This window comes from Durio zibethinus, chromosome 19 (genome assembly GCF_047325235.1).
Source record: "Durio zibethinus cultivar Kanyao isolate XHJ-2024 chromosome 19, ASM4732523v1, whole genome shotgun sequence".
Lineage (NCBI taxonomy): Eukaryota > Viridiplantae > Streptophyta > Magnoliopsida > Malvales > Malvaceae > Durio > Durio zibethinus.
This window is the reverse complement of record NC_143180.1, coordinates 10,962,094-11,034,182: the sequence shown is the minus strand read 5'-3', so window position 1 is coordinate 11,034,182 and position 72,089 is coordinate 10,962,094.

The window sequence follows — 72,089 nt, the reverse complement described above, 5'->3', positions numbered from 1 at the left end:
TATAAAAAATGAAAGATAAAAATTTAAAAGAAGATAAAAATGAAAAGGAATGAGAAAATAGAAAAAAAAAATAGTCTAGAAAACACAAGCAAAAAAAAGAGTAATAAGAAAAAAATTAAAAAATTAACAGAGGGAAAAAGTTAGTACAAAATAAAAGTAAAAACAAAAACAAAGAATTGCAAAAAAAAAAATGGAAAGAAGAAATAAAAAGAAATTTGAAAAAAAGAAGAAAAAAATAAAAAATGAAAAGGCAAAAGTATGAAATAAAACAAAAAGAAAAAAGTTGATAGAAAATTTTAAAACAAAGAATAAAGTAAAAACAAAAAAAATTTTAAAAGCACATGAAAAAATAAGTAAAAAAAAAAAAGAGAAAAAATTTGAAAGGTGAAAAAGTTAATGAAAAATTATAAAAATGCAATAGAAAATAACCAACAAGGATAAAATAAAAAAAAAAAGATGGAAAAATAAAAAATTCCAAATCATTATAAAAATTTATGAAAATATAAATAAAGAAAGAAATAAAAAAACCAAAATAAAAATAAAATAAGAAAAAAGATAAATAAAGCACAAAAAATAAAAAATAAACAAAAATACAATAAAAATATAAAAAGTTTTTGAAACATTATAAAATAGAACAAAAAATAGCGAAAAAAGACAATAAAATAAGAAAATGAAAAAATAAAAAAGATTCAAAAAAACTTTGAACTTTATAAAGATATTTTAAAATATAAATAAAAAATAAAAGACAAAATAAAAAAATTTTCAAATATAAAATAGAAAAAACTTTTAGTTCAGAATATTCAAAGAAAAACAAAAACAAATATAACAAATATAGGAGAAAGATATAAAAAATCATAGATAAAAAATAAAATAAAAGTTATAAAATATATAAAATAAAAACAAAAGGAAGTGCACAAAGAATAGAGAATTTTAATACAGAAAAAAATGAAAAGTAAATGAACAAAAAAGTTAAAAGAAAAAGAAAGAAAAGATTAATGAAAAATTATAAAAATAGAATAGAAAATAGCAAAAAAATAAAAAATGACAACAAAAATGAGATTAATACAGAAAAAAATGAAAAGTAAATGAACAAAAAAGTTAAAAGAAAAAGAAAGAAAAGATTAATGAAAAATTATAAAAATAGAATAGAAAATAGCAAAAAAATAAAAAATAAAAAATGACAACAAAAATGATAAAAACCAAAAGAATAATAGATTAAAAAATAAAGTAAATATCCAAAACATTATAAAATTTTTATAAAAATAACAAAAATAAAAAATAAAAGGAAAAATAAAATAAGAGAAAATATCAAAGCAAAAGGAAAAATAGAAAATAGTAAGGAAAAGAAGAAATAACAAGTCAAAAGAAGAAATTTAAAAAATACAAAAAAAAATAAAAATGGAAAAAATGACAAAACAGAAAAAAAATTTAGTTTATAAAATACAAACAAAAAATAAAAAATATAACAAATGATAAGAAATAAAGATATAAAAAATCAAAGATAAAAATTTAAAAGAAGAAAAAAGTTAATACAAAATAAAAACCCAAATTAGATAGAAATGATAAAAAAAAAAAGAAAAAAAACCTTCTGAAAAAATAAAAAAAGGGAAAAATAAAGATAGAAAGTAAAGAGAGTATAAAAAGAAAAAAATTAATAGAAAATAATGTAATAGACCAATTAAATTGAAGTAACAAAAAAGAAAATCAAAGTAAAACTGAAAATATGTAATGAAAGAGTAATGGAATGAAAATAAGAAAGAAAGTATTCTGTAAAAAAAAAGAAAAAAATGAATGAAAAATTAAGAAAATGCATAAAAAGTAAAAACAAAAAAAGAAAAGAAAAAGGAAGTAAATAAAGAAATAAAAAAATTCTACAAAGTTCAATCTTGAATTTAAGTTTTAAAACTTAATTTGAATTTGAAAGTTTAGATGCAAAATATTTTGTTTTGAATTTATTAATTTAAATTTAGAATTTTTAATTTTTAAATCGTTAAAAATGAAAAAATATAGATACATGGAGTAAATAGTGATAAATATAACAATTCCAAACTAGTGTTATTATATATAAGCCAATAAAATTTCAAAAGAAAACAACAAAGATGATTACTATCTCTTAACAAATCGTATTAAATAAAAGATAAATATTATATGATCCAAAATAATAAATAAAATAATCCAAATTGTATTAAATAAAAGATAAAATATTATAAAAGATAATTTTGTTAATTAGATAAATTACACGGTAAATAAAAACAAATTTCAAGATAAAATACAAGATGATCTTAATTAGATATCTAATTAGTGTACATGCACATAACACCTTCCATTTCTAATGAAGTCAAAGTCTCATTCAACAATGTTTTAATATCTATAACATTATAAAATTTTTGTAAAAAAAAACAAAAATAAAAGAAGAGAAAATATTAAAGCAAAAGGAAAAAGAAAAAGTAAGTACTAAAAAAAGGAAAAAAATTAAAAATAAATAAAAGCACAAAATAGAAAAAATAAAAAAGTAAGGAAATGGAGAAAAGAAGAGTCAAAAGAAGAAAATTAGAAAAATACAAAAAAGAGTAAAAATTTCAAAAATGAAGAAAAAATGACAAAATAGAAAAACAATAAAAAATATAACAAATAATAAGAAATAAAGGTATAAAAAATCAAAGATAAAAAATTAAAAGAAGATAAAAAATGAATAGGAATGACAAAAGAGAAAAAAAATGATCTAGAAAACACAAGCAAAATAAAAAATAATAAGAAAAAAAAATTAACAAAGGGAAAAAGTTGTGCAAAATAAAAGTAAAAACAAAACAAGGAAGTGCAAAAAAAAAAAAATGGAAACAAGAAATAAAAAGAAATTTGAGAAAAAGAAGAAAAAAAAAATAATGAGGCAAAAGTATGAAATAAAACAAAAAGAAAAAATGAATTTTAAAAGCACATGAAAAAATAAGTAAAAAAAAAAAGAAAAAAAATTCGAAAGGAGAAAAAGTTAATGAAAAATTATAAAAATGCAATAGAAAATAACCAACAAGGATAAAATAAAAAAAAAGATGGAAAAATAAAAAACTCCAAATCATTATAAAAATTTATGAAAATATAAATAAAGAAAGAAATAAATAAACCAAAATAAAAATAAATAAAAATAAAATAAGAAAAAAGATAAATAAAGCACAAAAAATAAAAAAATAAATAAAGGTACAATAAAAATATAAAAAGTAAGAAAATAAAAATAAAAAAACAAATATTGAATAAAAATTTAAAAAATGAAATGGTGTGACAAAATGAAAAAAATGTAGTTTAAAAAAACAAAAAATTGAGAAACGTATAAGAAATAATAAGAAAAAAATATAAAAAGTCAACGACCAAAAAAAAAAAGAGAAAAGTTAATGCGAAATAAAAATGAAAACCAAAGGAGAAAATGCATAAAAAAGAAAAGTATGAGAATTTAAAAACGCAAATAAGAAAAGCAAGAAAAGAATAACTTTGTGGAATTTTTTTATTTCTTTATTTACTTCCTTTTTATTTTCCTTTTTTGTTTTTTTTTTACTTTTTATGCATTTTCGTAATTTTTCATTCATTATTTTCTTTTTTTTTTTTACAAAATACTTTCTTTCTTGTTTTTATTCTATTACTCTTTGATTACTTATTTTCCTTTTTACTTTGATTTTCTTTTTTGTTACTTCAATCTAATTGGTCATTTACATTATTTTCTATTAATATTTTTTTCTTTTTGTACTCTCTTTACTTTCTATCTTTCTTTTTCTCATTTTTTATTTTTTCTTAAGGTTTTTCTTCTTTTTTTTATCATTTCTTTCTAATTTGTGTTTTTATTTTGTATTAACTTTTTTCTTCTTTTAACTTTTTATTTTTGACTTTTCATATCTTTATTTCTTATCATTTGTTACATTTTTTTATTAGTTGTTTGTATTTTATAAACTAAATTTTTTTCTGTTTTGTCATTTTTTCCATTTTTATTATTTTTGTATTTTTTAAATTTCTTCTTTTGACTTGTTATTTCTTCATTTCCTTACTATTTTTTATTTTTTTTAGTACTTATTTTCTATTTTTCCTTTTGCTTTGATATTTTCTCTTATTTTATTTTTTATTTTTGTTATTTTTATAAAAATTTTATAATGTTTTGGATATTTACTTTATTTTTTAATCTATTATTCTTTTGGTTTTTCTCATTTTTGTTGTCATTTTTTATTTTTTTGCTATTTTCTATTCTATTTTTATAATTTTTCATTAATCCTTTTTTTCTTTTTCTTTTAACTTTTTTGTTCATTTACTTTTCATTTTTTTCTGCATTAAAATTCTCTATTCTTTTTTTTTCTCTTTATTTAATTTAATATATTTTGTATTTTCATTTTTTATTTTTTTCTTGCTTTTTCCTATATCTTTTTGTTCACACTTGTTTTTCCTTCTCCTTTACAATTTTAAAGCCTCAGATTTTTTTTTGTGCACTTTCTTTTGTTTTTATTTTATATATTTTATTAACTTTTATTTTATTTTTTATCTATGATTTTTTATATCTTTCTCCTATATTTGTTATATTTGTTTTTGTTTTTCTCTCAATATTCTGAACTAAAAGTTTTTTCTATTTTATATTTGAAATTTTTATTATTTTATCTTTTTATATTTTTTTGATTCCCTAATTTTTTTTCTTTTATATTACTATTTTCTTTGAATTTATTTTTTCATTTATTTTTTATTTATATTTTAAAATATTTTTATAAAGTTCAAAGTTTTTTTTGAGTCTTTTTTATTTTTTCATTTTCTTATTGTATTGTCTTTTTTTCGCTATTTTTTGTTCTATTTTATAATTTTTCAATAACTTTTTTCCCTTTAAAATTTTCCTTCTTTTTGCTTTTTTTTCATATGCTTTCATTTTTACTTGTTTTAATTTTTTCGTTGTTTTCAAATTTTTTTCATTTCTTTTTTCTTTTTATTTTTGGCATTTGACTTTTTATATTGTTTTCTTATTATTTCTTATATGTTTCTCAATTTTTTGTATTTTTAAACTATTTTTTTTTCATTTTGTCATACCATTTCATTTTTGAAATTTTTATTCAATTTTTGTTTTTTTTATTTTTATTTTCTTAGTTGTTATATTTTTATTGTATTTTTGTTTATTTTTTATTTTTTATGCTTTATTTATCTTTTTTCTTATTTTCTTTTTTGTTTTGGTTTATTTTTTATTTCTTTCGTTATTTATATTTTCATAAATTTTTATAATGATTTGGAATTTTTTATTTTTCTATCTTTTTTTTTATTTTATCCTTGTTGGTTATTTTCTATTGCATTTTTATACTTTTTCATTAACTTTTTCTCCTTTCAAATTTTTTTCTTTTTTTTACTTTTTTTATGTGCTTTTAAAATTCTATTTGTTTTTACATTTTTTTTTGTTTTAAAATTTTCTATCAACTTTTTTCTTTTTGTTTTATTTCATACTTTTGCCTCTTCATTTTTTTTTTCTTCTTTTTCTCAAATTTCCTTTTATTTCTTGTTTCCATTTTTTTTTTTGGCACTTCCTTGTTTTGTTTTTACTTTTATTTTGTACTAACTTTTTCCCTTTGTTAATTTTTTTATTTTTTTCTTATTATTCTTTTTTTTGCTTGTGTTTTCTAGACTAATTTTTTTTTTTCTATTTTGTCATTCCTTTTCATTTTTGATCTTCTTTTAATTTTTGATCTTTGATTTTTTATACCTTTATTTCTTATTATTTGTTATATTTTTTTATTGTTTTTCTATTTTGTTATTTTTTCTTCATTTTTAAAATTTTTACTACTTTTTGTATTTTTCCAATTTTTTTCTTTTGACTCGTCTTTTTTTCATTTCCTTACTTTTTTATTTTTTCTTTTTCCTTTTGCTTTAATATTTTCTCTTCTTTTATTTTTGGTTTTTTTATAAAAATTTTATAATGTTATAGATATTAAAACATTGTTGAATGAGACTTTGACTTAGGTGTTATGTGCATGTACACTAATTAGATATCTAATTAAGATCAACTTGTATTTTATCTTGAAATTTGTTCTTATTTATCGTGTAATTTATCTAATTAACAAAATTATCTTGTATAATATTTTATCTTTTATTTAATACAATTTGGATTATTTTATTTATTATTTTGGATCGTATAATATTTATCTTTTATTTAATACGATTTGTTAAGAGATAGTAATCATCTTTGTTGTTTTCTTTTGGAATTTTATTGGCTTATATATAATAACACTAGTTTGGAATTGTTATATTTATCACTATTTACTCCATGTATCTATATTTTTTCATTTTTAACGATTTAAAAATTAAAAATTCTAAATTTAAATCAATAAATTCAAATCAAAATATTTTGCATCTAAACTTTCAAATTCAAATTAAGTTTTCAAACTTAAATTAAAGATTGAACTTTGTAGAATTTTTTTTATTTCTTTTTTTACTTCCTTTTTCTTTTCCTTTTTTGTTTTTTTTTTTACTTTTTATGCATTTTCTTAATTTTTCATTCATTTTTTTCTTTTTTTTTTACAGAATACTTTCTTTCTTGTTTTCATTCTATTACTCTTTCATTACATATTTTCCTTTTTACTTTGATTTTCTTTTTTGTTACTTCAATCTAATTGGTCAGTTACATTATTTTCTATTAATTTTTTTCTTTTTGTACTCTCTTTACTTTCTGTCTTTATTTTTCTCTTTTTTTATTTTTTCTTAAGGGTTTTCTTCTTTTTTTTTTTATAATTTCTTTCTAATTTGTGTTATTATTTTGTATTAACTTTTTTCTTCTTTTAACTTTTTATCTTTGATTTTTTATATCTTTATTTCTTATCATTTGTTATATTTTTTATTTTTTGTTTGTATTTTATAAACTAATTTTTTTTCTGTTTTGTCATTTTTTCCATTTTTATTTTTTTGTATTTTTTAAATTTCTTCTTTTGACTTGTTATTTCTTCATTTCCTTACTATTTTCTATTTTCTCTTTTTTAGTACTTATTTTTTATTTTTCCTTTTGCTTTGATATTTTTTCTTATTTTATTTTTCCTTTTATTTTTTATTTTTGTTATTTTTATAAAAATTTTATAATGTTTTGGATATTTACTTTATTTTTTAATCTATTATTCTTTTGGTTTTTCTCATTTTTGTTGTCATTTTTTATTTTTTTGCTATTTTGTATTCTATTTTTATAATTTTTCATTAATCCTTTCTTTCTTTTTCTTTTAAATTTTTTGTTCATTTACTTTTCATTTTTTTCTGTATTAAAATTCTCTATTCCTTTTTTTTCTTTTTATTTTATTTTATATATTTTGTATTTTTATTTTTTATTTTTTTCTTGCTTTTTCCTGTATCTTTTTATTCACACTTGTTTATCCTTCTCCTTTACAATTTTAAAGCCTCAGACTTTTTTTTTGTGCACTTCCTTTTGTTTTTATTTTATATATTTTATTAACTTTTATTTTATTTTTTATCTATGATTTTTTATATAGTGTACATGCACATAACACCTTCCATTTCTAATGAAGTCAAAGTCTCGTTCAACAATGTTTTAATATCTATAACATTAAAGAAAAATACAAAATAATAGAAGAGAAAATATTAAAGCGAAAGGAAAAAGAAAAAATAAGTACTAAAAAAGAGAAAAAAAATTAAAAATAAACAAAAACACAAAATAGAAAAAATAAAAAAGTAAGGAAATGAAAAAATGATGAATCAAAAGAAAAAAATTAAAAAAATACAAGGAGTAGTAAAAATTTTAAAAATGAAGAAAAAATGACAAAATAGAAAAAAATAAAAAATATAACAAATAATAAGAAATAAAGGTATAAAAAATCAAAGATAAAAAATTAAAAGAAGATCAAAAATGAAAAGGGATGACAAAATAGAAAAAAAATTAGTCTAGAAAACACAAGCAAAAAAAAGAGTAATAAGAAAAAAAAAATTAACAAAGGGAAAAAGTTAGTACAAAATAAAAGTAAAAACAAAACTAGGAAGTGCAAAAAAAAATGGAAACAAGAAATAAAAAGAAATTTGAGAAAAAGAAGAAAAAAATAAAAAATGAAGAGGCAAAAGTATGAAATAAAAGAAAAAGAAAAAAGTTGATAGAAAATTTTAAAACATAGAAAAAAGTAAAAACAAAAAGAACTTTAAAAGCACATGAAAAAATAAGTAACAAAAAAGAAAAAAAAATCAAAAGGAGAAAAAGTTAATGAAAAATTATAAAAATGCAATAGAAAATAACCAACAAGGATAAAATTAAAAAAAGGATAGAAAAATAAAAAATTCCAAATCATTATAAAAATTTATGAAAATATAAATAAAGAAAGAAATAAAAAATAAAAAAATAAGAAAAAAGATAAATAAAGCACAAAAAATAAAAAATAATAAAAATATAATAAAAATATAAAAAGTAAGAAAATAAAAATAAAAAAACAAAACTTGAATAAAAATTTCAAAAATGAAATGGTGTGACAAAATGAAAAAAAATGGTTCAAAAAATACAAAAAAATTGAGAAATGTATAAGACATAATAAGAAAACAATATAAAAAGTCAAAGACAAAAAAAAAAAAAAAAAAGAGAAAAGTTAATGCGAAATAAAAATGAAAACTAAAGGAGAAAATGCAAAAAAAAAAGTATGAGAATTTAAAAACGCAAATAAGAAGAGCAAAAAAAGAATAAAAGTGAAAAGACAAAAGGTTTGGAATAAAAAAAGAAAAAAGAAATGTAAAAAATTTGAAAACAACGAAAAAACTAAAACAAGTAAGAATGAAAGCATATGAAAAAAAAGCAAAAAGAAGAAAAATTTTGAAGGGAAAAATGTTGTTGAAAAATTATAAAATAGAACAAAAAATAGCAAAAAAAAGAAATAAAAATAAGAAAATGAAAAAATAAAAGAGATTCAAAAAAACTTTGAACTTTATAAAAATATTTTAAAATATAAATAAAAAATAAATTAAGAGAAAATAGTAATATAAAAAAAATAAAATATTAGCGTATCAAAAAAATATAAAAAGACAAAATATTAAAAATTTCAAATAGAAAATAGAAAAAGCTTTTAGTTCAGAATATTTAAAGAGAAACAAAAACAAATATAACAAATATAGGAGAAAGATATAAAAAATCATAGATAAAAAATAAAATAAACGTTAATAAAAAATATAAAATAAAAACAAAAGGAAGTGCACAAAAAAAGTTCGAGGTTTTAAAATTTTAAAGGAAAAGGAAAAACAAGTGTGAACAAAAAGATACAGGAAAAAGCAAGAAAAAAATAAAAAATGAAAATACAAAATATATAAAATAAAATAAAAAGAAAAAAAAAGAATAGAGAATTTTAATATAGAAAAAAATGAAAAGTAAATGAACAAAAAAGTTAAAAGAAAAAGAAAGAAAGGATTAATGAAAAATTAAAAAAATAGAATAGAAAATAGCAAAAAAATAAAAAATAAAAAATGACAACAAAAATGAGAAAAACCAAAAGAATAATAGATTAAAAAACAAAATAAATATCCAAAACATTATAAAATTTTTATAAAAATAAGAAAAATAAAAAATACAAGGAAAAAAAAAAGAGAAAATATCAAAGCAAAAGGAAAAATAGAAAATAAGTACTAAAAAGGAGAAAATAGAAAATAGTAAAGAAATGAAGAAATAACAAGTCAAAAGAAGAAATTTAAAAAATACAAAAATAATAAAAATGGAAAAAAATGACAAAATAGAAAAAAAAATTTAGTTTATAAAATACAAACAAAAAATAAAAAATATAACAAATGATAAGAAATAAAGATATAAAAAATCAAAGATAAAAAGTTAAAAGAAGAAAAAAGTTAATGCAAAATAAAAACACAAATTAGAAAGAAATGATAAAAAAAAAAGAAGAAAAACCTCAAGAAAAAATAAAAAATGAGAAAAATAAAGATAGAATGTAAAGAGACTACAAAAAGAAAAAAAATTAATAGAAAATAATGTAAATGACCAATTAGATTGAAGTAACAAAAAAGAAAATCAAGGTAAAAAGGAAAATATGTAATGAAAGAGTAATAGAATAAAAACATGAAAGAAAGTATTCTGCAAAAAAAAATGAAAATAATGAATGAAAAATTAAGAAAATGCATAAAAAATAATTAAAAAAAAATAAAAAAAGAAAAAAAAAAGGAAGTAAATAAAGAAATAAAAAAATTCTACAAAGTTCAATCTTGAATTTAAGTTTTAAAACTTAATTTGAATTTGAAAGTTTAGATGCAAAATATTTTGATTTGAATTTATTGATTTAAATTTAGAATTTTTAATTTTTAAATCGTTGAAAATGGAAAAATATAGATACATGAAGTAAATAGTGATAGATATAACAATTCCAAACTAGTGTTATTATATATAAGCCAATAAAATTCCAAAAGAAAACAACAAAGATGATTATTATCTCTTAACAAAGAAAAAGGTGAAACCAAAAAGAGTTTTAAAAGCACATGAAAAAATAAGTAAAAAAGAAGAAGAAAAATTCGAAAGGAGAAAAAGTTAATGAAAAATTATAAAAATGCAATGAAAATAACCAACAATGATAAAATAAAAAAGAAGGATAGAAAAATAAAAAATTCCAAATCATTATAAAAATTTATGAAAATATAAAAAAAGAAAGAAATAAGAAAATAAACCAAAACAAAGAGGAAAAATAAAAATAAAATAAGAAAATAATTAAAGCAAAAGAAAAAAGATAAATAAAGCCCAAAAAATAAAAAATAAACAAAAATACTATAAAAATATAAAAAGTAAGAAAATAAAAATAAAAAACAAAAATTCAATAAAAATTTAAAAAATGAAATGCTATGACAAAATGAAAAAAAAATTCTTTAAAAAATACAAACAATTGAGAAATGTATAAGACATAATAAGAAAGCAATATAAAAAGTCAAAGACAAAAAAAAAAAGACAAAAGTTAATGCGAAATAAAAATGAAAACCAAATGAGAAAATGCAAAAAAAAAAAGTATGAGAATTTAAAAACGCAAATAAGAAAAGCAAGAAAAGAATAAAAACGAAAAGACAAAAGGTTTGGAATAAAAAAAGAAAAAAGAAATGTAAAAAATTTGAAAACAACGAAAAAATTAAAACCAGTAAAAATGAAAGCATATAAAAAAAAGCAAAAAGAAGAAAATTTTTGAAGGGAAAAAAGTTATTAAAAAATTATAAAATAAAGCAAAAAATAGTGAAAAAGAGACAATAAAATAAGAAAATGAAAAAATGAAAAAGATTGAAAAATAAAAATAAAAATTATTTAAGTTTATAAAAAATTTTAAAATATAAATAAAAAATAAATAAAGAGAAAATAGAAATATAAAAGAAAAAAATAAAAAATTAGCGAATAAAAAAAATATAAGAAGACAAAATAATAAAAATTTCAAATATAAAATAGAAAAAACCTTTAGTTTAGAATATTCAAAGAAAAACAAAAAAAAATATAACAAATATAGGAGAAAGATATAAAAATCATAGATAAAAAATAAAATAAAAGTTAAAATATAAAATATAAAATAAAAACAAAAGGAAGTGCACAAAAAAAAGTCTGAGGTTTTAAAATTGTAAAGAAGGAAAAATAAGTGTGAACAAAAAGATACAAGAAAAAGCAAGAAAAAAATAAAAAATGAAAATACAAAATATATAAAATAAAATAAAAAGAAAAAAAAGAATAGCGAATTTTAATACAAAGAAAAAAATGAAAAGTAAATGAACAAAAAATTAAAAGAAAAAGAAAGAAAGGATTAATGAAAAATTATAAAAATAGAATAGAAAACAGCAAAAAAAATAAAAAATGACAACAAAAATGAGAAAAACCAAAAGAATAATAGATTAAAAAATAAAGTAAATATCCAAAACATTATAAAATTTTTATAAAAATAACAAAAAGGAAAAATAAAATAAGAGAAAATAAAAAATAGTAAGGAAATGAAGAAATAACGAGTCAAAAGAAGAAATTTAAAAAATACAAAAAATAATAAAAATGGAAAAAATGACAAAATAGAAAAAATTTTAGTTTATAAAATACAAACAAAAAATAAAAAATATAACAAATGATAAAGAAATAAGGATATAAAAAATCAAAGATAAAAAGTTAAAAGAAGAAAAAAGTTAATACAAAATAAAAACACAAATTAGAAAGAAATGATAAAAAAGAAGAAGAAAAACCTTAAGAAAAAATAAAAAATGAGAAAAATAAAGATAAGAAGTAAAGATAGTACAAGAAGAAAAAAATTAATAGAAAATAATATAAATGACCAATTAGGTTGAAGTAACAAAAAAGAAAATCAAAGTAAAAAGGAAAATATGTAATGAAAGAGTAGTAGAATGAAAACAAGAAAGAAAGTATTCTATTAAAAAAAAATGAAAAATTAAGAAAATGCATAAAAAGTAAAGAAAAAAAGGAAAAGAAAAAAAAAGTAAATAAAGAAATAAAAAAATTCTACAAAGTTCAATCTTTAATTTAAGTTTTAAAACTTAATTTGAATTTGAAAGTTTAGATGCAAAATATTTTGATTTGAATTTATTGATTTAAATTCAGAATTTTTAATTTTTAAATCGTTAAAAATGAAAAAATATAGATACATGAAGTAAATGGTGATAGATATAACAATTCCAAACTAGTGTTATTATATATAAGCCAATAAAATTCCAAAAGAAAACAACAAAGATGATTGTTATCTCTTAACAAATCGTATTAAATAAAAGATCAATATTATAGATCCAAAATAATAAATAAAATAATCCAAATTGTATTAAATAAAAGATAAAATATTATACAAGATAATTTTGTTAATTAGATAAATTACATGATAAATAAAAACAAATTTCAAGATAAAATACAAGAAGATCTTCAATAGATATCTAATTAGTATACATGCACATAACACCTTCCATTTCTAATGAAGTCAAAGTCTCATTCAACAATGTTTTAATATCTATAACATTACAAAATTTTTATAAAAAAAACAAATATAAAAGAAGAAAAAATTTTAAAGCGAAAGGAAAAAGAAAAAAATAAGTACTGAAAAAGAGAAAAAAAAATTAAAAATAAAGAAAAGCACAAAATAAAAAAAATTAAAAAGTAAGGAAATGAAAAAATGATGGGTCAAAATAAAAAAAGTAGTAAAAATTTCAAAAATGAAGAAAAAATGACAAAATAGAAAAAAATAAAAAATATAACAAATAATAAGAAATAAAGGTATAAAAAATCAAAGATAAAAAATTGAAAGAAGGTAAAAAATGAAAAGGGATGACAAAATAGAAAAAAAAAATTAGTCTATAAAACACAAGCAAAAAAAAGAGTAATAAGAAAAAAATTAAAAAAATTAGTAATAAGAAAAAATTAGTACATAATAAAAGTGAAAACAAAACAAGGAAGTGCAAAAAAAAAAAAAAAAAACATGAAATAAAAAGAAATTTGAAAAAAAGAAGAAAAAAATAAAAAATGAAGAGGCAAAAGTATGAAATAAAACAAAAAGAAAAAAGTTGATAGAAAATTTTAAAATAAAGAAAAAGGTGAAAACAAAAATAATTTTAAAAGCACATGAAAAAATAAGTAAAAAAGAAGAAGAAAAATTCAAAAGGAGAAAAAGTTAATGAAAAATTATAAAAATGCAATAGAAAATAACCAAAAATGATAAAATAAAAAAAAGATAGAAAAATAAAAAATTCCAAATCATTATAAAAATTTATGAAAATATAAATAAAGAAAGAAATAAAAAAATAAACCAAAATAAAGAGGAAAAATAAAAATAAAATAAGAAAAAAATTAAAGCGAAAGAAAAAAGATAAATAAAGCCTAAAAAATAAAAAATAAACAAAAATACAATAAAAATAAAAAAAAGAAAAAATGAAATGGTATTAGAAAATGAAAAAAAATAGTTTAAAGAATACAAACATTAGAGAAATGTATAAGACATAATAAGAAAACAAAATAAAACTGTCAAAGACAAAAAATAAAAAAAAAAGGAGAAAAGTTAATACGAAATAAAAATGAAAAGCAAAGGAGAAAATGCAAAAAAAAAAGTATGAGAATTTAAAAATGCAAATAAGAAAAGCAAGAAAAGAATAAAAATGAAAAGACAAAAGGTTTGGAATAAAAAAAGAAAAAAGAAATGTAAAAAATTTGAAAACAATGAAAAAAATTAAAACAAGTAAAAATGAAAGCATATAAAAAAAAAAGCAAAAAGAAGGAAATTTTGGAAGGGAAAAAATTTATTGAAAAATTATAAAATAGTGCAAAAAATAGCGAAAAAGAGACAATAAAATAAGAAAATGAAAAAAGAAAAATAAACAATTTTTAACTTTATAAAAATATTTTAAAATATAAATAAAAAATAAATAAAGAGAAAAGAGAAATATAAAAGAAAAAAATAAAAAATAAAAAATTAGCGAATCAAAAAAATATAAAAAGACAAAATAATAAAAATTTCAAATAAAAATAGAAAAAGCTTTTAGTTTAGAATATTCAAAGAAAAACAAAAAAAATATAACACATATAGGAGAAAGTTATAAAATATCATAGATAAAAAATAAAATAAAAGTTAATAAAATATATAAAATAAAAACAAAAGGAAGTGCACAAAAAAAAAGTCCGAGGTTTTAAAATTGTAAAAAAGAAGGAAAAACAAGTGTGAACAAAAAGATACAAGAAAAAAATAAAAAAAAGAAAATACAAAATATATAAAATAAAATAAAAAGAAAAAAAAAGAATAGTGAATTTTAATACAAAGAAAAAAAATGAAAAATAAAAGAACAAAAAAGTTAAAAGAAAAAGAAAGAAAGGATTAATGAAAAATTATAAAAATAGAATAGAAAATAGCAAAAAAATAAAAAAAATGACAAAGAATGAGAAAAACCAAAAGAATAATAGATTAAAAAATAAGGTAAATATCCAAAACATTATAAAATTTTTATAAAAATAACAAAAAGGAAAAATAAAATAAGAGAAAATATCAAAGCAAAAGGAAAAAGAGAAAATAGAAAATAGTAAGGAAATGAAGAAATAACGAGTGAAAAGAAGAAATTTAAAAATACAAAAAATAATAAAAATGGAAAAAATGACAAAATAGAAAAAAAATTTAGTTTATAAAATACAAACAAAAAATAAAAAATATAACAAATGATAAGAAATAAGGATATAAAAAATCAAAGATAAAAAGTTAAAAGAGAAAAAAGTTAATACAAAATAAAAACGCAAATTAGAAAGAAATGATAAAAAAAAAAGAAGAAAAACCTTTAGAAAAAATAAAAAACTGAGAAAAATAAAGAAAGAAAGTAAAGAGAGTACAAAAAGAAAAAAATTAATAGAAAATAATGTAATTGACCAATTAGATTGAAGTAACAAAAAAGAAAATCAAAGTAAAACAAAAAATATGTAATGGAAAAGTAATAGAATGAAAACAAGAAAGAAAGTATTCTGTAAAAAATAAAATGAAAATAATGAATGAAAAATTAAGAAAATGCATAAAAAAGAAGTAAATAATGAAACAAAAAAATTCTACAAAGTTTAATCTTTAATTTAAGTTTTAAAACTTAATTTGAATTTGAAAGTTTAGATGCAAAATATTTTGATTTGAATTTATTGATTTAAATTTAGAATTTTTCATTTTTAAATTGTTAAAAAATGAAAAAATATAGATACATGAAGTAAATAGTGATAGATATACCAATTCCAAACTAGTGTTATTATGTATAAGCCAATAAAATTCCAAAAGAAAACAACAAAGACGATTATTATCTCTTAACAAATCGTATTAAATAAAAGATAAATATTATAGATCCAAAATAATAAATAAAATAATCCAAATTGTATTAAGTAAAAGATAAAATATTATGCAAGATAATTTTGTTAATTAGATAAATTACACGATAAATAAAAACAAATTTCAAGATAAAATACAAGATGATCATCAATAGATATCTAATTAGTATACATGCACATAACACCTTCCATTTCTAATGAAGTCAAAGTCTCATTCAACAATGTTTTAATATCTATAACATTATAAAATTTTTATAAAAAAAACAAAAATAAAAGAAGAGAAAAAAAATTAAAAATAAAGAAAAGCACAAAATAGAAAAAATAAAAAAGTAAGGAAATGAAAAAATGATGGGTCAAAAGAAAAAAATTAGAAAAATACAAAAAGTAGTAAAATTTTCAAAAATGAAGAAAAAAATGACAAAATAGAAAAAAATAAAAAGATAGCAAATAATAAGAAATAAATGTATAAAAAATCAAAGATAAAAAATTGAAAGAAGGTAAAAAATGAAAATAAAAAATATATAAAATAAAATAAAAAGAAAAAAAAGAATCACGAATTTTTATACAAAGAAAAAAATGAAAAGTAAATGAACAAAAAAGTTAAAAGAAAAAGAAAGAAAGGATTAATGAAAAATTATAAAAATAGAATAAAAAATAAAAAATGACAACAAAAATGAGAAAAACCAAAAGAATAATAGATTAAAAAATAAAATATCCAAAACATTATAAAATTTTTATAAAAATAACAAAAAGGAAAAATAAAGAAAAGCACAAAATAGAAAAAAATAAAAAATATAACAAATAATAAGAAATAAAGGTATAAAAATCAAAGATAAAAAATTGAAAGAAGGTAAAAAATGAAAAGGGATGACAAAATAGAAAAAAAAAATTAGTCTAGAAAACACAAGGAAAAAAAAAGTAATAAGAAAAAAATAAAAAAAAATAAACAAAGGGAAAAAGTTAGTACAAAATAAAAGTGAAAACAAAACAAAAAAGTGCAAAAAAAAAAAAAGGAAACAAGAAATAAAAAGAAATTTGAGAAAAAAAAGAAAAAAATAAAAAATGAAGAGGCAAAAGTATGAAATAAAACAAAAAGAAAAAAGTTGATAGAAAATTTTAAAACAACGAAAAAGGTGAAAACAAAAAGAATTTTAAAAGCACATGAAAAAGTAAGTAAAAAAGAAGAAGAAAAATTCGAAAGGAGAAAAAGTCAATGAAAAATTATAAAAATGCAATAGAAAATAACCAACAATCATAAAATAAAAAAATAGAAAAATAAAAAAATAAAAAATTCCAAATCATTATAAAAATTTATGAAAATATAAATGAAGAAAGAAATAAAAAAATAAACCAAAACAAAAAGGAAAAATAAAAATAAAATAAGAAAAAAATTAAATCGAAAGAAAAAAGATAAATAAAGCCCAAAAAATAAATAATAAACAAAAATACAATAAAAATATAAAAAATAAGAAAATAAAAATAAAAAAACAAAAATTGAATAAAAATTTAAAAAATGAAATGGTGTGACAAAATGAAAAAAAAATAGTTTAAAAAATACAAAAAATCGAGAAACGTATAAGACATAATAAGAAAACAATATAAAAAGTCAAAGACAAAAAATTAAAAAAAAAAGAGAAAAAAGTTAATGCGAAATAAAAATGAAAACCAAAGGAGAAAATGCAAAAAAAAAAAGTATGAGAATTTAAAAACGCAAATAAGAAAAGCAAGAAAAGAATAAAAATGAACAGACAAAAGGTTTGGAAGAAAAAAAGAAAAAAGAAATGTAAAAAATTTGAAAACAACGAAAAAATTAAAACAAGTAAAAATGAAAGCATATGAAGAAAAAAGCAAAAAGAAGGAAATTTTTGAAGGGAAAAAAGGTATTGAAAAATTATAAAATAGAGCAAAAAATAACGAAAAAGAGACAATAAAATAAGAAAATAAAAAAATAAAAAAGATTCAAAAAATAAAAATAAAAAATTTTTAACTTTATAAAAATATTTTAAAATATAAATAAAAATAAATTAAGAGAAAATAGAAATATAAAAGAAAAAAACAAAAAATAAAAATTTAGCGAATCAAAAAAATATAAAAAGACAAAATAATTAAAATTTCAAATATAAAATAGAAAAAACTTTTAGTTCAGAATATTAAAAAAAACAAAAAAAATATAACAAATATAGGAGAAAGATATAAAAAATCATAGATAAAAAATAAAATAAAAGTTAATAAAAAATATAAAATAAAAACAAAAGGAAGTGCACAAAAAAAGTCCGAGGTTTTGAAATTGTAAAGAAGAAGGAAAAACAAGTGTGAACAAAAAGATTCAAGAAAAAGCAAGAAAAAAATAAAAAATGAAAATACAAAACATATAAAATAAAATAAAAAGAAAAAAAAGAATTGCGAATTTTTATACAAAGAAAAAAATGAAAAGTAAATGAACAAAAAAGTTAAAAGAAAAAGAAAGAAAGGATTAATGAAATATTATAAAAATAGAATAGAAAATAGCAAAAAAATAAAAAAATGACAACAAAAATGAGAAAAACCAAAAGAATAATAGATTAAAAAATAAAAAAATATCCAAAACATTATAAAATTTTTATTAAAATAAAAAAAAGGAAAAATAAAATAAGAGAAAATAGAAAATAGTAAGGAAATGAAGAAATAACGAGTCCAAAGAACAAATTAAAAAAAAACAAAAAATAATAAAAATGGAAAAAATGACAAAATTGAAAAAAAATTTAGTTTATAGAATACAAACAAAAGGTAAAAAATGTAACAAATGATAAGAAATAAGGATATAAAAAATCAAAGATAAAATGTTAAAAAAAGAAAAAAGTTAATACAAAATAAAAGCACAAATTAAAAAGAAATGATAAAAAAAAAGAAGAAAAACCTGAAGAAAAAATAAAAAATGAGAAAAATAAAGATCGAAAGTAATACAAAAAGGAAAAAAATTAATAGAAAATAATGTAAATGACCAATTATATTGAAGTAACAAAAAAGAAAATCAAAGTAAAAAGGAAAATATGTAATGAAAGAGTAATAGAATGAACACAAGAAAGAAAGTCTTTTGTAAAAAAGAAAATGAAAATAATGAATGAAAAATTAAGAAAATGCATAAAAAGTAAAGAAAAAAAACAAAAAAGGAAAAGAAAAAGGAAGTAAATAAAGAAATAAAAAAATTCTACAAAGTTCAATCTTTAATTTAAGTTTTAAAACTTAATTTGAATTTGAAAGTTTAGATGCAAAATATTTTGATTTGAATTTATTGATTTAAATTTAGAATTTTTAATTTTTAAATGGTTAAAAATGAAAAAATATAGATACATGAAGTAAATAGTGATAGATATAACAATTCCAAACTAGCGTTATTATATATAAGCCAATAAAATTCCAAAAGAAAACAACAAAGATGATTATTATCTCTTAACAAATCATATTAAATAAAAGATAAATATTATAGATCCAAATCAATAAATAAAATAATCCAAATTGTATTACATAAAAGATAAAATATTATACAAGATAATTTTGTTAATTAGATAGATTACACGATAAATAAAAACAAATTTCAAGATAAAATACAAGATGATCTTCATTAGATATCTAATTAGTATACATGCACATAACACCTTCCATTTCTAATGAAGTCAAAGTCTCATTCAACAATGTTTTAATATCTATAACATTATAAAATTTTTATAAAAAAAAAAAATAATAAAAGAAGAGAAAATATTAAAGCGAAAGGAAAAAGAAAAAAAATTAAAAATAAAGAAAAGCACAAAATAAAAAAATAAAAAAGTAAGGAAATGAAAAAATAACAGGTCAAAAGAAAAAAATTAGAAAAATACAAAAAGTAGTAAAAATTTCAAAAATGAGGAAAAAATGACAAAATAGAAAAAAATAAAAAATATAACAAATAATAAGAAAGAAAGGTATAAAAATCAAAGATAAAAAATTGAAAGAAGGTAAAAAATGAAAAGGGATGACAAAATAGAAAAAAAAAATTACTCTAGAAAACACAAGGAAAAGAAAGAGTAATAAGAAAAAAATAAAAAAATAAACAAAGGGAAAAAGTTAGTACAAAATAAAAGTGAAAACAAAACAAGGAAGTGCAAAAAAAAAAAAAAAGGGAAACAAGAAATAAAAAGAAATTTGAGAAAAAAATAAAAAATGAAAAGGCAAAAGTATGAAATAAAACAAAAAGAAAAAAGTTGATACAAATTTTTAAAAAAAAGAAAAATCTGAAAACAAAAAGAATTTTAAAAGCACATGAAAAAGTAAGTAAAAAAAAAGAAGAAAAATTCGAAAGGAGAAAAAGTCAATGAAAAATTATAAAAATACAATAGAAAATAACCAACAATGATAAAATAAAAAAATAGAAAAATAAAAAATTCCAAATCATTATAAAAATTTATCAAAAAATAAATGAAGGAAGAAATAAAAAAATAAACCAAAACAAAAAGGAAAAATAAAAATAAAATAAGAAAAAATTAAATCGAAAGAAAAAAGATAAATAATAAACAAAAATACAATAAAAATAAAAAAAGTAAGAAAATAAAAAAAAATTGAATAAAAATTTCAAAAAAGAAATGGTATGACAAAATGAAAAAAAATGTTTAAAAAATACAAAAAATCGAGAAACGTATAAGACATAATAAGAAAACAATATAAAAAAGTCAAAGACAAAAAATTAAAAAAAAAAAAAGAGAAAAGTTAATGCGAAATAAAAATGAAAACCAAAGGAGAAAATGCAAAAAAAAAAGTATGAGAATTTAAAAACGCAAATAAGAAAAGCAAGAAAAGAATAAAAATGAACAGACAAAAGTTTGGAATAAAAATAGAAAAAAAAACGTAAAACATTTGAAAACAACAAAAAAATTAAAACAAGTAAAAATGAAAGCATATGAAGAAAAAAACGAAAAGAAGGAAATTTTTGAAGGGAAAAAAGTAATTGAAAAATTATAAAATAGAGCAAAAAATAGCGAAAAAGAGACAATAAAATAAGAAAATGAAAATAGAAAAGATTCAAAAAATAAAAATAAAAAATAAATAAAGAGAAAATAAAAATATAAAAGAAAAAAACAAAAAATAAAAATTTGGCGAATCAAAAAAATATAAAAAGACAAAATAATAAAAATTTCAAATATAAAATCGAAAAAACTTTTAGTTCAGAATATTCAAAGAAAAACAAAAAAAAATATAACAAATATAGGAGAAAGATATAAAAAATAATAGATAAAAAATAAAATAAAAGTTAATAAAAAATATAAAATAAAAACAAAAGGAAGTGCACAAAAAAAAGTCCGAGGTTTTAAAATTGTAAAAAAGAAAGAAAAACAAGTGTGAACAAAAAGATACAAGAAAAAGCAAGAAAAAATACAAAATAAAAATACAAAATATATAAAATAAAATAAAAAGAAAATAAAGAATCGTAAATTTTTATACAAAGAAAAAAATGAAAGGTAAATGAACAAAAAAGTTAGAAGAAAAAGAAAGAAAGGATTAATTTAAGTAAATGGACAAAAAAGGAAAAGAAAAAAGAAGTAAATAAAGAAATAAAAAAATTCTACAAAGTTTAATCTTTAATTTAAGTTTTAAAACTTAATTTGAATTTGAAAGTTTACATGTAAAATATTTTGATTTGAATTTATTGATTTAAATTTAGAATTTTTAATTTTTAAATCGTTAAAAATGAAAAAATATAGATACATGAAGTAAATAGTGATAGATATAACAATTCCAAACTAGCGTTATTATATATAAGCCAATAAAATTCCAAAAGAAAATAACAAAGATGATTATTATCTCTTAACAAATCGTATTAAATAAAAGATAAATATTATAGATCCAAATCAATAAATAAAATAATCCAAATTGTATTAAATAAAAGATAAAATATTATACAAGATAATTTTGTTAATTAGATAAATTACACAATAAATAAAAACAAATTTCAAGATAAAATACAAGATGATCCTCATTAGATATCTAATTAGTATACATGCACATAACACCTTCCATTTCTAATGAAGTCAAAGTCTCATTCAACAATGTTTTAATATCTATAACATTATAAAATTTTTATAAAAAAAGAAAAATAAAAGAAGAGAAAATATTAAAGCGAAAGGAAAAAGAAAAAAAATTAAAAATAAAGAAAAGCATAAAATAGAAAAAATAAAAAAGTAAGAAAATGAAAAAATGACGGGTCAAAAGATAAAAATTACAAAAATACAAAAAGTAGTAAAAATTTCAAAAATGAGGAAAAATGACAAAATAGAAAAAAATAAAAAAATATAACAAATAATGAGAAATAAAGGTATAAAAATCAAAGATAAAAAATTGAAAGAAGGTAAAAAATGAAAAGGGATGACAAAATAGAAAAAAAAATTAGTCTAGAAAACATAAGGAAAAAAAGAGTAATAAGAAAAAAAATAATAAACAAAGGGAAAAAGTTAGTACAAAATAAAAATGAACACAAAACAAGGAAGTGCAAAAAAAAAAAAAGAAACAAGAAATAAAAAGAAATTTGAGCAAAAAAAATAAAAAATAAAGAGGCAAAAGTATGAAATAAATCAAAAAGAAAAAAGTCGATAGAAAATTTTAAAACAACAAAAAAGGTGAAAACAAAAAGAATTTTAAAATCACATGAAAAAATAAGTAAAAAAGAAGAAGTAAAATTCGAAAGGAGAAAAAGTTAATGAAAAATTATAAAAATGCAATAGAAAATAACCAACAATGATAAAATAAAAAAAATAGAAAAATAAAAAATTCCAAATCATTATAAAAATTAATGAAAATATAAATGAAGAAAAAAATAAAAAAATAAACCAAAACAGAAAGGAAAAATAAAAATAAAATAAGAAAAAAATTAATTCGAAAGAAAAAAGATAAATAAAGGCTAAAAAATAAAATATAAACAAAAATACAATAAAAATATAAAAAGTAAGAAAATAAAAATAAAAAGAACAAAAATTGAATAAAAATTTAAAAAATGAAATGGTATGACCAAATGAAAAAAAAAAAAAGATTAAAAAATACAAAAAATGCAAGAAAAGTATGAGAATTTAAAAATGCAAATAAAAAAAGCAAGAAAAGAATAAAAATGAAAAGACAAAAGGTTTGGAATAAAAAAAGAAAAAAGAAAATTTGAAAACAACGAAAAAATTAAAACCAATAAAAATGAAAGCATATGAAAAAAAGAAGAAGCAAAAAGCAGGAAATTTTTTAAGGGAAAAAAGTTATTGAAAAATTATAAAATATAGCAAAAAATAACAAAAAAGAGACAATAAAATAAGAAAATGAAAAAATAAAAAAGATTCAAAAATTAAAAATAAAAAATTTTTAACTTTATAAAAATATTTTAAAATATAAATAAAAAATAAATTAAGTGAAAATAGAAATATAAAAGAAAAAAATAAAAATTAAAAAATTAGCGAATCAAAAAAATATAAAAAGACAAAATAATAAAAATTTCAAATATAAAATAAAAAAAACTTTTAGTTCAGAAATTCAAAGAAAAAGAAAAAATATAACAAATAGAGGAGAAAGATATAAAAAATCATAGATAAAAAATAAAATAAAAGTTAATAAAAAATATAAAATAAAAACAAAAGGAAGTGCACAAAAAAAAGTTCAAGGATTTAAAATTGTAAAGAAGAAGGAAAAACAAGTGTGAACAAAAAGATACAAGAAAAAGAAAGAAAAAAATAAAAAATGAAAATAAAAAATATATAAAATAAAATAAAAAGAAAAAAAAAGAATAACGAATTTTAATACAAAGAAAAAAATGAAAAGTAAATGAACAAAAAAGTTAAAAGAAAAAGAAAGAAAGGATTAATGAAAAATTATAAAAATAGAATAGAAAATAGCAAAAAAAATGACAACAAAAAAGAGAAAAACAAAAAGAATAATAGATTAAAAAATAAAGTAAATATCCAAAACATTATAAAATTTTTATAAAAATAACAAAAAAAGAAAAATAAAATAAGAGAAAATAGAAAATAGTAAGGAAATGAAAAAATAACGAGTCAGAAGAATAAATTAAAAAAATACAAAAATAATAAAATTGGAAAAAATGACAAAATAGAAAAAAATTTAGTTTATAAAATACAAACAAAAAATAAAAAATATAACAAATGCTAAAAATAAAGATAAAAAAAATCAAAGATAAAAAGTTAAAAGAAGAAAAAAGCTAATACAAAATAAAAACACAAATTAGAAAGAAATGATAAAAAAAAAAAAAGAAAAACCTTCAGAAAAAATAAAAAATGAGAAAAATAAAGACAGAAAGTAAAGAGAGTACGAAAAGAAAAAAATTAATAAAAAATAATGTAAATGACCAATTAGAATGAAGTAACAAAAAAAAATAAAAGTAAAAAGGAAAATATGTAACGAAAGAGTAATAGAATGAAAACAAGAAAGAAAGTGTTCTGTAAAAAAGAAAATGAAAATAATGAATTAAAAATTAAGAAAATGAATAAAAAGTAAAGAAAAAAACAAAAAAGGAAAAGAAAAAGGAAGTAAATAAAGAAATAAAAAAATTCTACAAAGTTCAATCTTTAATTTAAGTTTTAAAACTTAATTTGAATTTGAAAGTTTAGATGGAAAATATTTTTGATTTGAATTTATTGATTTAAATTTAGAATTTTTAATTTTTAAATCATTAAAAATGAAAAAATATAGGTACATGAAGTAAATAGTGATAGATATAACAATTCCAAACTAGTGTTATTATATATAAGCCAATAAAATTCCAAAAGAAAACAACAAAGATGATTATTATCTCTTAACAAATCGTATTAAATAAAAGATAAATATTATAGATCCAAAATAATAAATAAAATAATCCAAATTGTATTAAATAAAAGATAAAATATTGTACAAGATAATTTTGTTAATTAGATAAATTACATGATAAATAAAAACAAATTTCAAGATAAAATACAAGATGATCTTCATTAGATATCTAATTGGTATACATGCACATAACACCTTCCATTTCTAATGGAGTCAAATCTCATTCAACAATGTTTTAATATCTATAACATTATAAAATTTTTATAAAAAAACAAAAATAAAGGAAGAGAAAATATTAAAGTGGAAGGAAAAAGAAAAAAATAAGTACTAAAAAAGAGAAAAAAAAAATAAGAATAAAGAAAAGCACAAAATAAAAAAAAATAAAAAAGTAAGGAAATGAAAAAATGACGGGACAAAAGAAAAAAATTAGAAAAATACAAAAAGTAGTAAAAATTTCAAAAATGAAAAAAAATATAACAAATAATAAGAAATAAAGGTATAAAAAATGAAAGATAAAAAATTGAAAAAAGGTAAAAAATGAAAAGGGATGACAAAATAGAAAAAAAATTAGTCTAGAAAACACAAGGAAAAAAAAGTGTAATAAGGAAAAAATTAAAAAAAATTAACAAAGGGAAAAAGTTAGTACAAAAGAAAAGTGAAAACAAAACAAGGAAGTGGAAAAAAAAAAAAAGGAAACAAGAAATAAAAAGAAATTTGAGAAAAAAGTAAATTTTAAAACAAGACAAAAAATAAAACAAGACAAAAAATAAAAAATAAAAAAAGAGAAAAGTTAATGCGAAATAAAAATGAAAACCAAAGGAGAAAATGCAAAAAAAAAAAAGTATGAGAATTTAAAAACGCAAATAAGAAAAGCAAAAAAAGAATAAAAACGAACAGACAAAAGGTTTGGAATAAAAAAAGAAAAAAGAAATGTAAAAAATTTGAAAACAGTGAAAAAATTAAAACAAGTAAAAATGAAAGCATATGAAGAAAAAAGCAAAAAGAAGAAAATTTTTGAAGGGAAAAAAGTTATTGAAAAATTGTAAAATAGAGCAAAAAATAGCGAAAAAGAGACAATAAAATATGAAAATGAAAAAATAGAAAAGATTCAAAAAATAAAAATAAAAAATTTTTAACTTTATAAAAATATTTTAAAATATAAATAAAAAATAAATTAAGAGAAAATAGAAATATAAAAGAAGAAAACAAAATATAAAAATTTAGCGAATCAAAAAAATATAAAAAGATAAAATAATTAAAATTTTAAATATAAAATAGAAAAAACTTTTAGTTCAGAATATTCAAAGAAAAACAAAAAAAATATAACAAATATAGGAGAAAGATATAAAAAATCATAGATAAAAAAAGAAAATAAACAAAAACACAAAATAGAAAAAATAAAAAGGGAAGGAAACGTAAAAATAACGAGTCAAAGGGAAAAAATTAGAAAAATTCAAAAAGTAATAAAAATTTCAAAAAATGAAGAAAAAATGACAAAATGGAAAAAAATAGTTTATAACATACGAAGAAAAAATAAAAAATATAACAAATAACAAGAAACAATTGTATAAAAATCAAGGATAAAAAATTAAAAGAAAATAAGAAATGAAAATAGATGACAAAATAGAAAAAAAAAATTTAGTTTAGAAAACACAAGCAAAAAAAAAGTAATAAGAAAGAAACGTATAAAAAATCAAAGATAAGAAAATTAACAGAGGGAAAAAGTTAAAACAAAATAAAAATAAAAACAAAACAAGGAAGTGCAAAAAAAAAAAATGGAAACAGGAAATAAAAAGAAATTTGTGAAAAAAAAAGGAAAAAGAAGAAAAAAAGAAAAAATGAAGAGGCAAACATAGGAAATAAAACAACAAGAAAAAAAGTTTATAGAAAATTTTAAAACACATGAAAAAATAAGTAGAAAAAAGAAGAAAAATTTGAAAGGACAAAAAGTTAATGAAAAATAATAAAAATGCAATACAAAATAAAAAGAAAGAAAAAATAAAAAGAAAAAAGAATAGAGAATTTTAATACAAAGAAAAAAATTAAAACAAAAAATGAAAGTAAATGAACAAATAAGTTAAAAGAAAAAGAAAAAAAGGATTAATGAAAAATTATAAAAATAGAATAGAAAATAGGAAAAAATAAAAATGGCAAAAAAATGTGAAAAACCAAAAAATAAAAAATTCTACAAAGTTCAATCCTTAATTTATGTTTTAAAACTTAATTTGAATTTATTGATTTAAATTTAGAATTTTTATTCTTAAATCGTTAAAAATGTAAAACTGTAGATACATGAAGTAAACTGTGATAGATATAACAATTTCAAACTACTGTTATTATATGTAAGCCAATAAAATTCTAAAAGAAAATAAAAAAGATAATTATTATCTCTTAACAAATTTTATTAAATAAAAGATAGTTATTATACAATCCAAAATAATAAATAAAATAATCCAAATTGTATCAAATAAAAGATAAAACATTACACAAGATAATTTAGCTAAATAGATAAATTACACGATAAATAAAAACAAATCTCAAGATAAAATACAAGATGATCTTAATTAGATATCTAATTACTATACATGCACATAACACCTTCCATTTCTAATGAAGTCAAAGTGTCATTCAACAATGTTTTAATATCTATACCATTATAAAATTTTTATAAAAAAACAAAAATAATAAAAATTAAAAAGAAAAATAAAATTAGAGAAAATATTAAAGCAAAAGGAAGAAGAAAAAACAAGTACTAAAAAAGAGAAAAAAATTAAAAATAAACAAAAACACAAAATAGAAAAAATAAAAAAGTAAGGAAACGAAAAAATAACGAGTCAAAGGTAAAAAATTAGAAAAATAGAAAAAATGTAATAAAAATGAAGAAAAATGAAGAAAAAATGAAAAAATGGAAAAATTAGTTTAACATACGAATAAAAAATAAAAAATATAATGAATAACAAGGAACAAAGGTATAAAAATCCAGGATAAAAAATTAAAAGAAGATAAGAAATTAAAATAGATGACAAAATAGAAAAAAAAATTTAGTTTTGAAAACACAAGCAAAAAAAAAGTAATAAGAAAGAAACGTATAAAAAATCAAAGATAAGAAAATTAACAGAGGGAAAAAGTTAATACAAAAGAAAAATAAAAACAAAACAAGGAAGTGCAAAAAAAAATGGAAACAGGAAATAAAAAGAAATTTGAGAAAAAAAGAGAAAAACAAGAAAAGAAATAAAAAAAGAAGAGGCAAACATATGAAATAAAACAACAAAAAAAAAGTTTATAGAAAATTTTAAAACACATGAAAAAATAAGTAAAAAAAAGAAGAAAAATTTGAAAGGACAAAAAGTTAATGAAAAATAATAAAAATGCAATACAAAATAAAAAGGAAGAAAAAATAAAAAATGAAAATACAAAATATATAAAATAAAAAAAAAAGAAAAAAGAATAGAGAATTTTAATACAAAGAAAAAAATTAAAACAAAAAATGAAAGTAAATGAACAAATAAGTTAAAAGAAAAAGAAAAAAAAGATTAATGAAAAATTATAAAAATAGAATAGAAAAAAATAAAAAAATAAAAAATGACAAAAAAATGTGAAAAACCAAAAAATAAAAAATTCTATAAAGTTCAATCTTTAATTTATGTTTTAAAACTTAATTTGAATTTATTGATTTAAATTTAGAATTTTTTATTTTTAAATCGTTAAAAATATAAAACTGTAGATACATGAAGTAAACTGTGATAGATATAACAATTTCAAACTACTGTTATTATATGTAAGCCAATAAAATTCTAAAAGAAAATAAAAAAGATAATTATTATCTCTTAACAAATTTTATTAAATAAAAGATAGTTATTATACAATCCAAAATAATAAATAAAATAATCCAAATTGTATCAAATAAAAGATAAAACATTACACAAGATAATTTAGCTAAATAGATAAATTACACGAGAAATAAAAACAAATCTCAAGATAAAATACAAGATGATCTTAATTAGATATCTAATTACTATACATGCACATAACACCTTCCATTTCTAATGAAGTCAAAGTGTCATTCAACAATGTTTTAATATCTATACCATTATAAAATTTTTATAAAAAACCAAAAATAATAAAAATTAAAAAGAAAAATAAAATTAGAGAAAATATTAAAGCAAAAGGAAAAAGAAAAAAATAAGTACTAAAAAAGAGAAAAAAATTAAAAATAAACAAAAACACAAAATAGAAAAAATAAAAAAGTAAGGAAACGAAAAAATAACGAGTCAAAGGTAAAAAATTAGAAAAATAGAAAAAATGTAATAAAAATTTCAAAAAATGAAGAAAAAATGAAAAAATGGAAAAATTAGTTTAACATACGAATAAAAAATAAAAAATATAATGAATAACAAGGAACAAAGGTATAAAAATCCAGGATAAAAAATTAAAAGAAGATAAGAAGTTAAAATAGATGACAAAATAGAAAAAAAAATTTAGTTTTGAAAACACAAGCAAAAAAAAAGTAATAAGAAAGAAACGTATAAAAAATCAAAGATAAGAAAATTAACAGAGGGAAAAAGTTAATAGAAAAGAAAAATAAAAACAAAATAAGGAAGTGCAAAAAAAAATGGAAACAGGAAATAAAAAGAAATTTGAGAAAAAAAGAGAAAAACAAGAAAAGAAATAAAAAAAGAAGAGGCAAACATATGAAATAAAACAACAAAAAAAAAGTTTATAGAAAATTTTAAAACACATGAAAAAATAAGTAAAAAAAAGAAGAAAAATTTGAAAGGACAAAAAGTTAATGAAAAATAATAAAAATGCAATACAAAATAAAAAGGAAGAAAAAATAAAAAATGAAAATACAAAATATATAAAATAAAAAAAAAAGAAAAAAGAATAGAGAATTTTAATACAAAGAAAAAAATTAAAACAAAAAATGAAAGTAAATGAACAAATAAGTTAAAAGAAAAAGAAAAAAAAGATTAATGAAAAATTATAAAAATAGAATAGAAAAAAATAAAAAAATAAAAAATGACAAAAAAATGTGAAAAACCAAAAAATAAAAAATTCTATAAAGTTCAATCTTTAATTTATCTTTTAAAACTTAATTTGAATTTATTGATTTAAATTTAGAATTTTTTATTTTTAAATCGTTAAAAATGTAAAACTGTAGATACATGAAGTAAACTGTGATAGATATAACAATTTCAAACTAATGTTATTATATGTAAGCCAATAAAATTCTAAAAGAAAATAAAAAAGCTAATTATTATCTCTTAACAAATTTTATTAAATAAAAGATAATTATTATACAATCCAAAATAATAAATAAAATAATCCAAATTGTATCAAATAAAAGATAAAACATTACACAAGATAATTTAGCTAAATAGATAAGTTACACGATAAATAAAAACAAATCTCAAGATAAAATACAAGATGATCTTAATTAGATATCTAATTAGTATACATGCACATAACACCTTCCATTTCTAATGAAGTCAAAGTGTCATTCAACAATGTTTTAATATCTATAACGTTATAAAATTTTTATAAAAAAACAAAAATAACAAAAATTAAAAAGAAAAATAAAATTAGAGAAAATATTAAAGCAAAAGGAAAAAGAAAAAATAAGTACTAAAAAATAGAAAAAAATTAAAAATAAACAAAAACACAAAATAGAAAAAATAAAAAAGTAAGGAAACGAAAAAATAACGAGTCAAAGGGAAAAAAATTAGAAAAATAGAAAAAATGTAATAAAAATTTCAAAAAATGAAGAAAAAATGAAAAAATGGAAAAATTAGTTTAACATACGAATAAAAAAATAAAAAATATAACGAATAACAAGGAACAAAGGTATAAAAATCAAGGATAAAAAATTAAAAGAAGATAAGAAATGAAAATAGGTGACAAAATAGAAAAAAAAATTTAGTTTAGAAAACACAAGCAAAAAAAAAGTAATAAGAAAGAAACGTATAAGAAATCAAAGATAAGAAAATTAATAGAGGGAAAAAGTTAATACAAAATAAAAATAAAAACAAAATAAGGAAGTGCAAAAAAAAAATGGAAACAGGAAATAAAAATAAATTTGAGAAAAAAAGAGAAAAACAAGAAAAGAAATAAAAAAAGAAGAGGCAAACATATGAAATAAAACAACAAGAAAAAAAGTTTATAGAAAATTTTAAAACACATGAAAAAATAAGTAAAAAAAAGAAGAAAAATTTGAAAGGACAAAAAGTTAATGAAAAATAATAAAAATGCAATACAAAATAAAAAAGAAGAAAAAATAAAAAATGAAAATACAAAAAATTTAAAATAAAATAAAAAGAAAAAAGAATAGAGAATTTTAATACAAAGAAAAAAATTAAAACAAAAAATGAAAGTAAATGAACAAATAAGTTAAAAGAAAAAGAAAAAAAGGATTAATGAAAAATTATAAAAATAGAATAGAAAATAGAAAAAAATAAAAAATGACAACAAAAATGTGAAAAACCAAAAAATAAAAAATTCTACAAAGTTCAATCTTTAATTTATCTTTTAAAACTTAATTTGAATTTATTGATTTAAATTTAGAATTTTTATTTTTAAATCGTTAAAAATGTAAAACTGTAGATACATGAAGTAAACTGTGATAGATATAACAATTTCAAACTACTGTTATTATATGTAAGCCAATAAAATTCTAAAAGAAAATAAAAAAGATAATTATTATCTCTTAACAAATTTTATTAAATAAAAGATAATTATTATACAATCCAAAATAATAAATAAAATAATCCAAATTGTATCAAATAAAAGATAAAACATTACACAAGATAATTTAGCTAAATAGATAAATTACACGATAAATAAAAACAAATCTCAAGATAAAATACAAGATGATCTTAATTAGATATCTAATTAGTATACATGCACATAACACCTTCCATTTCTATTGAAGTCAATGTCTCATTCAACAATGTTTTAATATCTATAACATTATAAAATGTTTATAAAAAAACAAAAATAACAAAAAATTAAAAAGAAAAATAAAATTAGAGAAAATATTAAAGCAAAAGGAAAAAGAAAAAATAAGTACTAAAAAAGAGAAAAAAAATTAAAAATAAACAAAAACACAAAATAGAAAAAATAAAAAAGTAAGGAAACGAAAATAAAAATAAAAATAAAAAGAAATTTGAGAAAAAAAGAGAAAAACAAGAAAAAAATAAAAAATGAAGAGGCAAACATATGAAATAAAACAACAGGAAAAAAAAGTTTATAGAAAATTTTAAAACACATGAAAAAATAAGTAAAAAAAAGAAGAAAAATTTGAAAGGACAAAAAGTTAATGAAAAATAATAAAAATGGAATACAAAATAAAAAGGAAGAAAAAATAAAAAATGAAAATAAAAAATATATAAAATAAAATAAAAAGAATAGAGAATTTTAATACAAAGAAAAAAATAAAAACAAAAAATGAAAGTAAATGAACAAATAAGTTAAAAGAAAAAGAAAAAAAGGATTAATGAAAAATTATAAAAATAGAATAGAAAATAGAAAAAAAGAAAAAATGACAAAAAAATGTGAAAAACCAAAAGAATAATAGATTAAAAAATAAAAGTAAATATCCACAACATTATAAAATTTTTATAAAACTAACAAAAATAAAAAGATAAGAGGAAAAATAAAATAAGAAAAAATATTAAAGCAAAAGGAAAAAGATAAAATAAGTACTAAAAAAGAGAAAAATTAAAAATAAAAAAAAATAAAAAAGTAAGGAAATGAAGAAATAATGAGTGGAAAAAATTAAAAAAATACGAAAATAATAAAAATGGAAAAAATTGACAAAATAGAAAAAAATTTAGTTTATAAAATACAAAGAAAAAATAAAAAATATAGCGAATAATCAGAAATAAAGATATAAAAATCAAGGACAAAAAATTAAAAGAAGATAAAAAATGAAAAGAGATGACAAAACAGAAAAAAAACTTAGTTTAGAAAACACAAGCAAAAAAAAAGTAATAAGAAAGAAATGTATAAAAAATCAAAGATAAGAAAATTAACAGAGGGAAAAAGTTAATACAAAATAAAAATAAAAACAAAATAAGGAAGTGCAAAAAAAAAATGGAAACAGGAAATAAAAAGAAATTTGAGAAAAAAAAGAGAAAAATAAGAAAAAAATAAAAAATGAAGAGGCAAACATATGAAATAAAACAACAGGAAAAAAAGTTTATAGAAAATTTTAAAACACATGAAAAAATAAGTAAAAAAAAGAAGAAAAATTTGAAAGGACAAAAAGTTAATGAAAAATTATAAAAATCCAATACAAAATAAAAAGGAAGAAAAAATAAAAAATGAAAATACAAAATATATAAAATAAAATAAAAAGAAAAAAGAATAGAGAATTTTAACACAAAGAAAAAAATTAAAACAAAAAAATGAAAGTAAATGAAGAAATAAGTTAAAAGAAAAAGAAAAAAAGGATTAATGAAAAATTATAAAAATAGAATAGAAAATAGAAAAAAAATAAAAAAATAAAAAATGACAACAAAAATGGGAAAAACCAAAAGAATAATAGATTAAAAAGTAAAAGTAAATATCCACAACATTAGAAAATTTTTATAAAAAAACAAAAATAACAAAAATTAAAAATAAAAATAAAAATAAAATTAGAGAAAATATTAAAGCAAAAGGAAAAAGAAAAAATAACTACTAAAAAATAGAAAAAAATTAAAAAAAACAAAAACACAAAATAGAAAAAAAAAGTAAGGAAAACGAAAAAATAACGAGTCAAAGGGAAAAAATTAGAAAAATAAAAAAAGTAATAAAAATTTCAAAAAATGAAGAAAAAATGACAAAATGAAAAAAATTAGTTCATAACATACGAACAAAAAATAAAAAATATAACAAATAACAAGAAACAAAGGTATAAAAATCAAGGATAAAAAATTAAAAGAAGATAAAAAATGAAAAAAGATGACAAAATAGAAAAAAAATAGTTTAGAAAACACAAGCAAAAAAAAAGTAATAAGAAAGAAACGTATAAAAAATCAAAGATAAGAAAATTAACAGAGGGAAAAAGTTAATACAAAATAAAAATAAAAACAAAACAAGGAAGTGCAAAAAAAAATGGAAACAGGAAATAAAAAGAAATTTGAGAAAAAAAGAGAAAAACAAGAAAAAAATAAAAAATGAAGAGGCAAACATATGAAATAAAACAACAAGAAAAAAAGTTTATAGAAAATTTTAAAACACATGAAAAAATAAGTAAAAAAAAGAAGAAAAATTTGAAAGGACAAAAGGTTAATGAAAAATAATAAAAATGCAATACAAAATATATAAAATAAAATAAAAAGAAAAAAGAATAGAGAATTTTAATACAAGGAAAAAAATTAAAACAAAAAATGAAAGTAAATGAACAAATAAGTTAAAAGAAAAAGAAAAAAAGGATTAATGAAAAATTATAAAAATAGAATAGAAAATAGAAAAAAATAAAAAATGACAAAAAATGTGAAAAACCAAAAGAACAATGATTAAAAAATAAAAGTAAATATCCACAACATTATAAAATTTTTATAAAAATAACAAAAATAAAAAGATAAGAGGAAAAATAAAATAAGAAAAAATATTAAAACAAAAGGAAAAAGATAAAATAAGTACTAAAAAAGAGAAAAATTAAAAATAAACAAAAACATAAAATAAAAAAAATAAAAAAAGTAAGGAAATGAAGAAATAACGAGTGAAAAAAATTAAAAAAAATACGAAAATAATAAAAATGGAAAAAATTGACAAAATAGAAAAAAATTTAGTTTATAAAATACAAAGAAAAAATAAAAAATATAACGAATAAGAGGAAATAAAGATATAAAAAATGAAAGATAAAAAATTAAAGGAAGGAAAAAGTTGACACAAAATAAAAAATAAAAACAAAAGGAGGAAGTGTGGAAAAAAAAACACAAATTAGAAAGAAATGGCAAAAGAGACCCAAAAAAATAAAAAGGAAAAACCTTAAGAAAAAATAAAAAAATGAGAAAAATAAAGATAAAAAGTAAAAAGAGTACAAAAAGAAAAAAATAGTAGAAAATAGTGTAAACGACCTATTAGATTGAAGTAACAAAAAAGAAAATTGAAGTAAAAAGGGAAATATGTAATGAAAGAGTAATAGAATGAAAACAAGAAAGAAAGCGTTTTGTAAAACAAAAAAAAAAAGAATGAAAAATTAAGAAAATGCATAAAAAGTAAAAAAAACAAAAAATTTAAAAACAAGGAAAAGAAAAAGGAAGTGAAGAAAGAAATAAAAAAATTCTACAAAGTTCAATCTTTAATTTATGTTTGAAAACTTAATTTGAATTTATTTATTTAAATTTAGAATTTTTTATTTTTAAATCGTTAAAAATGTAAAACTGTAGATACATGGAGTAAACTGTGATAGATATAACAATTTCAAACTAGTGTTATTATATGTAAGCCAATAAAATTCTAAAAGAAAATAAAAAAGATAATTATTATCTCTTAACAAATTTTATTAAATAAAAGATAATTATTATACAATCCAAAGTAATAAATAAAATAATAGAAATTGTATTAAATAAAAGATAAAACATTACACAAGATAATTTAGCTAAATAGATAAATTACACGATAAATAAAAACAAATCTCAAGATAAAATACAAGATGATCTTAATTAGATATCTAATTACTATACATGCACATAACACCTTCCATTTCTAATGAAGTCAAAGTGTCATTCAACAATGTTTTAATATCTATAACATTATAAAATTTTTATAAAAAAATAAAAAAAAGAAAAATTAAAAAGAAAAATAAAATTAGAGAAAATATTAAAGCAAAAGGAAAAAGAAAAAATAAGTACTAAAAAAGAGAAAAAAATTAAAAATAAACAAAAACACAAAATAGAAAAAATAAAAAAGTAAGGAAACGAAAAAATAACGAGTCAAAGGGAAAAAATTAGAAAAATACAAAAAGTAATAAAAATTACAAGAAATGAAGAAAAAATGACAAAATGGAAAAAATTAGTTTATAACATACGAACAAAAAATAAAAAATATAACAAACAACAAGAAACAAAGGTATAAAAATCAAGGATAAAAAATTAAAAGAAGATAAAAAATGAAAAGAGATGACAAAACAGAAAAAAAAATTTAGTTTAGAAAACACAAGCAAAAAAAAAAGTAATAAGAAAGAAACATATAAAAAATCAAAGATAAGAAAATTAACAGAGGGAAAAAGTTAATACAAAATAAAAATAAAAACAAAACAAGGAAGTGCAAAAAAAAATGGAAACAGGAAATAAAAAGAAATTTGAGAAAAAAAAGAGAAAAACAAGAAAAAAATAAAAAATGAAGAGGCAATCATATGAAATAAAACAACAGGAAAAAAAGTTTATAGAAAATTTTAAAACACATGAAAAAATAAGTAAAAAAAAGAAGAAAAATTTGAAAGGACATAAAGTTAATGAAAAATTATAAAAATGCAATACAAAATAAAAAGGAAGAAAAAATAAAAAATGAAAATACAAAATATATAAAATAAAATAAAAAGAAAAAAGAATAGAGAATTTTAATACAAAGAAAAAAATTAAAACAAAAAAATGAAAGTAAATGAAGAAATAAGTTAAAAGAAAAAGAAAAAAAGGATTAATGAAAAATTATAAAAACAGAATAGAAAATAGAAAAGAATAAAAAATGACAAAAAAAGGTGAAAAACCAAAAGAATAATGATTAAAAAATAAAAGTAAATATCCACAACATTATAAAATTTTTATAAAAATAACAAAAATAAAAAGATAAGAGGAAAAATAAAATAAGAAAAAATATTAAAGCAAAAGGAAAAAGATACAATAAGTAATAAAAAAGAGAAAAATTAAAAATAAACATAAACATAAAATAAAAAAAATAAAAAAGTAAGGAAATGAAGAAATAACGAGTGAAAAAAATTAAAAAGGAAAAAATTGACAAAATAGAAAAAAATTTAGTTTATAAAATACAAAGAAAAAATAAAAAATATAACGAATAATAGGAAATAAAGATATAAAAAATCAAAGATAAAAAATTAAAGGAAGGAAAAAGTTGACACAAAATAAAAAATAAAAACAAAAGGAGGAAGTGAGGAAAAAAAAACACAAATTAGAAAGAAATGGCAAAAGAGACCCAAAAAAATAAAGAGGAAAAACCTTAAGAAAAAATAAAAAAAATGAGAAAAATAAAGATAAAAAGTAAAGAGAGTACGAAAAGAAAAAAAATTAGTAGAAAATAGTGTAAACGACCAATTAGATTGAAGTAACAAAAAAGAGAATTGAAGTAAAAAGGGAAATATGTAATGAAAGAGTAATAGAATGAAAACAAGAAAGAAAGCGTTTTGTAAACCAAAAAAAAAAAAGAATGAAAAATTAAGAAAATGCATAAAAAGTAAAAAAAACAAAAAATTTAAAAACAAGGAAAAGAAAAAGGAAGTGAAGAAAGAAATAAAAAAAATTCTAAAAAGTTCAATCTTTAATTTATGTTTTAAAACTTAATTTGAATTTATTTATTTAAATTTAGAATTTTTTATTTTTAAATCGTTAAAAATGTAAAACTGTAGATACATGGAGTAAACTGTGATAGATATAACAATTTCAAACTAGTGTTATTATATGTAAGCCAATAAAATTCTAAAAGAAAATAAAAAAGATAATTATCATCTCTTAACAAATTTTATTAAATAAAAGATAATTATTATACAATCCAAAGTAATAAATAAAATAATCGAAATTGTATTAAATAAAAGATAAAACATTACACAAGATAATTTTGTTAAATAGATAAATTACACGATAAATAAAAACAAATCTCAAGATAAAATACAAGATGATCTTAATTAGATATCTAATTACTATACATGCACATAACACCTTCCATTTCTAATGATGTCAAAGTCTCATTCAACAATGTTTTAATATCTATAACATTATAAAATTTTTATTAAAAAACAAAAAAAAACAAAAATTAAAAAAAAATAAAATTAGAGAAAATATTAAAGCAAAAGGAAAAAGAAAAAATAAGTACTAAAAAAGAGAAAAAAATTAAAAATAAACAAAAACACAAAATAGAAAAAAAAAAAAAAAAGTAAGGAAACGAAAAAATAGCGAGTCAAAGGGAAAAAATTAGAAAAAGACAAAAAGTAATAAAAATTTCAAAAAATGAAGAAAAAATGACAAAATGGAAAAAATTAGTTTATAACATAGAAACAAAAAATAAAAAATATAACAAATAACAAGAAACAAAGGTATAAAAATCAAGGATAAAAAATTAAAAGAAGATAAAAAATGAAAAGAGATGACAAAATAGAAAAAAAAATTTAGTTTAGAAAACACAAGCAAAAAAAAAATAATAAGAAAGAAACGTATAAAAAATCAAAGATAAGAAAATTAACAGAGGGAAAAAGTTAATACAAAATAAAAATAAAAACAAAACAAGGAAGTGCAAAAAAAAAATGGAAACAGGAAATAAAAAGAAATTTGAGAAAAAAAAGAGAAAAACAAGAAAAAAATAAAAAATTAAGAGGCAAACATATGAAATAAAACAACAAGAAAAAAAGTTTATAGAAAATTTTAAAACACAAGAAAAAATAAGTAAAAAAAAGAAGAAAATTTTGAAAGGAAAAAAAGTTAATGAAAAATAATAAAAATGCAATACAAAATAAAAAGGAAGAAAAAATAAAAAAAGAAAATACACAATATATAAAATAAAATAAAAAGAAAAAAGAATAGAGAATTTTAATACAAAAAAAAATTACAACAAAAAATGAAAGTAAATGAACAAATAAGTTAAAAGAAAAAGAAAAAAATGATTAATGAAAAATTACAAAAATATAATAGAAAATAGAAAAAAAATAAAAAAATAAAAAATGACAACAAAAATTTGAAAAACCAAAAGAATAATAGAATAAAAAGTAAAAGTAAATATCCACAACATTATAAAACTTTTATAAAAAAACAAAAATAACAAAAAATAAAAATAAAAATAAAAATAGAGAAAATATTAAAGCGAGAGGAAAAAGAAAAAATAAGTACTAAAAATAGAAAAAAAATTAAAAATAAACAAAAATACAACATAAAAAAAATAAAAAAGTAAGGAAACGAAAAAATAACGAGTCAATGGGAAAAAATTAGAAAAAGACAAAAAGTAATAAAAATTTCAAAAAATGAAGAAAAAATGACAAAATGGAAAAAATTAGTTTATAACATATGAACAAAAAATATAAAATATAACAAATAACAAGAAACAAAGGTATAAAAATCAAGGATAAAAAATTAAAAGAAGATAAGAAATGAAAATAGATGACAAAATAGAAAAAAAAATTTAGTTTAGAAAACACAAGCAAAAAAAAAGTAATAAGAAAGAAACGTATAAAAAATCAAAGATAAGAAAATTAATAGAGGGAAAAAGTTAATACAAAATAAAAATAAAAACAAAACAAGGAAGTGCCAAAAAAAAATGGAAACAGGAAATAAAAAGAAATTTGAGAAAAAAAGAGAAAAATAAGAAAAAAATAAAAAATGAAGAGGCAAACATATGAAATAAGACAACCAGAAAAAAAGTTTATAGAAAATTTTAAAACACATGAAAAAATAAGTAAAAGAAAGAAGAAAAATTTGAAAGGACAAAAAGTTAATGAAAAATAATAAAAATGCAATACAAAATAAAAAGGAAGAAAAAATAAAAAAATACACAATATATAAAATAAAATAAAAAGAAAAAAGAATAGAGAATTTTAATACAAAGAAAAAAATTAAAACAAAAAATGAAAGTAAATGAACAAATAAGTTAAAAGAAAAAGAAAAAAAGGATTAATGAAAAATTATAAAAATATAATAGAAAATAGAAAAAAATAAAAAAATGACAAAATGACAAAAAAAGTGAAAAACCAAAAGAATAATAGATTAAAAAATAAAAGTAAATATCCACAACATTATAAAATTTTTATAAAAATAACAAAAATAAAAAGATAAGAGGAAAAATAAAATAAGAAAAAAATTAAAGCAAAAGGAAAAAGATAAAATAAGTACTAAAAAAAAGAAAAATTAAAAATAAACAAAAACATAAAATAAAAAAAATAAAAAAGTGAGGAAATGAAGAAATAACAAGTGAAAAAATTAAAAAAATATGAAAATAATAAAAATGGAAAAATGACAAAATAGAAAAAAATTTAGTTTATAAAATACAAATAAAAAATAAAAAATATAACGAATAATAAGAAATAAAGATATAAAAAATCAAAGACAAAAAATTAAAGGAAGAAAAAAGTTGACACAAAATAAAAAATAAAAACAAAAGGAGGAAGTGTGGAAAAAAAAACACAAATTAGAAAGAAATGGCAAAAGAGACCCAAAAAAAAAAGAGGAAAAACCTTAAGAAAAAATAAAAAAATGATAAAAATAAAGATAAAAAGTAAAGAGAGTACAAAAAGAAAAAAAAAATTAGTAGAAAATAATGTAAACGACCAATCAGATTGAAGTAACAAAAAAGAAAATTGAAGTAAAAAGGGAAATATGTAATGAAAGAGTAATAGAATGAAAACAAGAAAGAAAGCGTTTTGTAAAATAAAAAAAAAGAATGAAAAATTAAGAAAATGCATAAAAAGTAAAAAAACAAAAAAGTTAAGAACAAGGAAACGAAAAAGGAAGTGAAGGAAGAAATAAAAAAATTCTACAAAGTTCAATCTTTAATTTATGTTTTAAAACTTAATTTGAATTTATTGATTTAAATTTAGAATTTTTTATTTTTAAATCATTAAAAATGTAAAACTGTAGATACATGAAGTAAACAGTGATAGATATAACAATTTCAAACTAGTGTTATTATATCTAAGCCAATAAAATTCTAAAAGAAAATAAAAAAGATAATTATTATCTCTTAACAAATTGTATTAAATAAAAGATAATTATTATACAATCCAAAATAATAAATAAAATAATCCAAATTGTATTAAATAAAAGATAAAACATTATACAAGATAATTTAGCTAAATAGATAAATTACACGATAAATAAAAACAAATCTCAAGATAAAATACAAGATGATCTTAATTAGATATCTAATTAGTATACAAGCACATAACACCTTCCATTTCTAATGAAGTCAAAGTCTCATTCAACAATGTTTTAATATCTATAACATTATAAAATTTTTATAAAAAAACAAAAATAACAAAAATTAAAAATAAAAATAAAATTAGATAAAATATTAAAGCAAAAGGAAAAAGAAAAAATAAGTACTAAAAAAGAGAAAAAATTAAAAATAAACAAAAACACAAAATAGAAAAGATAAAAAAGTAAGGAAATGAAAAAATAATGAGTCAAAGGGAAAAAATTAGAAAAATACAAAAAGTAATAAAAATTTCAAGAAATGAAGAAAAAATGACAAAATGGAAAAAATTAGTTTATAACATACAAACAAAAAATAAAAAATATAACAAATAACAAGAAACAAAGGTATAAAAATCAAGGATAAAAAATTAAAAGAAGATAAGAAATGAAAAGAGATGACAAAATAGAAAAAAAAATTTATTTTAGAAAACACAAGCAAAAAAAAAGTAATAAGAAAGAAACGTATAAAAAATCAAAGATAAGAAAATTAACAGAGGGAAAAAGTTAATACAAAATAAAAATAAAAACAAAACAAGGAAGTGCAAAAAAAATGGAAATAAGAAATAAAAAGAAATTTGAGAAAAAAAGAGAAGAACAAGAAAAAATAAAAAATGAGGAGGCAAACATATGAAATAAAACAACAGAAAAAAAGTTTATAGAAAATTTTAAAACACATGAAAAAATAAGTAAAAAAAAGAAGAAAAATTTGAAATGACAAAAAGTTAATGAAAAATAATAAAAATGCAATACAAAATAAAAAGGAAGAAAAAAAAATACACAATATATAAAATAAAATAAAAAGAAAAAAGAATAGAGAATTTTAATACAAAGAAAAAAATTACAACAAAAAATGAAAGTAAGTGAGCAAATAAGTTAAAAGAAAAAGAAAAAAAGGATTAATGAAATATTATAAAAATAGAATAGAAAATAGAAAAAAAATAAAAAAGTAAAAAATGACAACAAAAAAGTGAAAAACCAAAAGAATAATAGATTAAAAAATAAAAGTAAATATCCACAACATTATAAAATTTTTATAAAAATAACAAAATAAAAAGATAAGAGGAAAAATAAAATAACAGAAATATTAAAGCAAAAGGAAAAAGATAAAATAAGTACTAAAAAAGAGAAAAATTAAAAATAAACAAAAAGAAAAAATAAAAAACGTAAGGAAATGAAGAAATAACGAGTCAAAAAAATTAAAAAAATTATAAAATAATAAAAATGGAAAAAATGACAAAATAGAAAAAAATTTAGTTTATAAAATACAAACAAAAAATAAAAAATATAACGAATAATAAGAAATAAAGATATAAAAAATCAAAGATAAAAAATTAAAGGAAGAAAAAAGTTGACCCAAAATAAAAAATAAAAACAAAAGGAGGAAGTGTGGAAAAAAAAAACACATATTAGAAAGAAATGGCAAAAGAGACCCAAAAAAATAAAGAAGAAAAACCTTAAGAAAAAATAAAAAAATGAGAAAAATAAAGATAAAAAGTAAAGAGAGTACAAAAAGAAAAAAAAATTAGTAGAAAATAATGTAAACGACCAATCAGATTGAAGTAACAAAAAAGAAAATTGAAGTAAAAAGGGAAATATGTAATGAAAGAGTAATAGAATGAAAAGAAGAAAGAAAGCCTTTTGTAAAACAAAAAAAAAAAGAATGAAAAATTAAGAAAATGCATAAAAAGTAAAAAAAAAACAAAAAAGTTAAAAACAAGGAAAAGAAAAAGGAAGTGAAGAAAGAAATAAAAAAATTCTACAAAGTTCAATCTTTAATTTATGTTTTAAAACTTAATTTGAATTTATTGATTTAAATTTAGAATTTTTTATTTTTAAATCGTTAAAAATGTAAAACTGTAGATACATGAAGTAAACAGTGATAGATATAACAATTTCAAACTAGTATTATTATATGTAAGCCAATAAAATTCTAAAAGAAAATAAAAAAAATAATTATTATCTCTTAACAAATTTTATTAAATAAAAGATAATTATTATACAATCCAAAATAATAAATAAAATAATCCAAATTGTATTAAATAAAAGATAAAACATTACACAAGATAATTTAGCTAAATAGATAAATTACACGATAAATAAAAACAAATCTCAAGATAAAATACAAGTTGATCTTAATTAGATATCTAATTAGTATACATGCACATAGCACCTTCCATTTCTAATGAAGTCAAAGTCTCATTCAACAATGTTTTAATATCTATAACATTATAAAATTTTTATATAAAAAAATAATAACAAAAATTAAAAAGAAAAATAAAATTAGAGAAAATATTAAAGCAAAAGGAAAAAGAAAAAATAAGTACTAAAAAAGAGAAAAAAAATTAAAAATAAACAAAAACACAAAATAGAAAAAATAAAAAAGTAAGGAAACGAAAAAATAACAAGTCAAAGGGAAAAAATTAGAAAAATGCAAAAAGTAATAAAAATTTCAAAAAATGAAGAAAAAATGACAAAATGGAAAAATTAGTTTATAACATACGAGCAAAAAATAAAAAATATAACAAATAACAAGAAACAAAGGTATAAAAATGAAGGATAAAAAATTAAAAGAAGATAAAAAATGAAAAGAGATGACAAAATAGAAAAAAAATTTAGTTTAGAAGACACAAGCAAAAAAAAAGTAATAAGAAAGAAACGTATAAAAAATCAAAGATAAGAAAATTAACAGAGGGAAAAAGTTAATACAAAATAAAAATAAAAAGAAAACAAGGAAGTGCAAAAAAAAAATGGAAACAGGAAATAAAAAGAAATTTGAGAAAAAAAGAGAAAAACAGGAAAAAAATAAAATATGAAGAGGCAAAAATATGAAATAAGACAAAAAGAAAAAACATTGATAGAAAAATTTAAAACACATGAAAAAATAAGTAAAAAAAAGAAGAAAAATTTGAAAAGACAAAAAGTTAATGAAAAATTATAAAAATGCAATACAAAATAAAATGGAAGAAAAAAATAAAAAATGAAAATACAAAATATATAAAATAAGATAAAAAGAAAAAAGAAGAGAGAATTTTAATACAAAGAAAAAAATTAAAACAAAAAAAATGAAAGTAAATGAAGAAATAAGTTAATAGAAAAAGAAAAAAAGGATTAATGAAAAATTATAAAAATATAGTTGAAAATGGAAAAAAATAAAAAATGACAACAAAAATGTGACAAACCAAAAGAATAATAGATTAAAAAATAAAAGTAAATATCCACAACATTATAAAAATAAAATAACATTATAAAAATAAACAAAAAGAAAAAATAAAAAAAGTAAGGAAATGAAGAAATAACGAGTCAAAAAAATTAAAAAAATATGAAAATAATAAAAATGGAAAAAATGACAAAATAGAAAAAAATTTAGTTTATAAAATACAAACAAGAAATAAAAAATATATCGAATAATAAGAAATAAAGATATAAAAAATCAAAGATACAAAATTAAAGGAAGAAAAAGGTTGACCCAAAATAAAAAATAAAAACAAAAGGAGGAAGTGTGGAAAAAAAAAACACAAATTAGAAAGAAATGGCTAAAGAGACCCAAACAAATAAAGAAGAAAAAACTTAAGAAAAAATAAAAAATGAGAAAAATAAAGATAAAAAGTAAAGAGAGTACAAAAAGAAAAAAATTAGTAGAAAATAATGTAAACGACCAATTAGATTGAAGTAACAAAACAGAAAATTGAAGTAAAAAGGGAAATATGTAATGAAAGAGTAATAGAATGAAAACAAGGAAGAAAGTGTTTTGTAAAACAAAAAAAAAAAAGAATGAAAAATTAAGAAAATGCATAAAAAGTAAAAAAAACAAAAAAGTTAAAAACAAGGAAAAGAAAAAGGAAGTGAAGAAAGAAATAAAAAAATTCTACAAAGTTCAATCTTTAATTTATGTTTTAAAACTTAATTTGAATTTATTGATTTAAATTTAGAATTTTTTATTTTTAAATCGTTAAAAATGTAAAACTGTAGATACATGAAGTAAACTGTGATAGATATAACAATTTCAAACTGGTGTTATTATATGTAAGCCATAAAATTTTAAAAAAAATAAAAAAGATAATTATTATCTCTTAACAAATTATATTAAATAAAAGATAATTATTATACAATCCAAAATAATAAATAAAATAATCCAAATTGTATTAAATAAAAGATAAAACATTATACAAGATAATTTTGTTAAATAGATAAATTACATGATAAATAAAAACAAATCTCAAGATAAAATACAAGATGATCTTAATTAGATATCTAATTAGTATACATGCACATAACACCTTCCATTTCTAATGAAGTCAAAGTCTCATTCAACAATGTTTTAATATCTATAACATTATAAAATTTTTATAAAAAAACAAAAATAAAAAATAAAAAATAAAATAAGAGAAAATATTAAAGCAAAAGGAAAAAGAAAAAATAAGTATTAAAAAAGAGAAAAAAAATTAAAAATAAATAAAAACACAAAATAACGAGTCAAAGGGAAAAAATTAGAAAAATGCAAAAAGTAATAAAAATTTCAAAAAATGAAGAAAAAATGACAAAATGGAAAAACTAGTTTATAACATACGAACAAAAAATAAAAAATATAACAAATAACAAGAAACAAAGGTATAAAAATCAAGGATAAAAATTTGAAAGAAGATAAAAAATGAAAAGGGATGACAAAATAGAAAAAAAAAAAAGTAGTTTAGAAAACACAAGCAAAAAAAAAGTAGTAAGGAAGAAACGTATAAAAAATCAATGATAAGAAAATTAACAGAGGGAAAAAGTTAATACAAAATAAAAATAAAAACAAAACAAGGAAGTGCAAAAAAAAATGGAAATAGGAAATAAAAAGAAATTTGAGAAAAACAAAAAAAAATGAAGAGGCAAAAATATGAAATAAAGCAAAAGAAAAAAAGTTTATAGAAAATTTTAAAACAAAGACAAGTGAAAACAAAAGAAAAAATGAAAGCACACGAAAAAATAAGTTAAAAAAAAATAGAAAAAGTTAATGAAAAATTATAAAAATGAAATAGAAAATAACCAACAATGACAAATAAAAAATATAAGAAAAAAGGATAGAAAAATAAGAAATTCCTAAACATTATAAAAATATATGAAAATATGAAGAAAGAAATAAAAAAAATAAACCAAAACAAAATAAGAAAAAAGATAAATAAAGCACAAAAAAAGAAAAAAAATACAATATAAATATAAAAAGCAAGAAAATAAAAAATAAAAAAGACAAACATTAAATAAAAATTTGAAAAATGAAATGGAATGACAAAATGAAAAAAAATTAGTTTAAAAAATACAAAAAAATTAAAAACATATAGGACATAATAAGAAAAGAATATAAAAAGTCAAAGACAAAAAATTAAAAAATAGAAAACTTAATGCGAAATAAAAATGAAAACCAAGAAGAAAAGGCAAAAAAAAAAATGGTAAATGAGAAAAGCAAGGAAAGAATAAAAATGAAAAGACAAAAGATTTGGAATAAAAAAATAAAAAGAAATATAAAAAATTTTGAAACAATGAAAAATTTAAAACAAATAAAAATGAAGCCATACGAAAAAAAAAAAAAGAAAAACGAAAATAATTTTGTTAAATAGATAAATTAAATGATAAATAAAAGCAAATTTCAAGATAAAATACAAGATGATCTTAATTTGATATCTCATTAGTATACATGCACATAACACCTTCCATTTCTAATGAAGCCAAAGTCTCATTCAACAATGTTTTAATATCTATAACATTATAAAATTTTTATAGAAAAACAAAAGTAAAAAAATAAGAAATAACAAAAGAGAAACTATTAAAGCAAAAAGGAAAAAGAAAAAATTAGTACTAAAAAAGAGAAAAAAATTTAAAATAAACAAAAGCACAAAAAATAAAAAATAAAAAAGTAATGAAATGAAAAAATAACTAGTCAAAAGGAAATAAATAGAAAAATACAAAAAGTAATAAAAATTTCAAAAATAAAGAAAAAAGGATAAAATAAAAAAAATAGTTTATAAAACACGAACTAAAAATAAAAATATAACAAATAATAAGAAATAAAGGTATAAAAATCGAAGATAAAAAATTAAAAGAAGACCAAAAATGAAAAGGGATGACAAAATAGAAAAAAAATTAGTTTAGAAAACACAAGCAAAAAAAATGTAATAAGAAAGAAAGGTATTAAAAATCAAAGATAAAAAAATTAACAGAGGGAAATAGTTAATACACAATGAAAATAAAAACAAAACAAGGAAATGCAAAAAAAAAAAAGGAAATAAGAAAGAAAAAGAAATTTGAGAAAAATAAAAGAAAAATGAAGAGGCAAAAATATGAAATAAAGCAAAAAGAAAAATAGTTTATAGAAAATTTTAAAACAAAGACAAAAGTGAAAACAAAAAAAAAATGAAAGCACATGAAAAAATAAGTAAAAAAAAAAGAAGAAAAATTATAAAAATGAAATAGAAAATAACGAACAATGATAAAATAAAAAAAATAAGAAAAAATGATAGAAAAATAAGAAATTCCTAAATATTATAAAAATATATGAAAATATAAATAAAGAAAGAAATAAAAAATAAACCACAATACAATAAAAAAAGATAAATAAAGCACAAAAAAAGAAAATAAAGAAAAAAACAAAAAAATAATAAAAATATAAAAAGTAAGAAAATAAAAAATAAAAAAGGCAAAAATTGAATAAAAATTTGAAAAATAAAATGGAATGACAAAATGAAAAAAAATTAGTTTAAAAAATACAAAAAATTGAAAAACATATAGGACATAATATGAAAAGAATATAAATAGTCAAAGACAAAAAATTAAAAAAGAGAAAAGTTAATGCGAAATAAAAATGAAAACCAAAGGAGAAAAGGAAAAAAAAAAGTAAATGAGAAAAGCAAGAAAACAATAAAAATGAAAAGAAAAGATTTGGAATAAAAAAAAGAAATATAAAAAATTTTAAAGCAATGAAAAAATTAAAACAAATAAAAATGAAAGCATACGAATAAAAAAAAAGAAAATAATTTTGTTAATTAGATAAATTACACGAAAATAAAAGCAAATTTCAAGATAAAATACAAGATGATCTTAATTTGATATCTAATTATTATACATGCACATAACACCTTCCATTTCTAATGAAGCCAAAGTCTCATTCAACAATGTTTTAATATCTATAACATTATAAAATTTTTATAGAAAAATAAAATAAAAAAATAAGAAATAAAAAAGAGAAAATATTAAAGCGAAAGGAAAAAGAAAAAATTAGTACTAAAAAAGAGAAAAAATTTTAAAATAAACAAAAGCACAAAAAATAAAAAAGTAACGAAATGAAAAAATAACGAGTCAAAAGGAAATAAATAGAAAAATACAAAAAGTAATAAAATTTTCAAAAATGAAGAAAAAATGATAAAATAGAAAAAATAGTTTATAAAATACGAACAAAAAATAAAAATATAACAAATAATAAGAAATAAAGGTATAAAAGTCAAAGATAAAAAATTAAAAGAAGATAAAAAATGAAAAGGGACGACAAAATAGAAAAAAATTTAGTTTAGAAAACACAAGCAAAAAAGAAGTAATAAGAAAGAAAGGTAAAAAAATCAAAGATAAAAAAATTAACAAAGGGAAAAAGTTAATACAAAATAAAAATAAAAACAAAACAAGGAAGTGCAAAAAAAAATGGAAAAAGGAAATAAAAAGAAATAAGAGAAAAACAAGAAAATAATAAAAAATGAAGAGGTAAAAATATGAAATAAAACAAAAAGAAAAAAAGTTTATAGAAAATTTACATGAAAAAATAAGTAAAAATAAGAAGAAAAATTTGAAAGGACAAAAAGTTAATGCAAAATAAAAAGGAAGAAAAAAATAAAAAATGAAAATACAAAATATATAAAATAAAATAAAAAGAAAAAAGAATAGAGAATTTTAATGCAAAGAAAAAAATAAAAACAAAAAAATGAAAGTAAATGAAGAAATAAGTTAAAAGAAAAAGAAAAAAAAGATTAATGAAAAATTAAAAATCTAAAAGAAAATAAAAAGGATAATTATTGTCTCCTAACAAATTGTATTAAATAAAAGATAATTATTATACAATCCAAAATAATAAATAAAATAATCCAAATTGTATTAAATAAAAGATAAAACATTATACAAGATAATTTTATTAAATATATAAATTACGTGATAAATAAAAGCAAATCTCAAGATAAAATACAAGATGATCTTAATTAGATATCTAATTAGTATACATGCACATAACACCTTCCATTTCTAATGAAGTCAAAGTCTCACTCAACATTGTTTTAATATCTATAACATTATAAAATTTTTATAAAAAAAAAAATCACAAAAATAAAAAATAAAAAATAAAATAAGAGAAAATATTAAAGAAAAAGGAAAAAGAAAAAATAAGTACTAAAAAAGACAAAAAAAAATAAAAAATAAACAAAAAAGACAAAATAGAAAAAATAAAAAAGTAAGGAAATGAAAAAACAACGAGTCAAAAGGAAAAATTTTGAAAAATACAAAAAATAATAAAAATTTCAAAAATAAAGAAAAAATGACAAAATGGAAAAAAAATAGTTTATAACATATGAACAAAAAATAAAAAATATAACAAATAAAAAGAAACAAAGGTATAAAAATCAAAGATAAAAAATTAAAAGAAGATAAAAAATGAAAAGGGATGACAAAATAGAAAAAAAAATTTAGTTTAGAAAACACAAGCAAAAAAGAAGTAATAAGAAAGAAACGTATAAAAAATCAAAGATAAGAAAATTAACAGAGGGAAAAAGTTAATACAAAATAAAAATAAAAACAAAAAAGGAAGTGCAAAAAAAAAAATAAAAAGAAATTTGAGAAAAACAAAAGAAAAATGAAAAGGCAAAAATATGAAATAAAGCAAAAAGAAAAAAAGTTTATAGAAAAATTTAAAACAAAGACAAAAGTGAAAACAAAAAAAAAATGAAAGCACATGAAAAAATAAGAAAAAAAAAGAAAAAAATTATAAAAAATGAAATAGAAAATAACTAACAATGATAAAATAAAAAAAATAAGAAAAAAGGATAGAAAAATAAGAAATTCCTAAACATTATAAAAATATATGAAAATATAAATAAAGAAAGAAATAAAAAAATAAACCAAAATAAAGTAAGAAAAAAGATAAATAAAGCACAAAAAAACAATAAAAATATAAAAAGTAAAAAAATAAAAAATAAAAAAGGCAAAAATTGAATAAAAATTTGAAAAATGAAATGGAATGACAAAATGAAAAAAAATTAGTTTAAAAAATACAAAAAATTGAAAAACATATAGGACATAATAAGAAAAGAATATAAAAAGTCAAAGATAAAAAATTAAAAAAGAGAAAAGTTAATGCGAAATAAAAATGAAAACCAAAGGAGAAAAGGCAAAAAAAAAGTAAATGAGAAAAACAAGAAAAGAATAAAAATGAAAAGACAAAAGATTTGGAATAAAAAAAGAAAAAAGAAATAGAAAAAATTTTAAAGCAATGAAAAAATTAAAACAAATAAAAATGAAAGCATAAGAATAAAAAAAAAAGAAAATAATTTTGTTAATTAGATAAATTACACGATAAATAAAAGGAAATTTCAAGATAAAATACAAGATGATCTTAATTTGATATCTAATTAATATACATGCACATAACACCTTCCATTTCTAATGAAGCCAAAGTCTCATTCAACAATGTTTTAATATCTATAACATTATAAAATTTTTATAAAAAAACAAAAATAAAAAATAAGAAATAAAAAAAGAGAAAATATTAAAGCAAAAGGAAAAAGAAAAATTTGGAACTAAAAAAGAGAAAAAAATTTAAAATAAACAAAAGCACAGAAAAGAAAAAATAAAAAAGCAACGAAATGAGAAAATAATGAGTCAAAAAGAAATAAATTAAAAAATACAAAAAGTAATAAAATTTTCAAAAATGAAGAAAAAATTATAAAATAGAAAAAAATAGTTTAAAAAATATGAACAAAAAATAAAAATATAACAAATAATAAGAAATAAAGGTATAAAAATCAAAGATAAAAAATAAAAAGAAGATCAAAAATGAAAAGGGACAACAAAATAGAAAAAAATTTAGTTTAGAAAACACAAGCAAAAAAGAAGTAATAAGAAAGAAAGGTATAAAAAATCAAAGATAAAAAAATTAATAAAGGGAAAAAGTTAATACAAAATAAAAATAAAAATAAAACAAGGATGTGTAAAAAAAATGGAAACAGTAAATAAAAAGAAATTTGAGAAAAAAATAGAAAAACAAGAAAATAATAAAAAATGAGAGGCAAAAATATGAAATAAAACAAAAAGAAAAAAAGTTTATAGAAAATTTACATGAAAAAATAAGTAAAAAAAAAAAGAAGAAAAATTTGAAAGGATAAAAAGTTAATGAAAAATTATAATGCAATACAAAATAAAAAGGAAGAAAAAAATAAAAAATGAAAATACAAAATATATAAAATAAAATAAAAAGAAAAAAGAATAGAGAATTTTTAATACAAAGAAAAACATTAAAACAAAAAAATGAAAGTAAATGAACAAATAAGTTAAAAGAAAAAGAAAAAAAATAAAAAAATAAAAAATGACAACAAAAATGTGAAAAACCAAAAGTAAATATCCATAACATTATAAAATTTTTATAAAAATAACAAAAATAAAAAGATAAAAGAAAAAATAAAATAAGAGAAAATATTAAAGCAAAAGAAAAAAGATAAAATAAGTACTAAAAAAGAGAAAAATTAAAAATAAATAAAAACACAAAATAGAAATAATAAAAAAGTAAGGAAATGAAGAAATAACGAGTCAAAAAAATTAACAAAATAAAAAAATAATAAAAATGGAAAAAATGACAAAATAGAAAAAAATTTAGTTTATAAAATACAAACAAAAAATAAAAAATATAACGAATAATAATAAATAAAGATATAAAAAATCAAAGATAAAAAATTAAAGGAAGAAAAAAGTTGATAGAAAATAAAAAATAAAAACAAAAGGAGGAAGTGTGGAAAAAAAAACACAAATTAGAAAGAATTGGCAAAAGAAAACCAAAAAAATAAAGAAGAAAAACCTTAAGAAAAAATAAAAAAATGAGAAAAATAAAGATAAAAAGTAAAGAGAGTACAAAAAAAATAGTAGAAGATAATGTAAACGACCAATTAGATTGAAGTAACAAAAAAGAAAATTGAAGTAAAAAGGAAAATATATAATGAAAGAGTAATAGAATGAAAACAAGAAAGAAAGCGTTCTATAAAACAAAAAAAAAAAAGAATGAAAAATTAAGAAAATGCATAAAAGTAAAAAAAAAAAAAAGTTAAAAACAAGGAAAAGAAAAAGGAAGTGAAGAAAGAAATAAAAAAAATTCTACAAAGTTCAATCTTCAATTTATGTTTTAAAACTTAATTTAAATTTATTGATTTAAATTTAGAATTTTTTATTTTTAAATCGTTAAAAATGTAAAACTGTAGATACATGAAGTAAATAGTGATAGATATAACAATTTAATACTAGCGTTATTATATGTAAGCCAATAAAATTCTAAAAGAAAATAAAAAAAGATAATTATTATCTCTTAACAAATTGTATTAAAGAAAAGATAATTATTATACAATCTGAAATAATAAATAAAATAATCCAAATTGTATTAAATAAAAGATAAAACATTATACAAGATAATTTTGTTAAATAGATAAATTACAGGATAAGTAAAAACAAATCTCAAGATAAAATACAAGATGATTTTAATTAGATATCTAATTAGTATACATGCACATAACACCTTCCATTTCTAATGAAGTCAAAGTCTCATTCAATAATGTTTTAATATCTATAACATTATAAAATTTTTATAAAAAAATAAAAATCACAAAAATAAAAAATAAAATAAGAGAAAATATTAAAGCAAAAGGAAAAAGAAAAAATAAGAAAGAAACATATAAAAAATCAAAGGATAAGAAAATTAACAGAGGGAAAAAGTTAATACAAAATAAAAATAAAAGCAAAACAAGCAAGTGCAAAAAAAAAAAGAAATTTGAGAAAAACAAAAGAAAAATGAAGAGGCAAAAATATGAAATAAGGCAAAAAGAAAAAATGTTTATAGAAAATTTTAATACAAAGACAAATTGAAAAAAAAAAAAAATGAAAGCACAGGAAAAAATAAGTAAAAAAAAAGAAGAAAAATTTGAAAGGAGAAAAAGTTAATGAAAAATTATAAAAATGGAATAGAAAATAACTAACAATGATAAAATAAAAAAAATAAGAAAAAAGGATAGAAAAATAAGAAATTCCTAAACATTACAAAAATATATGAAAATATAAATAAAGAAAGAAATAAAAAATAAACCAAAATAAAATAAGAAAAAAGATAAATAAAGCACAAAAAAAGAAAAAAAAAGAAAAAATAAACAAAAATACAATAAAAATATAAAAAGTAAGAAAATAAAAAATAAAAAAGAGAAAAATTGAATGAAAATTTGGAAAATGAAATGGAATGACAAAATGAAAAAAAATTAGTTTAAAAAATACAACAAATTGAAAAACATATAGGACATAATAAGAAAAGAATATAAAAAGTCAAAGGCAAAAATTTAAAAAAGAGAAAAGTCAATGCGAAATAAAAATGAAAACCAAAGGAGAAAAGGCAAAAAAAAAAGTAAATGAGAAAAGCAAGAAAAGAATAAAAATGAAAAGACAAAAGATTTGGAATAAAAAAAAGAAAAAAGAAATATAAAAAATTTTAAAGCAATGAAAAAATTAAAACAAATAAAAATGAAAGCATACGAATAAAAAAAGAAAAAAAATAATTTTGTTAATTAGATAAATTACACGATAAATAAAAGCAAATTTCAAGATAAAATACAAGAAGATCTTAATTTGATATCTAATTAGTATACATGCACCTAACACCTTCCATTTCTAATGAAGCCAAAGTCTCATTCAACAATGTTTTAATATCTATAACATTATAAAATTTTTATAGAAAAACAAAAATAAAAAAAAGAAAATATTAAAGCAAAAGGAAAAAGAAAAAATTAGTACTAAAAAGAGAAAAAAATTTAAAATAAACAAAAGCACAAAAAATAAAAAATAAAAAAGCAATGAAACGAAAAAATAACGAGTCAAAAGGAAATAAATAGAAAAATAGAAAAAGTAATAAAAATTTCAAAAATGAAGAAAAAATGATAAAATAGAAAAAATAGTTTATAAAATACGAAAAAAAATAAAAATATAACAAATAATAAGAAATAAATGTATAAAAATCAAAGATAAAAAATTAAAAGAAGATAAAAAATGAAAAAGGGACGACAAAATAGAAAAAAAATTAGTTTATAAAACACAAGCAAAAAAAAAAAAGTAATAAAAAAGAAAGGTATAAAAAATCAAAGATAAAAAAAATTAACAGAGGGAAAAAGTTAATACAAAATAAAAATAAAAACAAAACAAGGAAGTGCAAAAAATAAAAATAAAAACAGGAAATAAAAAGAAATTTGAGAAAAAAAGAGAAAAACAAGAAAAAAAATAAAAAATAAAGAGGCAAAAATATGAAATAAAATGAAAAGAAAAGAAGTTTATAGAAAATTTTAAAACAAATGAAAAAATAAGTAAAAAAAAAAAGAAAAATTTGAAAGGACAAAAAGTTAATGAAAAATTATAAAAATGCAATACAAAATAAAAAGGAAGAAAAAAATGAAAATACAAAATATATAAAATAAAATAAAAGGAAAAAAGAATAGAGAATTTTAAAGAAAAAAATTAAAACAAAAAAATGAAAGTAAACGAACAAATAAGTTAAAAGAAAAAGAAAAAAAAGGATTAATGAAAAATTATAAAAATAGAATAGAAAATAGAAAAAAAATAAAAAATGACAACAAAAATGTGAAAAACCAAAAGAATAATAGATTAAAAAATAAAAGTAAATATCCATAACATTATAGAATTTTTATAAAAATAACAAAAATAAAAAGATAAAAGGGAAAATAAAATAAAAAAAATATTAAAGCAAAAGGAAAAAGATAAAATAAGAACTAGAAAAGAGAAAAATTAAAAATAAACAAAAACACAAAATAAAAAGAAGGAAATGAAGAAATAACGAGTCAAAAAAATTAAAAAAATATAAAAATAATAAAAATGGAAAAAATGACAAAATAGAAAAAAATTTAGTTTATAAAATACAAACAAAAAATAAAAAATATAATGAATAATAAGAAATAAAGATACAAAAAATCAAAGAAAAAAATTAAAGGAAGAAAAAAGTTGATAGAAAATAAAAAATAAAAATAAAAATAAAAGGAGAATGTGTGGAGAAAAAAACAGATATTAGAAAGAAATGGCAAAAGAAACCCGAAAAAATGAAAAAGAAAAACATTAAGAAAAAATTAAAAAATGAGAAAAATAAAGATAAAAAGTAAAGAGAGTACAAAAAGAAAAAAATTAGTAGAAAATAATGTAAACGACCAATTAGATTTAAGTAACAAAAAAGAAAATTGAAGTAAAAAGGAAAATATGTAATGAAATAGTAATAGAATGAAAACAAGAAAGAAAGCGTTCTGTAAAACAAAAAAAAAGAATGAAAAATTAAGAAAATGCATAAAAAGTAAAAAAAAAAAGTTAAAAACAGGGAAAAGAAAAAGGAAGTGAAGAAAGAAATAAAAAAATTCTACAAAGTTCAATCTTCAATTTATGTTTTAAAACTTAATTTGAATTTATTGATTTAAATTTAGAATTTTTAATTTTTAAATCGTTAAAAATGTGAAACTGTAGATACATGAAGTAAATAGTGATAGATATAACAATTTCAAACAGTGTTATTATATGTAAGCCAATAAAATTCTAAAAGAAAATAAAAAAGATAATTATTATCTCTTAACAAATTGTATTAAATTAAAGATAATTATTATACAATCCAAAATAATAAATAAAATAATCCAAATTATATCAAATAAAAGATAAAACATTATACAAGATAATTTAGCTAAATAGATAAATTACATGATAAATAAAAACAAATCTCAAGATAAAATACAAGATGATCTTAATTAGATATCTAATTAGTATACATGCACATAACACCTTCCATTTCTAATGAAGTCAAATTTCATTCAACAATGATTTAATATCTATAACATTATAAAATTTTTATAAAAAAACAAAAATCACAAAAATAAAAAATAAAAAATAAAATAACAGAAAATATTAAAGCAAAAGGAAAAAGAAAAAATAAGTACTAAAAAAGAGAAAAAAATTACAAATAAACAAAAAAATAAAATAAAAAAAATAAAAAAGTAAGGAAAAGAAAAAATAATGAGTCAAAGGGAAAAAATTAGAAAAATACAAAAAGTAATAAAAATTTCAAAAATGAAGAAAAAAAATGAGAAAATGGAGAAAATTGGTTTATAACATAGAACAAAAAATAAAAAATATAACAAATAACAAGAAACAAAGGTATAAAAATCAAAGATAAAAAATTAAAAGAAGATCAAAAATGAAAAGGGATGACAAAATAGAAAAAAAAATTTAGTTTAGAAAACACAAGCAAAAAAAAAGTAATAAGAAGGAAACGTATAAAAAATCAAAGATAAGAAAATTAACAGAGGGAAAAAGTTAGTACAAAATAAAAATAAAAACAAAACAAGAAAGTGCAAAAAAAAATGAAATAGGAAATAAAAAGAAATTTGAGAAAAACAAAAAAAATGAAGAGGCAAAAAAATGAAATAAAGCAAAAAGAAAAAAAGTTTATAGAAAATTTTAAAACAAAGAAAAAAGTGAAAAAAAAAAAGGAAATCACATGAAAAAATAAGTAAAAAAAAAGAAGAAAAATTTGAAAGGAGAAAAAGTTAATGAAAAATTATAAAAATGAAATAGAAAACAACCAACAATGATAAAATAGAAAAAACAAGAAAAAAGGATAGAAAAATAAGAAATTCCTAAACATTATAAAAATATATGAAAATATAAATAAAGAAAGAAATAAACAAAAATAAAATAAGAAAAAAGATAAATAAAGCACAAAAAAAGAAAGAATAAACAAAAATACAATAAAAATATAAAAAGTAAGAAAATAAAAAATAAAAAAACAAAAATTGAATAAAAAATTGAAAAATGAAATGGAATGACCAAATGAAAAAAAAAGTTTAAAAAATACAAAAAATTGAAAAACATATAGGACATAATTGGAAAAGAATATAAAAAGTCAAAGACAAAAAATAAAAAAAGAGAAAAGTTAATGCGAAATAAAAATGAAAAAAAAAGGAGAAAAGGCAAAATAAAAAGTAAATGAGAAAAGCAAGCAAAGAATAAAAATGAAAAGACAAAAGATTTGGAATAAAAAGAGAAAAAAGAAATATAAAAAAATTTAAAACAATGAAAAAATTAAAACAAATGAAAATGAAAGCATATGAAAAAAAAAGAAAAAGGAAAATAATTTTGTTAATTAGATAAATTACACGATAAATAAAAGCAAATTTCAAGATAAAATACAAGATGATCTTAATTTGATATCTAATTAGTATACATGCACATAACACCTTCCATTTCTAATGAAGCCAAAGTCTCATTCAACAATGTTTTAATATCTATAACATTATAAAATTTTTATAGAAAAACAAAAATAAAAAAATAAGAAATAAAAAAAGAGAAAATATTAAAGCAAAAGGAAAAAGAAAAAATTTGTAACAAAAAAGAGAAAAAAATTTAAAATAAACAAAAGCACAAAAAATAAAAAATAAAAAAGTAACGAAATGAAAAAATAACGAGTTAAAAAGAAATAAATAGAAAAATACCAAAAGTAATAAAAATGAAGAAAATGAAGAAAAAATGATAAAATAGAAAAAATAGTTTATAAAATACGAACAAAAAATAAAAATATAACAAATAATAAGAAATAAAGGTATAAAAATCAAAGATCAAAAATTAAAAGAAGATCAAAAATGAAAAGGGATGACAAAATAGAAAAAAATTTAGTTTAGAAAACACAAGCAAAAAAAAGTAACAAGAAAGAAAGGTATAAAAAATCAAAGATAAAAAAATTAACAGAGGGAAAAAGTTAATACAAAATAAAAATAAAAACAAAACAAGGATGTTAAAAAAAAATTAAAACAGGAAATAAAACAAATTTGAGAAAAAAAGAGAAAAACAAGAAAAAAAATGAAGAGGCAAAAATATGAAATAAAACAAAAAGAAAAAAAAGTTTAGAGAAAATTTTAAAACACATGAAAAAATAAGTAAAAAAAAGAAGAAAAATTTGAAAGGACAAAAAGTTAATGAAAAATTATAAAAATGCAATACAAAATAAAAAAAGCAAGAAAAAAATAAAAAATGAAAATACAAAATATATAAAATAAAATAAGAAGGAAAAAGAATAGAGAATTTTAATACAAAGAAAAAAATAAAAACAAAAAAATGAAAGTAGATGAACAAATAAGTTAAAAGAAAAAGAAAAAAAGGATTAATGAAAAATTATAAAAATAGAATAAAAAATAGAAAAAAAATAAAAAATGACAACAAAAATGTGAAAAACCAAAAGAATAATAGATTAAAAAATAAAAGTAAATATCCATAACATTATAAAATTTTTATAAAAATAACAAAAATAAAAAGATAAAAGGAAAAATAAAATAAGAGAAAATATTAAAGCAAAAGGAAAAAGATAAAATAAGTACTAAAAAGGAGGAAAATTAAAAATAAACAAAAACACAAAATAAAAAAAAGTAAGGAAATTAAGAAATAACGAGTAGAAATAATTAAAAAAATACAAAAATAATAAAAATGGAAAAAATGACTAAATAGAAAAAAAAAATTTAGTTTATAAAATAGAAACAAAAAATAAAAAATATAACGAATAATAAGAAATAAAGATATAAAAAATCAAAGATAAAAAATTAAAGTAAGAAAAAAGTTGATACAAAATAAAAAATAAAAACAAAAGGAGGAAATGTGGAAAAAAAACACAAATTAGAAAGAAATGGCAAAAAAAACCCAAAAAAATAAAGAAGAAAAACCTTAAGAAAAAATAAAAAAATGAGAAAAATAAAGATAAAAGGTAAAGATAGTACAAAAAAATTAATAGAAAATTGTGTAAATGACCAATTAGATTGAAGTAATAAAAAAGAAAATTGAAGTAAAAAGGAAAATATGTAATGAAAGAGTAATAGAATGAAAACAAGAAAGAAAACGTTCTGTAAAACAAAAAAAAAAAAAGAATGAAAAATTAAGAAAATGCATAAAAAGTAAAAAAACAAAAAAGTTAAAAACAAGGAAAAGAAAAAGGAAGTGAAGAAAGAAATAAAAAAATTCTACAAAGTTCAGTCTTTAATTTATGTTTTAAAACTTAGTTTGAATTTATTGATTTAAATTTAGAATTTTTAAATTTTAAATAGTTAAAAATGTAAAACTGTAGATACATGAAGTAAGTAGTGATAGATATAACAATTTTAAATAGTGTTATTATATGTAAGCTAATAAAATTCTAAAAGAAAATAAAAAAGATAATTATTATCTCTTAACAAATTGTGTTAAATAAAAGATAATTATTATACAATCCAAAATAATAAATAAAATAATTCAAATTGTATTAAAAAAAAGATAAAACGTTATACAAGATAATTTTGTTAAATAGATAAATTACACGATAAATAAAAACAAATTTGAAGATAAAATACAAGATGATCTTAATTAGATATCTAATTAGTATACATACACATAACACTTTCCATTTCTAATGAAGTCAAAGTCTCATTCAACAATGTTTTAATATCTATAACATTATAAAATTTTTATAAAAAAAATCACAAAAATAAAAAATAAAATAAGAGAAAATATTAAAGCAAAAGGAAAAAGAAAAAATAAGTACTAAAAAAGAGAAAAAAATTACAAAAAAACAAAATAGAAAACATAAAAAAGTAAGGAAATGAAAAATAACGAGTCAAAGGGAAAATATTAGAAAAATACAAAAAGTAATAAAAATTTCAAAAATGAAGAAAAAATGACAAAATGGAAAAAATTAGTTTATAACATACGAACAAAAAATAAAAAATATAACAAATAACAAGAAACAAAGGTATAAAAATCAAAGATCAAAAATTAAAAAAAGATCAAAAATGAAAAGGGATGACAAAATAAAAAAAATAGTTTAGAAAACAGAAGCAAAAAAATTAAGAAAGAAATGTATAAAAAATCAAAGATAAGAAAATTAACAGAGGGAAAAGGTTAATTCAAAATAAAAATAAAAACAAAACAAGGAAGTGCAAAAAAAAAATGGAAATAAGAAATAGAAAGAAATTTGAGAAAAAGAAAAAAAAATGAAGAGGCAAAATATGAAATAAAGCAAAAAGAAAAAAAGTTTATAGAAAATTTTAAAACAAAGACAAAAGTGAAAACAAAAAAAAAAAATGAAAGCACATGAAAAAATAAGTAAAAAAAAAAAGAAGAAAAATTTGAAAGGAGAAAAAGTTAATGAAAAATTATAAAAATGAAATAAAAAATAACCAACAATGATAAAATAAAAAAAATAAGAAAAAAGGATAGAAAAATAAGAAATTCCTAAACATTATAAAAATATATGAAAATATAAATAAAGAAAGAATTAAAAAAATAAACAAAAATAAAATAAGAACAAAGATAAATAAAGCACAAAAAAAACAAAAATACAATAAAAATATAAAAAGTAAGAAAATAAAAAATAAAAAAGATAAAAATTGAATAAAAATTTGAAAAATGAAATGGAATGACAAAATGAAAAAAAAAATAGTTTAAAAAATACAAAAAATTGAAAAACATATAGGACATAGTAAGAAAAGAATATAAAAAGTCAAAGACAAAAAATTAAAAAAGAGAAAAGTTAATGCGAAATAAAAATGAAAACCAAAGGAGAAAAGGCAAAAAAAAAAGTAAATGAGAAAAGCAAGAAAAGAATAAAAATGATAAGACAAGATTTGGAATAAAAAAAGAAAAAAGAAATATAAAAAAATTTAAAACAATGAAAAAATTAAAACAAATAAAAATGAAAGCATACGAAAAAAAAAAGAAAAAAGAAAATAATTTTGTTAATTAGATAAATTACACGATAAATAAAAGCAAATTTCAAGATAAAATACAAGATGATCTTAATTTGATATCTAATTAGTATACATGCACATAACAACTTCCATTTCTAATGAAGCCAAAGTCTCATTCAACAATGTTTTAATATCTATAACATTATAAAATTTTTATAGAAAAACAAAAATAAAAAAATAAGTAATAAAAAAAGAAAAAATAAGATAATTATTATCTCTTAACAAATTGTATTAAATAAAAGATAATTATTATACAATCCAAAATAATAATAAAATAATCCAAATTGCATTAAATAAAAGATAAAACATTATACAAGACAATTTTGTTAAATAGATAAATTACACGATAAATAAAAACAAATCTCAAGATAAAATACAAGATGATCTTCATTAGATATCTAATTAGTATACATGCACATAACACCTTTCCATTTCTAATGAAGTCAAAGTTTCATTCAGCAATGTTTTAATATCTTTAACATTATAAAATTTTTATAAAAAAACAAAAATCACAAAAATAAAAAATAAAAAATAAAATAAGAGAAAATATTAAAGCAAAAGGAAAAAGAAAAAATAAGTACTAAAAAAGAGAAAAAAATTACAAATAAACAAAGAAACAAAATAGAAAAAATAAAAAAGTAATGAAATGAAAAAATAACGAGTCAAAGGAAAATAAATAAATAAATACAAAAAGTAATAAAAATTTCAAAAATGAAGAAAAAATGATAAAATAGAAAAAACATTTTATAAAATACGAACAAAAAATAAAAAGATAACAAATAATAAGAAATAAAGGTTTAAAAATCAAAGATAAAAAATTAAAAGAAGATCAAAAGTGAAAATGGACGACAAAATAGAAAAAAATTTAGTTTAGAAAACACAAGCAAAAAAAAAGTAATAAGAAAGAAAGGTATAGAAAATCAACGATAAAAAAATTAACAGAGGGAAAAAGTTAATACAAAATAAAAATAAAAACAAAACAAGGAAGTACAAAAAAAATAGAAACAGGAAATAAAAAGAAATTTGAGAAAAAAAGAGAAAAACAAGAAAAAAATAAAAAAATGAAGAGGCAAAAATATGAAATAAAACAAAAAGAAAAAAAGTTTAGAGAAAATTTTAAAACACATGAAAAATAAGTAAAAAAAAAGAAGAAAAATTTGAAAGGACAAAAAGTTAATGAGAATTTATAAAAATGCAATACAAAATAAAAAGGAAGAAAAAATATGAAAATACAAAATATATAAAATAAAATAAAAAGAAAAAAGAACAGAGAATTTTAATACAAAGAAAAAAATAAAAACAAAAAAATGAAAGTAGATGAACAAATAAGTTAAAAGAAAAAGAAAAAAAGGATTAATGAAAAATTATAAAAAATAGAATAGAAAATAGAAAAAAATAAAAAAATAAAAAGTGACAACAAAAATGTGAAAAACCAAAAGAATAATAGATTAAAAAATAAAAGTAAATATCCATAACATTAAAAAATTTTTATAAAAATGACAAAAATAAAAAGATAAAAGGAAAAATAAAATAAGAGAAAATATTAAAGCAAAAGGAAAAAGATAAAATAAGTACTAAAAAAGAGGAAAATTAAAAATAAACAAAATCACAAAATAAAAAAAAGTAAGAAAATGAAGAAATAACGAGTAAAAAAAATAAAAAATTACAAAAATAATAAAAATGGGAAAAATAGAAAAAATAGAAAAAAATTTAGTTTATAAAATACAAACAAAAAATAAAAAATATAATGAATAATAAGAAATAAAGATATAAAATATCAAAGATAAAAAATTAAAGTAAGAAAAAAGTTGATACAAAATAAAAAATAAAAACAAAGGGAGGTAGTGTGGAAAAAAAAAAACACAAATTAGAAAGAAACGGCAAAAGAAACCCAAAAAATTAAAGAAGAAAAACCTTAAGAAAAAATAAAAAAATGAGAAAAATAAAGATAAAAAGTAAAGATAGTACAAAAAAATTAATAAAAAATAGTGTAAACGGCCAATTAGATTGAATTAATAAAAAGGAAAATTGAAGTAAAAAGGAAAATATGTAATGAAAGAGTAATAGAAAGAAAACGTTCTGTAAAACAAAAAAAAGAATGAAAAATTAAGAAAATGCATAAAATGTAAGAAAAACAAAAAAGTTAAAATCACAGAAAAAAAAGGAAGTGAAGAAAGAAATAAAAAAATTCTACAAATAAACAAAAATACAACAAAAATATAAAAAGTAAGAAAATAAAAAATAAAAAAGACAAAAATTGAATAAAAATTTGAAAAATGAAATGGAATGACAAAATGAAAAAAAATAGTTTAAAAAATACAAAAAATTGAAAAACATATAGGACATAATAAGAAAAGAATATAAAAAGTCAAAGACAAAAAATTAAAAAAGAGAAAAGTTAATGCGAAATAAAAATGAAAACCGAAGGAGAAAAGGCAAAAAAAAAGTATGAGAATTTAAAAAAGCAAATGAGAAAAGCAAGAAAAGAATAAAAATGAAAAGACAAAAGATTTGGAATAAAAAAAGAAAAAAGAAATATAAAAAATTTTAAAACAAAGAAAAAATTAGAACAAATAAAAATGAAAGCATATGAAAATAATAGAAAAAAGAAAATAATTTTTTTAATTAGATAAATTACATGATAAATAAAAGCAAATTTCAACATAAAATACAAGCTGATCTTAATTTGATATCTAATTAGTATACATGCACATAACACCTTCCATTTCTAATGAAGCCAAAGTCTCATTCAACAATGTTTTAATATCTATAACATTATAAAATTTTTATAGGAAAACAAAAATAAAAAAAATACAAAATACAAAAAGAGAAAAAGAGAAAATATTAAAGCAAAAGGAAAAAACAATAAGTTCTAAAAAAGAGAAAAAAAATTTAAAATAAACAAAAGCACAAAAAATAAAAAATAAAAAAGTAACGAAATGAAAAAATAACGAGTCAAAAGGAAATAAATAAAAAAATACAAAAAGTAATAAAAATTTCAAACATGAAGAAAAAATGATAAAATAGAAAAAAATAGTTTATAAAATACGAACAAAAAATAAAAATATAACAAATAATTAGAAATAAAATAAAATATATAAAATAAAATAAAAAGAAAAAAGAATAGAGAATTTTAATACAAAGAAAAAAATAAAAACAAAAAAATGAAAGTAAATGAACAAATAAGTTAAAAGAAAAAGAAAAAAAAGGATTAATGAAAAATTATAAAAATAGAATAGAAAATAGGAAAAAAATAAAAAAATAAAAAATGACAACAAAAATGTGAAAAACCAAAGGAATAATAGATTAAAAAATAAAAGTAAATATCCATAACATTATAAAATTTTTATAAAAATAACAAAAATAAAAAGATAAAAGGAAAAATAAAATAAGAGAAAATATTAAAGTAAAAGGAAAAAGACAAAATAAGTACTAAAAAAGAGGAAAATTAAAAATAAACAAAAACAGAAAATAAAAAAATAAAAAAAGTAAGGAAATGAAGGAATAACGAGTCAAAAAAATTAAAAAATACAAAAAAAATAAAAATGGAAAAAATGACAAAATAGAAAAAAAAATTAGTTTATAAAATACAAACAAAAAATAAAAAATATAACGAATAATAAGAAATAAAGATATAAAAAATCAAAGATAAAAAATTAAAGGAAGAAAAAAGTTGATACAAAATAAAAAATAAAAATAAAAAGAGGAAGTATGGAAAAAAAAACACAAATAAGAAAGAAATGGCAAAAGAAACCCAAAAAAATAAAGAAGAAAAATCTTAAGAAAAAATAAAAAAATGACAAAAATAGAGACAAAAAGTAAGGAGAGTACAAAAAAATTAATAGAAAATAATGTAAACCACCAATTACAAATTTAGTTTATAAAATGCAAACAAAAAATAAAAAATATAATGGATAACAAGAAATAAAGATATAAAAAATCAAAGATAAAAAATTAAAAGAAGATAAAAAATGAAAAGGGATGACAAAGTAGAAAAAAAAATTAGTTTAGAAAACACAAGCAAAAAAAAAGTAAAACGAAAGAAACGTATAAAAAATCAAAGATAAGAAAATTAACAGAGGGAAAAAGTTAATACAAAATAAAAAAAAAACAAAACAAAACAAGGAAGTGCAAAAAAAAATGGAAATAGGAAATAAAAAGAAATTTGAGAAAAACAAAAAAAAATGAAGAGGCAAAATATGAAATAAAGAAAAAGAAAAAAAGTTTATAGAAAATTTTAAAACAAAGAAAAAAGTGAAAAAGAAATGAAAGCACATGAAAAAATAAATAAAAAAAAAAGAAGAAAAATTTGAAAGGAGAAAAAGTTAACGAAAAATTATAAAAATGAAATAGAAAATAACCAACAATGATAAAATAAAAAAAAAAAGAAAAAAGGCTAGAAAAATAGGAAATTCCTAAACATTATAAAAATATATGAAAATATAAATAAAGAAAGAAATAAAAAAATAAAGCAAAATAAAATAAGAAAAAAAGAAAAAATAAACAAAAAGACAATAAAATATAAAAAGTAAGAAAATAAAAAATAAAAAAGACAAAAATTGAACAAAAATTTGAAAAATGAAATGGAATGACAAAATGAAAAAAAAAATAGTTTAAAAAATAAAAAAAATTGAAAAACATATAGGACATAATAAGAAAAGAATATAAAAAGTCAAAGATAAAAAATTAAAAAGGAGAAAAGTTAATACGAAATAAAAATGAAAACCAAAGGAAAAAAGGCGAAATAAAAAGTAAATGAGAAAAGCAAGAAAAGAATAAAAATGAAAAGACAAAAGATTTGGAATAAAAAAAGAAAAAAGAAATATAAAAAATTTTAAAACAATGAAAAAATTAAAACAAATAAAAATGAAAGCATACGAAAAAAAAAAGAAAAAAGAAAATAATTTTGTTAATTACATAAATTACACGATAAATAAAAGTAAATTTCAAGATAAAATACAAGATGATCTTAATTTGATATCTAATTAGTATACATGCACATAACACCTTCCATTTCTAATGAAGCCAAAGTCCCATTCAACAATGTTTTAATATCTATAACATTATAAAATTTTTATAGAAAAACAAAAATAAAAAAACAAGAAATACAAAAAGAGAAAATATTAAAGCAACAGGAAAAAGAAAAAATGAGTACTAAAAATGAGAAAAAAATTTAAAATAGAAAAAAGCACAAAAAAGAAAAAATAAAAAAGTAACAAAATGAAAAAATAATGAGTCAAAAGGAAATAAATAGAAAAATACCAAAAGTAATAAAAATTTCAAAAATGAAGAGAAAATGATAAAATAGAAAAAAATAGTTTATAAAATACGAACAAAAAATAAAAATATAACAAATAACAAGAAAAAAAGGTATAAAAATCAAAGTTAAAAAATTAAAAGAAGATCAAAAATGAAAAGGGACGACAAAATAGAAAAAAATTTAGTTTAGAAAACACAAGCAAAAAAAAAGTAACAAGAAAGAAAGGTATATAAAATCAAAGATAAAAAAATTAACAGAGGGAAAAAGTTAATACAAAATAAAAATAAAAACAAAACAAGGAAGTGCAAAAAAAATGGAAATAGGAAATAAAAAGAAATTTGAGAAAAAAAAAAAAAATGAAGAGGCAAAAATATGAAATAAAGGAAAAAGAAAAAAACTTTATAGAAAATTTTAAAACAAAGACAGAAGGGAAAAAAAAAAAAATGAAAGCACATGAAAAAATAAGCCAAAAAAAAAGAAGAAAAATTTGAAAGGAGAAAGAGTTAATGAAAAATTACAAAAAATGAAATAGAAAATAACCAACAACGATAAAATAAAAAAAAAAGATAGAAAAAAAGAAATTCTTAAACATTATAAAAATATATGAAAATATAAATAAAGAAAGAAATAAAAAAATAAAGCAACATAAAATAAGGAAAAAAGAAAAAACTAAACAAAAATACAATAAAATATAAAAAGTAAGAAAATAAAAAATAAAAAAGTCAAAAATTGAACAAAAATTTGAAAAATGAAATGGAATGACAAAATGCAAAAAAATTAGTTTAAAAAATACAAAAAATTGAAAAACATATAGGACATAATAGGAAAAGAATATAAAAAGTCAAAGACAAAAAATTAAAAAAAAGAAAAGTTAATGCGAAATAAAAATGAAAACCAAAGGAGAAAAGGCAAAATAAAAAGTAAATGAGAAAAGCAAGAAAAGAATAAAAATGAAAAGACAAAAGATTTGGAATAAAAAATAAAAAATAAAAATAAAAAATTTTAAAACAATGAAAAAATTAAAACAAATAAAAATGAAAGCATACGAAAAAAAAAAGAAAAAAGAAAAAGATTTTGTTAATTAGATAAATTACACGATAAATAAAAGTAAATTTCAAGATAAAATACAAGATGATCTTAATTTGATATCTAATTAGTATACATGCAGATAACACCTTCCATTTCTAATGAAGCCAAAGTCTCATTCAACAATGTTTTAATATCTATAACATTATAAAATTTTTATAGAAAAACAAAAATAAAAAAAATAAGAAATACAAAAAGAGAAAATATTAAAGCAAGAGAAAAAAGAAAAAATTAGTACTAAAAAAGAGAAAAAAATTTAAAACAAACAAAAGCACAAAAAGGAAAAAATAAAAAAGTAACGAAATGAAAAAATAACGAGTCAAAAGGAAATAAATAGAAAAATACCAAAAGTAATAAAAATTTCAAAAATGAAGAGAAAATGATAAAATAGAAAAAAATAGTTTATAAAATACGAACAAAAAATAAAAATATAACAAATAATAAGAAATAAAAGGTATAAAAATCAAAGATAAAAAATTAAAAGAAGATCAAAAATGAAAAGGGACGACACAATAGAAAAAAAATTTAGTTTAGAAAACACAAGCAAAAAAAAAGTAACAAGAAAGAAAGGTATAAAAACTCAAAGATAAAAAAATTAACAGAGGGAAAAAGTTAGTACAAAATAAAACTAAAAACAAAATAAGGAACTGCAAAAAAAAATGGAAATAGGAAATAAAAGGAAATTTGAGAAAAACAAAAAAAAAATAAAGAGGCAAAAATATGAAATAAAGCAAAAAGAAAAAAAGTTTATAGAAAATTTTAAAACAAAGACAAAAGTGAAAACAAAAAAAAAAAAGAAAGCACATGAAAAAATAAGTAAAAAAAAAAAAAGAAGAAATATTTGAAAGGAGAAAAAGTTATTGAAAAATTATAAAAATGAAATAGAAAATAACCAACAATGATAAATTAAAAAAAAGAAGAAAAAAGGATAGAAAAATAAGAAATTCCTAAACATTATAAAAATATATGAAATATAAATAAAGAAAGAAATAAAAATAAAGCAAAATAAAATAAGAAAAAAAATAAAAAATAAACAAAAATACAATAAAATATAAAAAGTAAGAAAATAAAAAATAAAAAAGACAAAAATTGAACAAAAATTTGAAAAATGAAATGGAATGACAAAATGAAAAAAAATTAGTTTAAAAAATACAAAAAATTGAAAAACATATAGGACATAATAAGAAAAGAATATAAAAAGTCAAAGAGAAAAAATTGAAAAAGAGAAAAGTTAATGCCAAATAAAAATGAAAATCGAAGGTGAAAAGGCAAAATAAAAAGTAAATGAGAAAAGCAAGAAAAGAATAAAAATGGAAAGACAAAAAATTTGGAATAAAAAAAGAAAAAAGAAATATAAAAAATTTTAAAACAATGAAAAAATTAAAACAAATAAAAATGAAAGCATACGAAAAAAAAAAGAAAAAAGAAAAAAATTTTGTTAATTAGATAAATTACATGATAAATAAAAGTAAATTTCAAGATAAAATACAAGATGATCTTAATTTGATATCTAATTAGTATACAAGCACATAACACCTTCCATTTCTAATGAAGCCAAAGTCTCATTCAACAATGTTTTAATATCTATAACATTATAAAATTTTTATAGAAAAACAAAAATAGAAAAATAAGAAATACAAAAAGAGAAAATATTAAAGCAAGAGGAAAAAGAAAAAATTAGCAGTAAAAAAGAGAAAAAAATTTAAAATAAACAACAGAACAAAATAGATAAAATAAAAAAGTAACGAAATGAAAAAATAACGAGTCAAAAGGAAATAAATAGAAAAATACCAAAAGTAATAAAAATTTCAAAAATGAAGAGAAAATGATAAAATAGAAAAAAATAGTTTATAAAATACGAACAAAAAATAAAAAAATAACAAATAACAAGAAATAAAGGTATAAAAATCAAAGATAAAAAATTAAAAGAAGATCAAAAATGAAAAGGGACGACAAAATAGAAAAAAATTTAGTTTAGAAAACACAAGCAAAAAAAAAAGTAACAAGAAAGAAAGGTATAAAAAATCAAAGCTAAAAAAATTAACAGAGGGAAAAAGTTAATACAAAATAAAAATAAAAACAAAACAAGGAAGTGCAAAAAAAAATTGGAAATACGAAATAAAAAGAAATTTGAGAAAAAGAAAAAAAAATTGAAGAGGCAAAAATATGAAATAAAGCAAAAAGAAAAAAAGTTTATAGAAAATTTTAAAACAAATACCAAAGTGAAAACAAAAAAAAAAAATGAAAGCACATGAAAAAATAAGTAAAAAAAAAAGAAGAAAAATTTGAAAGGAGAAAAAGTTAATGAAAAATTATAAAAATGAAATAGAAAATAACCAACAATGATAAAATAAAAAAAAAAACAAAAAGATATAGAAAAATAAAAAACTCTTAAACATTATAAAAATGTATAAAAATATAAATAAAGAAAGAAATAAAAAATAAAGCAAAATAAAATAAGAAAAAAAGGAAAAAATAAACAAAAATACAATAAAATATAAAAAGTAAGAAAAGAAAAAAATAAAAAAGTCAAAAATTGAACAAAATTTTGAAAAATGAAATGGAATGACAAAATGAAAAAAAATTCGTTTAAAAAATACAAAAAATTGAAAAACATATAGGACATAATAAGAAAAGACTATAAAAAGTCAAAGACAAAAAATTAAAAAAGAGAAAAGTTAATGCGAAATAAAAATGAAAACCAAAGTAGAAAAGGCAAAATAAAAAGTAAATGAGAAAAGCAAGAAAATAATAAAAATGAAAAGACAACAGATTTGGAATAAAAAAAGAAAAAAGAAATATAAAAAATTTTAAAATAGTAAAAAAATTAAAACAAATAAAAAGGCAAGCATACGAAAAAAAAAGAAAAAAAATAATTTTGTTAATTAGATAAATTACACGATAAATAAAAGTAAATTTCAAGATAAAATACAAGATGATCTTAATTTGATATCTAATTAGTATACATACACATAACACCTTCCATTTCTAATGAAGCCAAAGTCTCATTCAACAATGTTTTAATATCTATAACATTATAAAATTTTTATAGAAAAACAAAAATAAAAAAATAAGAAATACAAAAAGAGAAAATATTAAAGCAAGAGGAAAAAGAAAAAAATTAGTGCTAAAAAAAAGAAAAAAATTTAAAATAAACAAAAGCACAAAAAATAAAAAAAAAGTAACGAAATGAAAAAATAACGAGTCAAAAGGAAATAAATAGAAAAATACCAAAAGTAATAAAAATTTCAAAAATGAAGAGAAAATGATAAAATAGAAAAAAATAGTTTATAAAATAAGAACAAAAAAAATATAACAAATAATAAGAAATAAAGGTATAAAAATCAAAGATAAAAAATTAAAAGAAGATCAAAAATGAAAAGGGTTGACAAAGTAGAAAAAAAATTAGTTTAGAAAACCCAAGCAAAAAAAAGGTAACAAGAAAGGAAGGAATAAAAAATCAAAGATAAAAAAATTAACAGAAGGAAAAACTTAACACAAAATAAAAATAAAAACGAAACAACGAAGTGCAAAAAAAAAATGGAAATCAGAAATAAAAGGAAATTTGAGAAAAACAAAAAAAAAATAAAGAGGCAAAAATATGAAATAAAGCAAAAAGAAAAAAAGTTTATAGAAAATTTTAAAACAAAGACAAAAGTGAAAACAAAAAAAAAATGAAAGCACATGAAAAAATAAGTAAAAAAAAAAGAAAAAAATTTGAAAGGAGAAAAAGTTAATGAAAATTTATAAAAATGAAATAGAAAATAACCAACAATGATAAAATAAAAAAATAAGAAAAAAGGATAGAAAAATAAGAAATTCCTAAACATTATAAAAATATAAATAAAGAAAGAAATAAAATAATAAAGCAAAATAAAATAATAAAAAAAAGAAAAAATACAATAAAAATACAATAAAATATAAAAAGTAAGAAAATAAAAAATAAAAAAGACAAAAGACAAAAATTGAACAAAATTTTGAAAAATGAAATGGAATGATGAAATGAAAAAAAAATATTTTAAAAAATACAAAAATTGAAAAACATATAGGACATAATAAGAAGAGAATATAAAAAGTCAAAGACAAAAAATTAAAAAAGAGAAAAGTTAATGAGAAATAAAAATGAAAACCAAAGCAGAAAAGGCAAAATAAAAAGTAAATGAGAAAAGCAAGAAAAGAATAAAAATGAAAAGACAAAAGATTAGGAATAAAAAAAGAAAAAAGAAATATAAAAAATTTTAAAACAATGAAAAAATTAAAACAAATAAAAATGAAAGCATACGAAAAAAAAGAAAAAAGAAAATAATTTTGTTAATTAGATAAATTACACGATAAATAAAAGTAAATTTCAAGATAAAATACAAGATGATCTTAATTTGATATCTAATTAGTATACATGCACATAACGCCTTCCATTTCTAATGAAGCCAAAGTCTCATTCAACAATGTTTTAATATCTATAACATTATAAAATTTTTATAGAAAAACAAAAATAATAAAAAAAAGAAATACAAAAAGAGAAAATATTAAAGCAGGAGGAAAACGAAAAAATTAGTACTAAAAAAGAGAAAAAAATTTAAAATAAACAAAACCATAAAAAAGAAAAGATAAAAAGTAATGAAATTAAAAAATAACGAGTCAAAAGGAAATAAAAGAAAAATACCAAAAGTAATAAAAATTTCAAAAATGAAGAGAAAATGATAAAATAGAAAAAAATAGTTTATAAAATATGAACAAAAAAGAAAAATATAACAAATAATAAGAAATAAAAGGTATAAAAATCAAAGATCAAAAATTAAAAGAAGATCAAAAATCAAAAGGGACGATAAAATAGAAAAAAAATTTAGTTTAGAAAACACGAGCAGAAAAAAGGTAACAAGAAAGAAAGGTATAAAAAATCAAAGATAAAAAAATTAACAGAGGGAAAAAGTTAATAAAAAATAAAAATAAAAACAAAACAAGGAAGTGCAAAAAAAAGAGGAAATAGGAAATAAAAAAAATTTGAGAAAAATAAA